The sequence below is a fragment of the Cryptomeria japonica genome, chromosome 3 (genome assembly GCF_030272615.1).
Source record: "Cryptomeria japonica chromosome 3, Sugi_1.0, whole genome shotgun sequence".
Classification (NCBI taxonomy): domain Eukaryota; kingdom Viridiplantae; phylum Streptophyta; class Pinopsida; order Cupressales; family Cupressaceae; genus Cryptomeria; species Cryptomeria japonica.
In genome coordinates this window covers 545,266,198-545,338,286 of record NC_081407.1, presented here as the reverse complement: position 1 = coordinate 545,338,286, position 72,089 = coordinate 545,266,198, and positions in this window count along the sequence as shown.

Sequence of the window (72,089 nt, the reverse complement as noted above, 5' to 3'; positions counted from 1 at the left end):
TATTTTTTGTACAGTTGGTTGAGAGTGGGATGCACTACATTTATATATTGCAAACAATCTTGATTGGATGACGGTATGGATTGAACGTTGTCAACATTCTGGATGCATGTTAACATGGGAAGGTGTGGTTGCATTGGTTAAAGAAGCACATCGTAATGGATATTCCAATGTTACGCAAAGGGAAATTGATTTAGCATATGGTTTAAGAGATAAATAGGTACGTATAAATTTATTAATCACCCATATGTTTATCAACTCACAATGCAATAAATTTTACATGTTTGACATATCGCAGGTCAAACACCACAACGCTATGTGCTGCAATGGTCATAAATTTCACATAAAAAAGTTGGATGACACGAAGAAAAATTGTGATTCTGGCATCACTGTAGTCTTTGAGGTGACAAATATTTCATCGAGAAATGACATTCATCCTCAATAGTCTCAAAATCAATACTATGGCATTTTGGATGATATACTTGAGTGTGACTTTAATTCCTTCAAATTAGTTTTGTTCATCGTCAAATGGTATAGGCTACGATTGAATAAAAATGATCCTGATAGAACTGTTATTGAACATGATAATGGTTTTATAATGCTAAATACAAGGTCATTTGAACCAGTTGGGGATGAGCCCTATGTTCTTCCAAGCCAATGTGAGCAAGTATTTTACTTTGAGGTTCCACATAAACCGGGTTGGTCATTTGTTGTTAGACATGATCCAAGAGGAAGGCCGATAAAGTATAATGTGATGGAAGAAGAAGATACCAAAGAAGTAGAAGATGAAGTGGATGATGATCATGATCGACAGTTTCACAATGACGAAGAAGAAGAAGAAGAAGAAGAAGAAGAAGAAGAAGAAGAAGATGATGATGATGATGATGATGATGATGATGATGATGACGATGACGATGACGATGATGATGATGATGGTGATGGTGATGATGATGGCGAAGATGTTGATGATGATGATGACGATGACGACGACGATGACTATGATGACGATGACAACGATGATGATGATGATGATGATGATGATGATGATGATGATGATGATGGCGATGATGACCTTGATGTTCATGATGATGAGGAATGAAATGTATGAGGAATGCGATTAGTATATTATCTATTGAATATTGACTTCTTGATAGAATTTTTTTTACATAATTAATTCATTATGTTTTGAATTCTAATGCCATTACATAATTAATTCATGATGCACCTTTTAATATGGAGATGGAGATAGGGGGTGTGACTATTTATGTGACAATTTTTAAACTGTGTTTTTTTATGGAAATTGGATTGTTTATTAGCTATGTGACTATTTATGTGACCATTTAGTTGAGGATCCTGCATAGTCTACATAAAGTAAAGGTAAGGAATTACAAAATTTACAATGATTTTGATGACAACATCTTTTTATTATTTAATACTCTTTTTGTCTACAAAGTTCATGTTGTTCATGTTGTGTATGATGTAATTTCGCTAACGTTTTTTATATTTTTTCTTTGTCACAGGCCGACATGGATCCATAACATATCGCAGACAGAGATGTACCTTGCGACACTTCTACCGAGAAGGTAAACCTCATTGTAATTGTACAAATTAGGTAGAAGCAAACTGTTACATTATTATGTTCTTTTTTTTAGTGATTTATACTAATTTTGTAATTGTTAATGATATTCTTGACACAAACGGATGTTCGGGGAAAGGGAAAGGGAGTTGCAGTACCTGAGCACCTTTCTATAGATGTGGAATCATTAGGTTTAAGCAATGATGACCCTGAAGATCCCACAAACCTTGTGAAATTCTTTAAAATGCCTCTTATAAAAATTAGAAAAGAGATTGTTGCTTTGGCAGCCGTGCATCCTACCACTGATGAGATATGACAGAGGGTGGAATTATTGTATAGGATAGCAGAAAACTTGCAAGTAAGCAGTAATGAAAGCTTTAATTATAACAAAAGTTCTATAATGGCTTATATTTTATTCTCTTTTTATGTCTTTAACTAAAATATGTACGTATTGTTTTTACAACAATTTATCCGCCCTCATGAAAGTTGTTCCTATGATCAGGGTGTTGTAGGATCCGGTGATGACGATTTTCTTGTATTATCACTTGCTTGGCTTATCACTTTGAGTACCCAAAAGACATCATACTTGATACTGTCAATTTTCAAAATAAAGGTTCATCCTTGTTTACAATTCTTGCACTTTTCATATATTTAATGTTTGATATATTTAATGTATTATTCTTTAGGTGTTGTCAATGTTACTGTGCAAATGTCGACGCCGCCTCATCAGAGGTCACCCTCACCAGTATTGCTAACTGCAATGTTGGCAACATGTAGCATGCAGACATCCTCTAGTGCACGTCATATTGGTCCGCCCACTGTTGGTAGATCCCTCTTTTTCTCTATCTTTTGTCATGTGTTTATTTCCCTTCAATCGTTCTTTCTTGAACTCTAATGCCATTTCACATGAGGATGTGCCACATGTGACTACTGCTGATAACATAGCATCGTTTCCTGGATCTTCTCATTTTGCTAGTATGGGAACATTGCAGGCCACATTCGTGGTGAGCAATGAAGAAATGCTTCCCTTAAAGATACAAAAGGTTCCAGGTACTTTAAAATTATTATTATATATACTCTAATTGTAATTTACTTTATGATCACTCGTTTTGGACTAATATTGATCCCATGAATTTTTTGCAGGCAATGAAATTTTCTATAAACATCTTAGTGACATTGCATTGCAGATATTTGGGCCCACCATACGTAAAAGGTGGTACATCATATGCGAACTAACCCTTATCCACTTTTGATTTCATATCATTGCTAGAATACTTTTCCTTTGATCCATTTCTTGAAGTGTAATAAATGTAGCTTTAGTTCATTTCTGAATCTAACAGGTTTGTTTTTGCTTTAAAAGGAGGAATGACCAAGAAAAAAGGTTAAAAGATGAATTGACAAACCAAATGGTTGAGTGGTTTGGAAATGACACCTTTGATAAAACCAAGCTCCTTGAAAAAGCTGGCACATATCTAAAGTATGTGAGGGACCAATACAGGACCCATTTGGAGAGTAACCTAAAGTACGAGCGTCCCCCCATGATTCCAGAGAGGGAGTGGAAGGACCCGATTTTGGATGCCAAGGAGAATTGAAAGGAAAAAAGGAAATACACCAGTAGACGCCAAAAGAAGGTACAGGATACTATTAAGAATGTAATTATGTACTAATTAATTACTCTTTATATTTATATAATCTAACATATTTCAAACTTTTTATAGATTGAGTGACATGTCAAAGGCAACCAAGGCAAGGCAAGAAACTTGGCTCTAGTGGTTACATGAAACTTGCTGCACGAATTGTAAGTATCTCATGTAAACTTCCATATTGTCTCAAAATATTAATAAATTGCAAACATTTTTTTTTTATCAAACAATGCAAGCAAAATTCACAGTACCAAGCAAAAATGTAGGGCTCTAAATTCAATAGAGCGCCCATAGAAGATGACAAGAGAATTGCCTACCAGCAAGGCTATTCAATTGTGGCTGATTGGCTACGAGAATTGAGTGGGCATACACAACATTTGAGTGCATCCGTCACATAGGTAAATATGGTAAATGAAAGTTGTTTCAAATTGAATACTTTACCAATAATCTAATTGATGTTGAGTTCCAACATAAAGTGACTATATTTGTTTTAAATAAGCAAGCAATGATAACAATGTGCATGCCATTGAAATGCAACCTGCTAATTATGAAACACCACCTACACATGAATGTCCGGATGTGCATCCCAGTAGTGGAGGTATTCATTTGTTATTCAAATTTATTTATTTAGCTATTAATAGAATTAAACATCTTAATTTGTAATTAGAGTAGTAATTAATGTAACCTTTCTTGTTAATATTTTAGAGCATGTAGTTGGTGGTGAGCAAGTGGAGCATGATTTGGGTACACAACCTCAAGAACGTGATGTTCCCCACTCAGGTGAAGAGGATTGTGGTGTTCAACATGTTGAGGTTGAGGCTACACAAAATGATGTGGCCCCATCAGGTAAAGAGCACAACAATTATGTTCTCTAAATTAATGAAATACTTGTAACAATAATATTTAAAAAAAAAAAAATTAACCCATTTCTTTGTTATTGCAGAGGACCCCCCTTCGCTCCATGTCCTTGTCCTCAATATAGGACTAGGCATACATTGAGATTATGAGCAATTGGCAGAACATCTGCAGAGGAGGGAAATGATGAAGACACCGATGTTCCACTTAGTCTTTTCATAGCTTCAAAGAAAAAATAAAGAAAGAAATGATTGTAATCTAACTTATTTGATAATGACTGATTTTTATGTGTTAGTGAATGTAATTATGTGCTAATTAATGGTTATGGATGATATGTGTTAATTAATATTGATGAATGTTGTGTGTTAATTAATGTTAATCAATGTTATGTGTTAATGAACGTTATGTGATATTAATGATTGAATGCTATATTGTATTAATGGTAGAAAGAATGAATAAATGTTATAAGATGTTAACGGGAAATTTAGAGTGATGTTGGGGGGGAGGGGCCAAATGAGCTTCCACCTTCAAGTGGTTGGCCCTGTTAAGTAGAGAATATTAAACTATTCTCGAAACCAAGTGAAGCTCAACAAGGTAACACACTTTTCAATATTTCATTATGTTGCACAGTTAATCTTATTGAATCTTAATTGCAGGGTCCAACAGAGCCAACACGAACAACAACACCATGAGTTGCTAGGTATAATGAACTCCCATATTGTCTTGTCTTTACATGAACAATATGAGTTACTTCTAGTGTTGATATCCAAGGTGGGACTACAAAAGTTATGAATATGCCTCATCCTTGTAAGTTTTTTTATTACAACTCCTAATTCTTGAGACTAAACTTTTTGTTCTTGATGTTTTTCACTAGTTGTCATAACCTCTGACTTTGATGCTTGTGCCTTAATAGAACTAGATGTTTCTTGTATGCATACTTGGTTAAGGACTTCATTATGATGCTATAGGGTTACAAACTAAGATCATTTATTGTATTGAGTTGCAGATTTGACATGAGTTGCCCTATGACTGCTATGCAAATTTATGTATATACACTATTTCTAGTTTGTATATTGATATTAATTTGGAGAAAATATTACAAAACTCAGAGTATTCTCCATAAGACTAGAAAAAAGCTCAGATAAATTTCTGCAGTGTTTTCTTACAATTACTTGCGATCATTTTTTTAGGAGTCCTGGTATCCATTTATAATAGTATGGATGCATACAAGCTTTGGACCCTTCAAAAGAAAGTTTGTTACAAACAACCGGTCATTTTCAAGAAGCGGTTATAAGTCCTTTTCAGCATCTGTGGCTTCCTCTGCTTGTTGTTCTGTTGCAACCTCCTGTAACTGCTCCCAAGCATCTTCTTTTTGTCCCATATACTTATCTTTCCCCTCCTAATACACATCATCACTAGGCCAAGTAAAACTAGCAATCTTCTGTTTCATATCTTCTAGCCACTTCCAAGTGACTCGTACATGCCCAATCTTTGTTTCTATGAAACCATAATGAGATTTCACTTTTTCAATTTCCTCAATTGTTTGGACAAATAAGGATGTGTCATCAGTACTAATAATCTGATTGATCCTTAGGGACAAATTGTGGTCCACCTCCTTTAACCAAGTCTTCTCTTCCTTTAGCTGGATAGGACCAATGAAACCTCCTAGAAACATTTCAAATTTATGATTTTCATATTCTTTCCTATAAAGTTGGGCTTTTCTTTTTATACCTTCTCCTTCCACTGAAAGAATATTCATCTCTTTTATAAACTCACATGTGGACCTTAGATTTTCATTCTCTTCTGCATCTGCATGGGAAGAACACATGAGCTCTAACTCTTTACCTCTAGGAACACACTTATTCAGGATTGGTTCCAAAGTGGCTTCTTCTTCTCTCAATTTGATCAAAATCTCAAGAATCCTCTTCATATTTATGTATACATTGGAGGTTTTGACTGAGTCAGCAAACTTTAAGATGGTGGCTTTCACCTTCTCCTCATATTTGTTTGCATACAATGTCTAAGCTTGTTTCAATTTTTCCAACTCATGTTGGACATTTTCAGGTAATTGGGAAGTAGAAGGCATAGGAGAAGGGGGATATTCAATGATGGGACTAGTAGGAGGAGGTCTTGCTAGAGAGGAGGCTATCATGAGTGTAGAAGATTCACAGGGATGATATTGACCTACCAGTTGACTCTGGAGTCTAGCAATTATGTTGTCTCTATTGGCTATTCCTTCTTTAGCATCATTGTAAGCTTTTAAAATAGTCTCCAACTTCAATTGGAGATTATCCTTTTCTTGTGCCTCTTTCTCTGCCACTGCAACACTAAATTTTGCAGTCTCTAGGACTATGCTTGCAGCTTCCACTACCCCTGTGTCTTGGACTCTTTTAACTATCATGCCTCCTAAGAGGCCAGAATCTGATGCATCCTTCCTTCTTTTGTTTTCATCCTTCTTTAAAGACCACATGACAAGAGAAACATTATCTTTGCTGAATGTCACTCCTTCCATAGGCTTTGTTTCTTTCCTCACTGCATCAAGCACTAAGGCATCAGTTATATCCCATTCAGGGAGAATCAACACACCAACCATTGCTACCATTTCTCTTCCTTTCTTAGGGGTGATTGCTTTGAACTCCTCCATCATTTCTTTCTTAACCTCTTCTTCTACCTGAGTTGTAATTTTAAGAGGCTATTCACTTTTCCTCTGTTCACATCTAGTCTTGAATTGATCAATATTTTGCTTCCATAAAAACTATATAAAATCTCCTGATGTGACAAAATTACTGTCAGCTAGGAATTCTTCACTAGCTTGCTTAATAGTAAGGTCCATTTCTTAGCCCTTTAACTCACCATCAGTCAAATCCATTTCAGCATTAGATGGCTCTTCGGGCATCCCCTCTTGGGTCTCCTCATAGGTATAGGCAATCTCATCGAGATTCCCTAACTGCAATAATTGTTCAGCCACAACTTGTTCATCTCCAATGTGGATAGGAGACTGAGATGGAGAATATTGAGGTTCATTAGTTTCAATTTCCTTTCCCACTCTTTGCTTCTTAGGGGAATCCTGGATGTCAATGACATCTTCAATTTTCCTCTTCCCTTTTGAAGTGGAAGGCTCACCTGTCACTAGCATTATCACTGTGTACTTTGACCTTTTGTGCATTACATAGTCACCACGTGGGATATCTCTAGCAAAGGTAGGCTTAGCCAATACCATCTTAGCCTTATCAAGCTCATTTTGCATTATGGCCTCCCTCTTTTCTTTTAAGGTCTACATGAGATCTTTAAAATAAAGAATCAGGAATTTTATTTTCTCCTCAAATGGATTGAAGCTAGAAAGGGGGTCATAGCCAGTGTCAAATTGATGGATAAAATCAAGGGATTTCTTAGCCACCCACTTCTCCTTCCTCAGTTCTTGCTCATCTAAGCTGAATTCATTTCTAATCAGATCTTCTAGGAACTGAAATTGATGTGGCCTACCTCTACACACTGCTCTTTTTCTGAACATGCCATTGAAAAAATCCTCGGGGTCTGCACATCTTGACACTGTAGTAGATAGCCTATATGGCTTAAATAATTCTTCAAAAAATCTCCATCCACCCTTAGTGATCACAAAATGATGAGCCATGGTAATAGTTCCGAAAATAGTCCCTTTACCTCTATTGGTTAGCTCTTCTTCTTGTACTTCCCCAATTTGTCTTAGGACTTCTGCAATCCCTATCTTCAATGGGACCTGATAGGGTAGTAAAAAGGGGGTGCCTCTAAATCCAAACACTCTAAAAATAGTAGACACAAGGTACAAATATATGTCTCCCCAATTGTGAACAATCTTGATATCCTCTGCAAACTCCTTTGGTTTGAGAAACTCCAAAAGAGCCTTAGGAATTCGAGGGTTTTCTCTACCTAGAAGAATCCTAGTTTTAGATGCAAAGCATCTATCAAACTTTAAATAACTTGCATCTTCTCTATCCCAAGATAGAACAGTACTCCATAATTGCACTGGCATCTCCTCTTTATCCTTGACCTTAATCAGGTCCATCTCCTTTCCAAAATAATCAGCCCCTTTGAATAGAAACATATGCATTAACATGGAGTACCATCCAAATGGCCTATCCACCCTACCATTTTTGATTCCTACTAGCCCTTTATGAATTGCATCAGCAAGGTATGAGGCATAATCAAATGTTATTGCTAGGGAGGGGTTTAGAATTTGTGCAATCATTAACATATAATGGGTTGGCATATTCTTTTCAGCATCCTCTCCAAAAATCTGGCATAATGCCCAATACATACCCTTAACTCTCAAAGTGAATAGGTTGAGAGAGAATGGTTCCATTGTGCTGGGGCCTACAACTGTTAAGCCCCCTATCTTTACAAAGAATTCTTTCAATGGGCCACGTCTAAGATGATCCCTTTGTGTGTTGTAAACCTGGGCTAACGACTCAAAGTCAATAGGTTCTAACAAATTGGAGGACTCACTGAGTTTAAACACTTTCCTGAATTCATCTTCATTTATCTCAATCAAGACTGATCCCTTTATGTTCCTGATGCATCTTGCCACATAGTCATAATTTTGTGCAATCAGGGCTAACAGATCTACATCCATAAAAACACCTGGGACCACAAGCTTTCCTACATCCTGCTCCCATATGCCATTCAAAGGAGTTGGGCAATTCCTCTACAACAATTCACTCTGCAACAAACTTCGATGAAACAATACTTAGCAATCAAGTTGATGCCAACTGAAAAGGGCAAGTTGGCCTTTAAGTTTTTAGAAATTAACTCCGCATGCTTCGGCTTTCTTTTCAGAATTAAATTCGCCAAATCGAATTCAAAACTGGCTCCAATGGGTCATAATTTCTCTAAGTCCTTCCTCTGTTTCTCTCTTTCGCTACTTCACAGAACATAAAACCCATGCTCTTTTCTTTCGTGAAACAACGCTGGCCATTAGATCTCAAGAACTTACATCGCCTTTATCTCCATTTAATCTTTTTGCTTTATTATTGGGCCCTACCTCCTTTTCTCCACTTCACGGAGTTTAACAGTTGTGCACTTTTCCTTTGCGAGGCCGTGCCAAGTGTTAGATCAAATTCAAATCACCCGGCCTTTAACTCCAACCGGGACCATCAATCCTTTTAACTAACCGTGCCTCATCTTGACGGCTAACGATTTTCACCATTTCGCTGAATCTCTCGGCCATGAAACAACAAGAAGCCATTGATCTCTTTCCAAGCTCTACAAAAAGCAGTAGCTGTTATGCCACGTCACTCCTCTGTGTGATTTCCACCTGTCTTTCGTGACTTCGCAAACATTATTCTTCATTTGGCTTGCAGCCACGAAACCACAAGAATCGTTAGATCAAAACAGACCTGATTTTCTTTTAACTTCATGCCATGCCTGTCCCTTGGGCCCATCGACCTTTTCGCTACTTTGCAATGACTAACTTGCTAGCATCTTATCTTCGCGAATTCACGGGAGCCATTAGATCTCAAGAACTTGCTTGTTGTTTAATCTTTTTATGACAACCTTGCCTGGACCCACTTTATACCACCAACTCAATGCCTTGTCACTGCCATGTCATCACCAACTGGGGTTACCACATTTACTACCACTCTTAGCAGGACCCTCCACCTTTTCACTATTTCGCTGAAGGTATAGCTCGTGCATCTCTCGGCCACGAAACAACGAGAAGCCATTGATCTTTTTCCAACTTGATCATTCTTTAACCAAAGCAGACCGCTTATCTTTGGGAACCACCAAACCCTTTCGCCACTTCGCGAAGGTTAAAACACGTTCAACTTGATCTCACGAAACCACACTGTCCGTCCGATCAGATGAAACTTGATTGGTGTTTAGCTTTGGTCCAAACCTATATGCCGGGTCCACCTTCGCCTTTCGCTACTTCGTGGAAACTAAATTTCGAGCACTTTTTGGTCGTGAATCAACGCGGGCCATCAGATCAATAGAAAATCGATGATACTTATAAGGCCCGACGGACATTAGAAAAGGCAGATTAAAAGTGAACAAGAATAAAATATTTAAAGGGACCACCTAGGTAAATGACAAGGGGAGAACACTTTTATGATAAATGGACCCATCGCTTAAGTGAATAGTACAGTAATGCCAAATTAGAAACCAAAAGGGCTTTTCTCAGGTATTATTTTTTTTATATCAATGAGAATTATTACTTTTTTTAATAAAAATGGTCATCGTCGGAATTACGACGAATACCAAGCTTTCGACTGATGACTTCTTTGACCGTCGGCAGAGCCCATTGGATTGTCAAATTTCCGACGGGCATGGCATCATCGACCAACCTGACGTTGAGTTTTTGATAGTGGATTTTGTTGACACTCCGATGAAAATTCGTCAAAAATCTGTCAAACGGCCATCGGAAATCAGCTCCGAATGTATTAGTGCCAAGCCTCTAAATTATTTTTATTAAGATTATCATTTGATTACAAAAAACTTCTAATGAGATTCCCTAACAGCCACTTGGGGTCCCTGTCACCCACTTGGAAGCCACTCCCCCTATCATGTTCCTAAAATCTAGGGTGAAAACATAAATACAAATAACTCCAATGAATCACATGATACATCTTTACAAAGGTTCAATATCAAATTTGAACCATAATCACTTTTGATCCATAATGCCATATTCCAATGGTCTCATGCAATAATCCAAAATATAATTCCAACAATCTCAGTAGCATGATACATCAATTTCTCTTGAGACAATATACAACATGTATCAAAATTCTCAAATCCAAAAGATCAAACTGGAAAATACATCATAGGGAGTCAAAAAATCTCAAAACAAAGCCTCTAGTCTGACTTAACTTGACTCATACTGCAAAAATCAACTAAAAATACAGAAACAAAGAAACAATGCTTCCACAGAATATTTTGGCGCATTCACTCAATCCTCTGGTGCCTTCACAAATTTATTTGTTGCATCTATGACTCAAAATAACACATTTACTACGTAGAATAGCGCATACAAAACATAAAATAGAATATTTTAAATGAGAGCTTATGTTCACGAGAACAATGCTTCTATTAACTACATTAGTACACATTTCAAACAATTTAGTGCATATGGCAATTGAAATAGTGCTTATGATACCAATTTTAGCGCATTTGGGACATATCACAAAATATGACTCAGAAATAAAAAATAAATCATTAACTAACTTAGAAAAACACAAAATTGAAATGCAACTAAGGAAAAATACTGAAAAGAAGGTTTAACAATTGACTTCATAAAATAACAATCACAAACAAAGATCGTAAAACACTAAGCTCCATTCTCAAATATCATTCAATCAAGAAAAGAACCCATAATTGTTAGTTTTGACAACTCAAACTATTGAAAATAAACCACAAAAATTCCCAAAGAGTACAATTCACAAAATAAATCAAAAACATGGAAGACATCTTCAAAACACATGATATATAGATATTAAGGAGAAACACACATAAATGCAAATACAGCCACGACCTCCAATGGATATGACAACAAAACCCTTGCATTCTACTAACAAATATGAAAAGTGAAGACAACAATTCCGAGAATGCAAAAGATATTTTTTGAACACACAACATACAATATTTCCTTTAAAATAAATTGCATAGACAAAACAACGCCCAAAACCACCGACCTGGAAAGATGAAGAATGGACAATGAAACTAGAAAAAGATGAAGCACAACAATCTACAATCCAACAATTCAAATATGAAACTGATCAAACCACAATCCAACAATCTCCCTCAACACAAATGCAACAACATTCTAGATTCTAAAACGAACTCAAATCCTCAAACATACACAAACGAACCTTTTCCAAAACCAGGATAAAACTCAAAAAATCTCCCAAGAAAAACTTTCATGACCATATGGGTAAGTGCACAAAGATGGGGGACCAAAAAGGGGTCTTAAGATGCCATTTTTTTTTCCTGAAATTAGAAAAGTCTGAACCTCGACAAGAAACTGAAGATAGTTACACTAAAAATATGAGGATTCAACATGAACAAGAGTTGTAGTGGTTTGAGTCTACTTTCTAAACTACAATTTTTTTTTTGAAAATGGTGGAGTTTAAGGGTTTTAAAAAGGGGGAGCACACAAAGTGGTCCTATTTTTTGGAGAAAAACATAACATAGCACTTGGTGTGCTCCCCTAAAATGTCAACTTTTTTTTTTAATTTTTAAAATCATTCGGTGAAAAATTAGCTAACACCATGTAGTTTATGCCAACTTTTCTAGCTAATTGTTTAATTAATATATGGTTTTTTACTCATTTTTGAAGTGGACACATCCTAAAATATAGAAATTTGAGCGTCCTTCCCCCCAAAATTGTGAAAACTAATTAAAAAATCATTTTTTTTAATTGTGTAGAATGGAGTCTAATTTCTAAAAAAAGTAATTTATTTCAAAATTTGATAAATGAGTAAAAATCTATGGCTGAAATACAACATGTTTTTTTTACAAAAAACAAACACAGTAACAAAAATAGGTTCTCTTGAATGGCTTTGAGCGGAGGAGGAGGAGTTTAGGTTGGAAGAAATTTTAAAATCTCATAGACATAGAATGGCAGAGGTTCGGATAGAGATTAGGCTCATGGAGGCTTTATATGGGAGCATTTAGGTAGATTTCATGACAAGATTTTGCCTAGGTTTGGTCATAAGTTCTCACGACCTAACTGGAAACCTTTTTTGCCGACGAAGAAATTGAATAAACAGTGATAGGAAGCCTTCAACATTTGTGAGGATGATAGGCCTATCGAACATGGTCAAAAGGAAACTAATTTGGCCTTCCTTGATTCTTTGTACATGAATGCATCATAGGATAATAAGCTGGTCTCACAAGGTTCTATGTCATCTCCCAATAATATCTCGCTCACCAAATCTTTCCCTAATAATATTCCCTTGGATCAAAATTTGTATTCTGTTCATTTGGATAGATAGAGATTGAGGATGCTAGGATTTTCTAACCCATCTTCCTTCCCAAATAATATCCCACTTTCAAAATCTCCTTGGTGGGCTACTTTTTCCTCAAAGTCCTCTTCTACAAGACGAAATCGAGGTTTTCAACAAAAGTGTCTATCTCTGGAGATTTTTCTGTCAAATGATTTGATTCGGCCTCGAATCCAATATCTTAGAAACTCAGCCCTTATCTACAAGTTTTGGTGATTTACTCCTCCTATATTGGATTTAAAATCTTGGGTGTTTGATCATTGGCATGGAGTCAATAAGGTATTTTATATTGATAAAGGGCTAGGATTTTTCATTGTCTTTTTCTCTTTTGCTCAAGATATGTCACTTATTTTTGATAAAAAAGCTTGGGTTTATAGAGGATCTAGTTTATATATGCAACTTTGGGTTCATAATTTTAATCTATGTAAATGTCACATTTGATTGATACCTTTCTAGGTTCAACTGTGGTCACTTCCATTGGAATATAGAGAGCCTGATATTATTAAGATCATGTCTAGCTAGATTGGGATATTCGTAAAACATGATATGATTTTTTTTTGTAATCCACATCTCCTGGTTAGGGTGTGTGTTCTGTTGAATGTGGATAAGCCTTTTCCTAACAATATTCTTATCAAATCTTATTTTGGCCCCTGTTCTCAAAAGTTCTTCTATGAGGGTCCCCGAAATGTTTGTGATAATTGTCATCTCTCAGGACATTCCTAGATTCAATGTAATTAGCTATGCAAGCTTAATTGTTCTCAAGAAAATTGACATGAACAACAATTATCCTATTAGGATAAATGGAAAGGAGTTGTACTTGGTTCAGATCTAGGAAGTGTGTCCATACAGGAAGAGGGTTCTTCTTCAAATTTGGGATCTATTTTACCTTTGGTTAATACCATTCCTCCTATGGCTAAACATGGTGTTATTTGTTATGTCTAGTACCTTATCAAATTAGATTACAAAAAGTTTCCATTCATGGTTGCTTTGTCAAACAATGTGATGCTACACTTGTATTCTCCAGAGTTCAAGCCTTCAAAGGCTCAAGTAAAATCACTCGCTCTCAAGCTAACTTGGGGTGTCCTTGATGTATCCACTTTATTATATTTGGAAACACCGCCATCTCAAAAGTTACTTCAAGAGTTTGATTTCAAAGAACATCCTTGCACACTATCTTTGACTGAGATAGAATACCAAACTCTCTCAACAATATTACAAGAAATTATACTCTCTAAGAGATCATAGTTTGATGATGATGGGGATTCATTGTTGGATGTTGAAATCATAGAGGAAACTCCTGAATGTATGTTAGATCTAATTAAAGAGGATCTTTCTCATTTTTATATGGGATCTTATATGGTTTCTCCTAGTACTTCCAGTTCTTAGGCTCTGGTAGAAGATGAAAGGGTTTTAAATTCAATTCTTCTTTGTCCATAAAACAGTCTCCTTCCCTAGACCATCACAAGCCGCCTAGCAAGCAAGGAAGAAAATGTTTGACATTCATTACCCAACAAGAGATCACTTCTGGTAGACAACTAACTTTTAATGATAGTATTAAAAATAGATTGAGGGGAGCCTATAGATCTCCGAAACACACATGAAAAATATGTCCTCGAATGTCATGGGTCTTAATGCCCCTGACAAAAGAGATCATATCAAGCGTCAACTGGATGCTTGTGGAGCACATGTTTTTTTTCAAGAAACTAAACTATCTGCAGACATTTTTAAGATAACCTTTTCAAAATGGGCAAGTTGGGAAACTTTATATACAGTTGTGAATGGTGCCTTTGGGGGTTTATTAGCTTTATGGAAGTCATCTTTAGTATCTATGCAACATTTAGTAGATTTCCATAATTGGAAAGCCTTTAAATTTGTTCAATTTGATATTCAATTTCTCATTTCAAATGTATATGCTCCCAATTCCACTCAAGGAAAGAGTAAATTATGGGAATAAATTGGGACTATTCTTCAACAATCTGAACTTCTTAAAGTGATCCTTGCAGAGGATTTCAATGCAATTTTGGCACCTTCAAAAAAATTAGAAGGGATTATTCCCCCTATCAAAGTCATGAATGACTTTTAGGCCTTTGTCCAAAACAATGCTCTTGTTGACATTATTCCACCAAAGGACTCATTTACTTGGACCAATAAAAGACAAGAGCACTGCCAAATTGCTGCGAGGTTGGATTGTTTTTTGTCTTTCACACTTTGGATTTTAGAAAAATATATACTCCAATCTGATATTTTGCCTTGTTCTCTAACTTTACTCAACCCTTATGTTGATTTGGGGTCAAAGTCCTCTTTTAAATTTCAAGCCATGTGGTTCAAACATCAAGACTCCTTACCTTTCCTTCATACATGGTGGCAACAAGCACTTAGAGTGGATGGGACCTTTCAGTTTCATTTTTATTAGAAGATGAGATATATCAAAATTCAAATCAAGGAGTGGAATATTCATGTGTTAAAAAATATATTTTCTCAAAAGGAAGTTGTGTCCAAATAATTGCATGATATAAATGAGCACATTATTCTAAATGGTGTGAATCCTAACACCTATAATCAACAAAAACTACTTCAATTTGAGTGGGAAGAACTTTGAGCTAGAGAAGATATAATTTGGAGATAAAAGTCTAGGGAGCTTTGGCTTAAGGAAAGGAATCAGAATACAAAATTCTTTTATAGGCTAGCACGGATAAAAAAAAATATTATTTTTTCTATCTCGGATAGTATCTTAGGCTAGAGACTTTCAACAAAGGAAGACATCAAGAAAGAAGCGGTTAACTTCTTTTCTAGGTTTCTTTTGGTGCCCAATCAACAATTTGATCAAATCATTAGTGCTAGGAAACAGTTGCTAGAATATATTCCACCTATTATCTCCCTTGAAGATAATTTTTCCTTACCACCAAATCTTTTAATTTGGAAGAGCTTAAAAAGGTTGTTTCTTCTATGGCTCCAGATAAAGCGGCTGGCCTTGATGGATTCACTGCAATATTTTTTTAGAAATGCTGGGAGTTCATATGTTTTAATTTGCTCAAAGCTTTAGAAGAATGTCATCATTCTGGCAAAATTTTCTCTCAGTTTAACACAACTCATATTTCTCTCATCCCAAAAGTGCAGTCCTCGGTTTCTTTTTTTGACATTAGACCTATATATTTGTGCAACACTATCTACAAAATATTTACTAGGAAAATTTATATGAGATTGCAGCATCTCATTCCCACTTTTATTTCTCCCGAATAGAGAGGCTTTGTCCTTGGTAGGGAAATGGGTGAAGGGGAAATTGTTGCACATGAAGTGTTGCATTCAATTTCTACCTATAAGATACCAGCCCTAATCATTAAACTAGATATGATGAAAGCATATGACAGGGTAAGCTGAGACTTTCTTATGGATGTATTTCATAAGTTAGGTTTTGATAAAAAATTGGGTAGATGGATCTATGCTTGTATATCAGGAGAAATATTCTTAGTGTTAAATAATGGCTCAACAAAATGATTTTTTTCTTCTTCACAAGGGATAAGACAAGGAGATCCTTTGTCTCCATTATTATTTATCATTTTGGCTGAGGTCTTAAGAAGATCCATCAAAAAAGATCACATTGATGGTCTTTGAAAAGGGATAAATATTCCACAAACTGAGATTGAGGTAACACATTCTTTATTTGCAGATGACACAATTCTCTTTGGGTTAGCCTTACAATTTGAAGCTAAAAATATCAAGGATATTTTGGCAACTTACATGATGACTTCTACTCGAAAAATAAATTTTGAGAAGTCCAAAATTTACTTTTTTTAATTCAGATCAAGGGGTAAATAATTCAATTGTTGATATCTTGGGGTTTCAACAAGCAGAGCTGCCTTCTTAGTATTTAGGCATACCATTCTTCATAGGCGCATCTCTACTTTCATACTGGGATAGAGTTATTTAAAATATTCAAAAAAGAATTGCATCTTGGAAAGGTAGATGTCTCTCCCTATCAAGAAGAATTCTTATGATTAAAACGGTATTATCAACAATACCAAATTATTTTATGGCAGTCCTCAAAGCTCCCATACCAGTCATTAATGCCATTGAAAAATTGATTAGACCATTTCTATGGAAGGGTAACATGGATGGAAAAAAGAAAATCCCCCTGGTCTTGTTAAAGAACATTTTTTCTACTAAATCAATAGGTGGAGCTAGAGTTCACAATTTGGCAGCGAGAAATTTCTCTTTAGGTGCAAAATTAGTTTGGTACATGTATGGTAAACCTTCAATAAGTTGGTACAAAATTTTGCAGGCAAAATATCTAGATATTGAGTCTCCTTCTAGGATCTTCACAATTGAGAATCCCCCTTTTGGTTATGTCATGTGGAACTTCCTTGTTAGTTGTACATGTTTAATTATACCACACCTTACATGGTAAATTCACAATGGAGAATTATCCTCCTTTTGGTCTGATTCATATAATGGATATCCCCCCTGCAAGCAGTTGAGTGATTTAGAGTGGCTCAAGATTACTTCAGACCAATAGTAGGCAACAAGGTGAAAGATTAGTTTAGATCAATAGATGGAGTTTCAAGGAAAGTTCATTGGATTAAATTGGAAACACCATTTATTTCACAAAATCTTCAGTGCAGCAACAAAAAGTCATCAAGCTTTTTTCAACATGGATAATGGCATTCTTGTATGGGCCCCTTCAAAATTAGGGCATTATACAGTTAAAATTGGTTATAAAGCTACCATTTCCCAACAAGGAAAACTTATTTCACAAAGAGCTTTATCCTTTTGTTGGCCCCCAGGTATTCTACCTTAAGTAGGCTATTTTAGTTGGCTAGCATTGAAACATAAAATCCTAACAAGTGACTGTCTTGTCAAGCTTAGAATTTCACAAAGTCCTTTTACATGTGTTCTTTGTAATTTAGAAAATGAGGATGTTTATTACCTCCTTCTACACTATCCATTTGCAATTGCATGTTGGGATTATGTAAGAAACCAACTTTAATGACGGGCTCCTTTTCCTAAAAATCTATGGGATATGTTTTCATCCTGGCTAGTGTTGTATAAAAACTCTATGTTTACAAGTATTTGGAGAATTGCTCCCTCTATTATAGTCTAGTCCATATGGTGGGAGAGAAATAAAAGGATTTTTGGAAAACATGTGTCTCAAGTGTCCATAGTACTTGCTGGGTTAATGCAGTCAATATGTGAAGTAACCAATGCCTACGTTTCCAAATATAAACATGTTGGATTAGTTTTCACTGATTGGGATGCAACTCAATTAAAAACATGGTCCATGCTTTCATTGCCTTTCACAGGGAGTTGACATACTGAAAGTATACCAAAAACTCATAGATGCAAGATTAAATGGTTGCCACATCCTCCCAATCAAGTGAAAATTAATTTTGATGGATCTTCAAGATGCAATCCAGGCTCGTCAGGGTAAGGTGCTTTGTTGAGATATTTTAGGGGTGTGTTAATTTAGGCTAGGTCATTCAAACTACTAGAAGGAACAAACAATCAGGTAAAAGCTCAAGATTTATTATTTGGATTGCAAATGGCTAGGGAGCTAAATATAAAAAACATATTGATTGAAGAAGATTCATTGCTCATTATGAATGCATGAAGGGAGAAATATTAATGTAATTGGAAGATTAGATATGTCTTACAATAGGTCTAGAGGATGCTCCCCCATTTTCACTCTTTTCAAATTAACCACATATATAGGGAAGCCAATAAGTCTGTGGACTAGTTAGCTAATATGGCATATGAGCAACTAGAATTTCAATCTACTTTTTTAATAGATGATCTCACTATGCCTCTGAATCTCTTTCATATCTTGGAGAAAATTGATTCAATAATCAATATTCAAAACAAAGCTTCACATTCTTCAGGGAGGATTATTTCTAAGATCTATTTTGGAGGAGCATGTTTGAGAGCTATGTGGTTTCATGGATGGTTGTGAATGATCGACTGTAAGGTTGGACATTAGTTGTTGTTAGACAGTTAGTCACAGTTAGTAACATGTTGTTCTTGCAGATTGTCTAAGCCTCAATTTTACTAGTCTGAATCTCTGAGAGTGCAATTTTGGTGAGAGCCCTCAAATATCTGACCGATCTAAACAGTGTTGGAGAAGTCCCTTTCGATGACCTGATCGGTGTGAATCTGGCCAACCTACGTAGTAATCTTCAACTATCTTTGGTCTGTGTGATTGATGTGACTCTAACCGATGATTGAATAGATTTTTATATTGGGATGACTTGGGATTTTGTTATGTATCTTTCTGACTATGCATGTCTAGCTAATGATGGGTTAGATTTTTCTTATCAGAGTGACTCTTGTCGATGAGATTGTGCTTTCTTTCTATCGGTGTGACTCTGATCATTGTTGGATGTCATTGGTGTGACTCGAGCTTTCGATAAGAGTCTTAGTGGTAAGGCAAATTTGGATGATTGGGATTGCCTCGGTGTAAGTTAGGTTGATGCCATTTTAAACAGTTTTGGAAAAGTTATTGACATAACTCATGGTGATGGATTGAGTATAGAGGAGCATCCGGATGACATTGGTCATCAGAATGACCCGTGGAATGTCAGATTGACTTCTATATTCTGGCTGATGAACTTGTGGAGTCGGGGCCATCAGGGTGACATGATGCTTCAAGATGGCTTCCAGATTGTGACTCCATTGAACCTATTTGATTGTACATTGGCATGACTTGGCCAATAAGTATTGGTCAAGTTGTTTTGGCCCTAGGATAGTTAACATCGGGTTAACTCCTGCCAATGTGGTTTTGATTACTATTGTATTATGATCGGTGAGAGTCTGGCCGATGAACTTGTGGTGCAGGGGCCATCAAGGTGACATGATGCTTTAGGACGAATTTCTGATTGTCACTCCAATGGACGTTGTCTGGCGAATGAACCTATTTGGCTGTATATCAATGTGACTTAGCCGATAAGTGTTGGTCGAGCTGTTTTGGCCCTAGGATAGTTTACATCAAGATGACTCCTGTCGATGTGATCCTATTGGTATTGTATTATGATTAGTGTGACTATGACCAATTTTTTACTTCTATAGTCTGGCTGAAGTGCTTTGACTAGTGAGAGTCTGGTTGATGTACTTGTGGAGTTGAGGTCTTCGGGGTGACAAGATTTTTCGGGAGGACTTTCAAATTATGGCTTTGATGGACATTGTCTAGTTGATGAACTTGTTTGGTTGAACATCGACGTGACTTGGTTGATAAATGTTGATCAATTTGTTTTGGTCCTGGGACAGGATACTTCAAGATGACTCCTATCGATGTGGTCTTGTTGGTGATAGAATCAGGGTGACATTGGTCTTTGGAATGACCTGTCGAATGTCAGTCTAACTTCTTTAATCTAACTGATGGGGTTTATTAGTGAGAGTTTGGCTGATGAACTTGTGGAGCCACTTGATTGGTTTTGTATGATGATCGACGTGACTCTAACTGATGTTCGAATTCTATAGTCTGGCTGATGGGGTTTTGATCGGTAAGAATTTGGCTGATGAACTTATGGAGATGGGGTTTTTGGGGTGACAGGATGTTTCAGGATGACTTTCAGTTTGTGTTCTTGATGGACGTTGTTTGGTTGATAAACCTGTTTGGTTGTACATCAACGTGACCTGGCTGATAATTATTGATCGAGTTTTTTAGGCCTTGGGACAATTTACTTTGGGATGACCCCTGCCGATGTGGTCTTGGTGATAACTTTATGATTATTTTTTTGAGATATATTATGTATTTTGTTAATATTTGTAATTCATATTGAGTTATAACTAGAGGTTTTCGTGCTAGCTCTTTCCTCTTGGTATGCTCTATTAAATAGGTGTTGTAATCCTTATTATATTAATATATATTAGTGGTTTACCACTTTTTCTAGAAAAAAAAAAATTAAGGATGAAGACCTTAACATTATCAAAATTTGAAAAGAATTATATGGTTGGATAGCTAAGAGAGAGCTTGACGAATGCATGGTGTTTTTTTATTGCATTAAAACACGTGCAAACCTGATAGAGAGCATGAACAAAAAAGAGAAATTTTCAATATATGCTAGAAAACATGTCTCAGGCCTGAGAAGGGCATCCAAGCCTTTGGCTTCATGTTTTCCAAGGTAGCAAGTTTGGTGTATGCCAAATATAGCATGCACAAAATTTGGAGCACACCAAATTGAAAAAAATTCAAAATACCATTTGGCATGCTCCTTATTTGGTTCACACCAAATGTATTTCATAGAAATTTTTCATCTTAGAAATCACAAATTGTTCTCTCTCTCCGAATATATATATATATATAACATTTAAGTTTATATTGTTAGGATGTTTGAGTGGTTATAGATCTCTTAGAGTTATAATGTAGATTCTAGTTTTTAGAGTATTTATATAAATTTTAGACTTAGTTAAATTTCAGTAATCAACATGCTCATATTAGAATTATCTTTTTGGTCTCTTCCTTGCATTCCCCCTCTCTCTTCCTTAACCCCTAACTCTCTCTTAGGTATCTTCATCTCCAGTTCCTTTCCTCTTTTAGGTGTCTCTCCCTCTCTTTCCCATCTCCCTCACCCACTCTCTCTTTGTTCTATCCCTCTCTTTCCCTCTTTCACTTGGGCTCTCTTTTCCTCTCCCTCTCTCAAGTATCTCTATCTCTCACTCTATCCCCCTCTCTTAGGTGTCTCTCTCTCACATTATTTCCCTCTCCCTCTCCCTCCTTTTATCTTCCTCTCTCAAGTATCTCTCCCTCTCTCTCTCAAGTCTCTCTCCCTCTCAACCTTTATCTCTCTATCTCTCTCTCTTCCTCTCTCTCTCTCTCTCTCTCCCCTATTCTTTCTCTCTCTTTCCCTCTAACTCTTTTCCCTTCTTTATCCCACTCCGTCTCTCTCCCCCTCTCTCTCCCCCTCTCTTTCCCTCTGTCTTTCTCTCTTAATTATAACTCCCTCTCAGGATCTATATCTCTATCTCACTCTCCTCCTCTCTCAAGTGCATCTCTCTCCCTTTCTCTCCCTCTCTTCCCCCCCCTCCCTTTCTATTTTTCCCTCTCTGCCTCCCATTCTCTCTCTCTCTCTCTCTCTAACTCTCTTTCCATCTCTCTTTCTCTCCTATTATTTATTTATTAAGTCTCTCTCCCTCTCAGCCTCTATCTCTCTATCTCACTCTCCTCTTCTCTCAAGTGTATCTCTCTCTAATTCTATCCCTCTCTCCTCCCCTCCCTCTCTCCCTTTCTTACTATCTCTCTTTCTCAATCTCTCCCTCTCTCCATCTCTTAACCTCTCTCTCTCTAGTCTCTTACTCTCCTTCCATCCCTCTCTCTCTCACCATCCCTCCCTCCACCTCTTAGGTATCTCTCTCTCACCATCCCTCCTTCCACCTCTTAGGTCTCTCTCTCTCTCTCTCTCTCTCTCTCTCTCTCTCTCACACACACACACACACACACACACACACACACACACACACACACACACACACACACACACACACACACACACAATCCCTCCATACACCTCTTAGGTCTCTCTATATTTCACCCACTCCCCCCCACCCTCTCTCTCTCTCTCTCTCTCTCTCTCTCTCTCTCTCTCTCTCTCTCTCTCTCTCCCCCCCCCCCTCTCTCAGGTTTCTCTATCCCATTCTTTCACTCTCCCCCTCCCCACCCCCCTCTCTCTCTTAGTTGTCTCTATCCTATTTTGTCCATTTTCTTCCTCCCCCTACCTTTCTCTTTCTTTTTCAAATATCTCTCTTTCCCTCTAACTCCTTTTTCATCTCTCCCTCCTAGTCCCCCTCTCTTTCCCTCTTTCCCTCTGTCCCACTCTCATTCCCTCTTCCACCCCTCTCTCTCTCCCACCATTCCCCCCCCCTCTCTCTCAAGTGTGTCTCCCTCGCATTCTTTCCATTCTCTCCCTCTATCCCTCCCCATCCCTTTGTCTTTCTCTCTCAAGTTTCTCTCTCCCTGTCCCTCTCTCAAGTGTCTCTATCCCATTTTGTCAATTCTCTCTCTCTCTCTCTCTATATATATATATATCAAGTGTCACTCTCTTCCATCTTTCCATTCTCCCCCCTCTATCCCTCCCCATCATTTTCTCTTTCTCTCTCTTTCCCTCTCTCTCTCTCTCCCATTCTTTCCCTCCCCCCTCTCTCTCCTATTCTTTCCCTCCACACCTCTCTCTCTCCCCATTTGTTGAATATTAAAAATGCTGATAGAGAGAATTTGGTATGTGCCAAAATTGGTGCTAGCTGTATATGGTTAGCACCAATTTTGGCACATGCCATATGGCCAACCCTTGAAAATGGTAAAAGGGGACATTAGACTAACATGAATCTACCCCACATTCTCTGGTTTTGTCTACTATTTTACATGATAATGAAAAATATATGCCTTTTCATGGTGTTGGCATATCATAGCATATTCCATCACCATTTGACCACCTTTTTGCTATTTGGACAACACAAAAGACAAAACATTGAAGTTTCTAGTGTGATTTTTATCATATGAGGTAATTTTCTCATGTTTTTATAATTATATGTTCATTAAGAGTTCCTTTATTTAAATTTCATAATAAGCAATAACTAGAGATCAATGTAAGTATAATATAATGAAGGCAATCATATTAATATAGCAAAGAGAGTTACATGATAATATTTTCATTATGTGTTTTTTTGTTTAAATTTCATAATATACAACTTAAGTATAGATCAATGAGAGAATGATATAATGAGTGCATTCATGTTAATATTTTTTGTAATTTAGAGTATATTATTTTCATAACAAAAGTTATGATATTTATAATTTTCAATTTTAGAGTATATGATGTTTGTAACAAAAGTTATGAACTCATCTCTACATCTTCTGCATACATGTAGAATTCATCATCATGCCTAGGAAACAAGGAAAGGTTCTAACACCAAATGAGCATGAAGCCAATAATGCAAAGAAAAGAGAAAGAATGAAGCAACTTTGTGAAGGAAGGAAATTGAACACTATGGAAGAAGACATGCCTATTCAAGAGGAACATGAAATATTCATGCAAGGCAAGAGAGATGTTGAATTGGCCTCACAAAGGCAACAGATGCAAAACTTTTGTCAATGAGACAATTGAACCACAAAGTTGGGGGCACACCATCTACCAAGAGTCAAGTTGAAGGTACACCATCTACAACATCTCATGTTGAATGCACATCTTCTACAACATCTCACATTGCATGTACATCACCATTGTCCTAAAATGTTGGAGTTACACAATCTTCTACATCTCAATTTTAAGGTGCATCATCATTTTCATCTCCAATTGAAGGTATGCCATCTATCCCTAGTGTTGTTAACATTCCTAATGTTGAGGCCACTCAAACTTAGAGAAAACTTCCTAGAATTTTTCATAGAAAGCCTAAGTATTTGATTGATATTGATAGTAATATTTTGCAACCAATGATAGATAATTTTTCAAAGCATACTTGTCAAATAAATGCTAACGAAATTCAGAGATTGTACTTTGAGAAGTTAAATGAAACTAGAAGATGTCACCTATTTGTTGAAATGATGAGAAATATCAAATTTAGTCCCATCATGAGGATTCTTGGGCTAAGAGCATTAGATGATTCAAGTGAGAAATCAATTGTAAAGAATCTAATGAGTGCATATGAGATTGTGGGTTCTACATCATGCACAAAAGATAGCATTGTCACACGATGTGTTCTCACATCGACAATAGTAAGAACTCAAACCAAGAAATATTGGTTCATTAGAAAGACAAGTAAAGCAATGAAAATAAGTATAAAATATCTAATGAGAGCCATGGGAAGGCATGAAAGAGTTGAGGATCCAAATGGCAAAAAATTATGGCCATTCTCTCATAGACTACTGTGAAAAAATAAAGCAATTGTTGAAGCCTTGAGATACTTAATTGAAGAATTTTGGAAGACAAACACAAGGGTCCGTCCTAATCAAAAAGATGTTGTAAGGAGGAGAATTGGTAATCAAATGCGTGATCTGCATCTGAAGCATTTTTTGGATATGACTCAAAAACAAATTTTTGCCAAGTTTCAAGAGATGTATCCTTAAATTAAAATTAGGCAAAGATTTTTTGAAGTGGTAAAGCCTTTTTTTTGTCAAAATAAATCACAAACACACACCTTGTTGTTCTAGAGTACATATTGAATTTTCTATTTATTATGATGTTTATTAACATATATGTATATATTTGTATGCTAACAATATTTTCTGTAGGAATGTAGCATAAAGGCTCCATCTAGATCTTCAAGAGGTTTCATACCTACCATTTTATGTGAAAGAGTTGATGGTCAACAATTTTACAATAAAGTATGCTTGGATGACACGTGTTCATTATGGTCTTACAATATTTGCCAATGTGTGAACATATGGAGAGTACACATGTTATTAGGAATGAACTAGTCAAATTGGAAAATATAAGACATTGGCCTACAGTCTAAAAGATGGAAAAGAAGCAAAAAGGTGTGATTTTGTCATTGAAAAGATTCCAGTGTATCAGTTTATGGGCATTTTTCATGAGAATATATTGTATGAGTATGCAAGGCATACCCATAGAGATTGATGGTTGGGCTTGAAATTCAAGCTTTTCAAGGAAACTTTTCCACTTGATACCATCATTTAAGTTTTTGACTTTGCAAAGAACTACACACTAAAGCCACAGGATGAGGTGCAATCCCAGTATTACAACTCCACATAGGGTTCTATATTTGTGCATATAGCATTCATTCATGCTAGTGATAGTATAGATGACAACATGAAGATATTGAGGGAGTACCATTTCTATATCAGCGATGATCGCACACATTCTGCTAAGTTTGTGCAAGGTTGCATTCAAATGCTATACCATAATTTAGCTAGTAGTGATATTCCATTCCATCAACATATCATATGGTCAGATAATTGTGCATCACAATTCAAGAACTCTCAAATGTTTTATTGGCTGAGTACAATGTATAGGAAAACTGGTGTTCAACATATGTGGAATTTTTGTGAGGTCGAACATGGAAAGGGGGATCATGATGGTGTAGGAGCATGTATCAAAAGAGCCTTGGTACGAGAAGAGTTTAAGTAAAAAGATAAAGAAAAGTTGACAGATGCGAGAGCAATTGTTGAGTGGTGTAATGCTACAATGGGTCCAGGTAATCAAGGTGAGTATATAGTTTGCATATTTTTTTGGTTGATAGATGATACTAACATTGCAAAATACGAGGATTATTGTACATTGACAGGATCGAGTGAGCTAAACTCTTTTAGAAGCTCTAATGTAGGTTCATGGACTATACATTTGTGACATATGGTGTGTTTTTATTTGTGATGTGTAAATGAATCATGGAATGAGTGTGAGTTAAAGGAGTGGATTGATGAATGGTGTACGAGAGATTTGAGCCCACTTGAGAGATATCAACTCACACAAATGGAAGCATCAGTTGATTTTGACTGTGTGTTAGATCTAGTGCAACCAGGTAAATTATCTGCATACATATTTTATCAAATTCAATTTTATATCTTATTTGTTTACTAAATTCATGTAGATGGTTGCACATATCATTGCAGGGCATGTTTATGTAGTTATTATAGTTGAAGATAATGAAGAAGGAACAAATTATTATCTATATTGTTGCATCGAGTCAAAAAAAGAAATTGGATGGCCCTATGGTAGATTGAGAAAACATTGAATACCCTATAGGATCAGTGGTTGTTACAGGTACATGGCTTAGGAGGTATAAAGTGAATAAGTCTAACTTTTGGTTGTTTGAGGACTTTGAGACACATACAAAGATTCTTCATTATTCAAACCTTGTGGTGGCATAAAATGTTTACTTGATTAAATATGGGGGTAGACCACTGAACAAGAACCTATGGAAGGTTCATGAGTTTGACCATGAGGCAATTCTTGACACCATAAAGAGTAGAGCAGATCCAGATGGTTCATTGAATTGAATCTAAATGCAAAAATGTTTTAATATCAAGCTTATTTTGGATATATGTACATATGAATTGCATATTTTTATAAATGAAATACTTGAGGCATTGTAATATCAAATGTCTTTATGAGATACTTATGTACAATATATTTTGTTTTCCAATGATCGAGATAATTAGTTTTCCAATGATTGAGATACTCAATGTTGTAATGATTTTCAAATGGAAAGGTAATCAAGAATTACATTATATGTTACAATTAAGGTCAGAGCTCGTGGCATGTAGAAATGAGCCATCTAAACATACAGTGTCGTGTGATGCCCCCCTACAAAAACCTCTCTCATTGTTGGATTACTCAAATTCCATTTGCCTATGCTAAAACTTTTTTGGTTGCAATAAAAAGTATAAAATGAATTCAATGAAAGGTGAAAACATACCCTAACTTTCATTTTTCTTGTCATGGGCATGATCCGTTAGCACGAGCATGCTTGAGTGGCTTAGTTTACATTAGGCATTCCCTTGTTTCACTTTCCAAGTTGCCTGATCCTTCTGATCCATACCCTAGTAATTCTTTTCCTTGAGTTCTCAAAGTGTGAAAACTATCAAACTTTGACATTGCATATCTCAGAGACTGTGGCATGTACAGATAAGACATATGAACCTATGGGGTCATGTGATGCCCCCTTACAAAAATCTCTCTCACTTTTGGATTAATCAATTCCATTTGCCCATGCAGAAACTTTTTTGGTTGCAACAAAAAGTGTAAAATGAATTAAATGAAAGGCGACAACATACCCTAATTTTCATTCTGCTCATCATGGGCACAAACTATCAACACGAGCTCGTCTAGATAGCCAGGTTGTTTTTCTCACCAATTCGCCCAATCCTTCTGGGCCATACCCTAGCAACACTTTCCAATAAGTTCTGAAAGTGTGAAAATCATCAAACTTTGATGTTGCATATCTCAGAGCCCGTGGCACATATAGATGAGTCATTTGAACCTACAGGGTCATGTGATGCCCCATACAAAAGGCCTTTTCACTTTTGGATTATTCAATTTCATTTGCTTGTGTCGACGCTTTTTCAATTGCAACACAAAATGTAAAATACATTCAATGAAAGGCGACAACATGCCCTAACTTTCATTCCACTCATCATGGGTATGATCTATTAGTGTGAGCACATCTAAGTGGCTAGGTTTACACTAGGCATGTCCTTGTTTTGTTCGCCAAGTTGTTTGATCCTTCTGAGCCACACCCTAGCGACACTTTTCCTCAAGTGCTCAAAGTTTAAAAACTATCAATATATGACGTTGCATATCTTAAATCCCATGGCACGTACAGATGAGTCATTTCAACCTATAGGGTTGTGTGATTCCCCCTATAAAAACCTCTCTCACTTTTGGATTACTCAATTCTATTTGTTTGTGTCGACACTTTTTTGATTGCAACAAAAAGTGTAAAATGCATGCAATAAAAAGCATCAAAATACCCTAACTTTCATTCTACTCATAGTGGGAACAAACCGTAAGTGTGAATGCATCCAAGTAGCTGGGTTTATGCTAGAAATTCCCCTATTTCATTTGCCAAGGCGCCCAATCCTTCCAGGCCACACCCTAGCGACACTTTCCCTTAAGTGCAAAAATTGTCAAACTTTGAAGTCGTGTATCTCAAAGCCCATGGCACGTACAGATGACACACCTAAAACTACGAGGTCATGTGATTCCCTCCTACAAAATCCTATCTCACTTTTGAATTACTCAATTCTATTTGTTCGTGCCAACACTTTTTCAATTGCAAAAAAGTGTAAAATGCATTCAATAAAAGGTGACAACATACCCTAACTTTTATTTTGCTCATCATGGGCATGATCCATCAATGCGAGCATTTTTGAATAGCTGGGTTTATGCTAGGCATGCCCCTCTTTAGTTGGCCATGTCATGCAATTGTTTTGAGCCATACCCTAGTGATGCTTTCCCTTGAGTGCTTAAAGTGCAAAAAAATGTCAAACTTTGATGTTGCATATCTTGAAGTCTATAGAATGTATAGATGAACCATCTAAACCTATGGGATCATTTGATGCCCCCCTACAAAAACCTCTCTCACTTTTAGATTACTCAATTCTATTTGCTCGTCAACAATTTTTTGGGTGCAACAATGAAAAGTGACAACATACCCTAACTTTTATTCTACTCATCATGGGCACGAACCGTCAACATGAGCACATGTGGGTGGTTGGGTTTATGGTAGGAATTCCCCTATCTTACTTGCCAAGTCACCCAATCCTTCCGAGCCACACCCTAGCGATGCTTTCCCTTGAGTGCTCAAAGTGCAAAAATTGTCAAACTTTGACGTTGTGTATCTCGGAGCCCATGGCACATAAAAATGAGCCATTTGAACCTATGTGGTTGTGTGATGCCCCCCCTAAAAAATATCTCTCATTTTTGGATTACTCGATTTCATTTTGCCGTGCCAACAATTTTTCAGTTGCAACAAAAAGTGTAAAATTCATTCAATGAAAAGCGACAACATACCCTAACTTTCATTCTTCTCGTCATGGGCCCAAACCATTAGTATGAGAATGTCCAGGTGGCTGAGTTTACACTAGGCATTCCCTTATTTCACTTGCCAAGTCTTTCAATCCTTTTGGGTCACACCCTAGCGATGCTTTCTCTTAAGTGCTCAAAGCATGAAAACTATCAAAATTTTACGTTGTGTATCTTAGATTCTATGGCACATACAGATGAATTGCTTAAACTTATGGGCTCATGTGATTCCACCCTACAGAATCTTGTCTTAATTTTAGCTTACTCAATTCCATTTGTGCATGCCGACACTTTTTTGGTTGCAACAAAAAGTGTAAAATGCATTCAATTAAAGGAAACAACATACCCTCTTTCATTTTTCTCATTGTGGGCAAGATCCATTAGTGCGAGCATGTTTGGGTGGCTGGGTTTTCACTATGCATGCCCCTGTTTCACTCGCCAAGTTGCCTGATCATTTTGAGCCACACCGTAGAGACACTTTCCCTTGAGTGCTCAAAGTGTGAAACTCTCAAACTTTGACGTTGCCTATGTTAGAGCCCGCAACATGTATAGAGGAGCCATCTGAATCTACAGGGTTGTGTGATGCCCCTTATTAAACATAAGTGACAATTAGATAGATTTTCTTTTTATGAAATAGATGAAAATTTGTTGTTTGCAAATAAATTAGGGTTCGTTTTAGGACAACAGATATCAAATAGAGTGATCAACATGTATGATTGATAAGGAAAGTGTAAATAGACAAATATAACATTTCTAAACACTCTTCTAATATAAATAACTCATTCAAGCACTTGAGTTCACAAAACCACAGTCTACACATGTAGGATAAGTATGAGACCTGACATGTTTTTTTGTAAACCTATAAGCATCAACACAATGTCTCTTTTTTAAATACTCTAGGAGGACTTTTGTAAGGGTGCTCATATCACGTTGGAATGAAACAAAATTCAAATTGTATTTTTTAAATGGAAGGCACCTTCTTGAACTATATTTTCAATCTATTTTTTTATTTTTTATGATAAGGTGAAAGTAGTCATATTTTTTAATAATATAAGGTGAAAATGGTAATATGTTTTTTGAGTGAATGGGTATACAATAAAACTAATTTTAACTCTGAAGGTAGTTTAGAGGGTCCAAATTTAATGTAAGAGTTGACATCTAGCTTGTACTTGAAAGAAAGGAAAAACGTGGGGTCAGTGCAAGAAGTTGAGTCCACTTTTTGGCCAAAAAGTGGAAGTGTTTTCCTTGATTTTCAGATTTTGCCACATTTGAGCTGAAAAATTGAACCACTTAGAGATTGAATCTTGAAAAAAGTTAGTAATACAAAATATAGCGCTTGGAGTCTAGTTTCCAAATATGTAATTTATTTTAATACCTAGATAATAGAAATTGACTTTTAAAAGGGATTTTCTACAAACCACTTTTTAAAAATGCCTGTTTCAGAACCATACCATGCATGTGTATGGCCCACATTTTTTGACACAAATAAAAGTTACTTTTCAAACCCTCTCGGGAAATGAATTGTAACACGCTAAATATTGATGAGCATATATTTTTGAATATTTTATTTTTTATTGGCCCTAATTGTCATTTTAAAAACTCGTTGTGTATGACCCATAAATTTGATCTAAACTTATCATTTTTTTATTTTTTTAAAAAATAAAAAATAACTTTGTGTAGATTGATGACATAATTTTTTTTTCAAAAAACATTAAAAAAAAGTTATTAATTAAACCAAATCAATTAATATTTCAAGTTTATGGACTAGATTGTGTATAAATTAATTGAAAAAAAGAGAAAATAATCATTTTTTTTTAAAATTACATATTTAGAATCTACACAATGTAACTTGAATCGTCAAAAAATTCTTTGATAATAGGAAAGAAAAATTTGGCAGAAGTCAGTATTTGAGCATGTCATTGATACAAGCTTGAACTTGCAGGTCCAAGTCTAAGGTTTGGGCATTCCATGCCTTTCCCGAACCTAAACCCGATGCACATGGCGGGTTCTGATTTCAAAATTTATAAAATGGGGCCCCGTTATCTTTTTTATCATTAATTTACATAACGAGGCCCCATTATATGAATAGTGGGTTCTCATTTTTAAACTGGGGCCCCAATATAAAAATAGTCGTTACTGTTAAAAAAAGAGGACACAATGCAATAATTATAGTCCTTGTCATTGGGATTCGTACTGACAGAGAAAAATTATAGTGTTTGGCTCACTTTTTTTACTATCATTTGCTCAGAATTTTGAAAAAGTCACCAATTTTGAATTTTTTCTATAAAGGAATCAATTTTTTAATCAAGAGGACTTTGTAAAGATGGGTTCAAAGCAACGCCAAAATAAATAAAGGAAGACAATGACAACAAAGGAAATTCAAGCACAAAGAGAGGGGGTGAAACACCAAAGAGATAGAAGATCATAACTACATAAATTGAAGAACACTGAAGCATCTAGTTCTATAATTATTGTAGATGAAACCATTGAAGAGACCATGATGGATATGAGCAATGTAGAACCAAATATGGGTGCATCTTTAGATGAAACTTTGACTGGTGATGAAAATGTTCATGTTGATACTGATCCTGGTATGTTTTTAAATCCCCAAGAGTATACTAGAAATCAAATTGAAGATTTAAAGGAAGCTAGATATGCATTTAATGATATTAATGTTACACCTAAAGGATAATAATTAAAAATTGAAAATAATACACCACCCTCTTTGAATGAAAATGAATGTAATTTTTTATTTATTGAAAGAAATGTGTTAGATAATATTAATGTTGGAATCCAAGAACACTAAGAGGGGGGGGGGTTGAATCAGTGTTCTGCCGTATATAATATTTTTAACCTTATTAACAAATCCACTTAATAAATTGTATGCATAAAATAAATTAACAACAAGTAATATTGATGCAACCACATGAATCAACACCATAACACAGAGATTTATACATGGAAAAGATCAAAGAGGAAAAACCACAGTGGGATTGGAGACCCACAATATCTATCCACTGGCCAATTGAATAAATATTACAAGAGGGGCCTGCACATGTAGGAAGGCACACTGCCTAGAGAACATTGCTCATCACAAAAGGAGCCTCACTGACTACAGATCCAAAGTACTAGATTACAAACAAAAATCAAACTCAAAATGAGCATCTTCTATGCTAGGTGAGTTCCAGTTAAAGCATTGTTTGTACCGGTTATATTGTAACCTTCCTTACCGGTAGCTTAGATTGCTTCCCAAATCTCTAGACAAATAATCAAGACCGATTGCAGATCATTACATTCGCAATCTATCGATCAAGATCTCGCTCATATACCATCACATAACCTATCACATCTCTTATCTACCATAACCTTAAAATGACCTAACCCAGACTGACTTATATACCCAATTACATGATTAAACACAAATACCTTATGTCGGCTTACAACCATATTACAAATGATAAGACACATGTCAGCCCAAACAAAATATAAACATGAAATAATATGACCGTTGCCACTTCCACGCTTGTTGGATCAATCTCCTATGTCGGCCTTTGAATACTGGTTCCAAGTATGCCGATTACATGCTTGTCAGTTCCTTGAATGCTGGTGAAGTGAATGACGATTACCTTGATTGCCGGATCTCCCACAAAGTGTGTTGCCAGTAATGAAAACACCTATAACCCCAATTGATTGTCAATTGCCAACAATCTCCCCCTTTGGCATTGATGGCAACACTCATGTGAAAAATGGATTGTTGAAGTGTTATACTAGTTCCTACCCAAAAACTGATCTTTGAAGACTACTCCCCTAGAGCTATACATTACTTCTTATGTCCCTTGATATTTTTCACATCCACCTCTCCTCGTTTGACAACAATGCCAAAGACCAAGGCAAAAAGTAAGAAATAAAATTCTTTATAAAGCAAAATTGTGACAGATCTAAATGTACTTGAAAATATTTGGATAAGCACCCTTCAAAAATGCCAAATAAGTATCTCAGATAGATTTTAGTGTTCCCAAAATTGATACAAACTCATTCAAACTGTAAGCATGCAGTTCTTCTTCTGTTAGGGTTGCCAATGTGGGTATATTCATTTGGTCCATGCATTCTCGTTTATGAAGTAACAAAGTATTAAGCCCAAGACTTACCAAACCTCTCAATTCTCTAGCATGCAGGATTAATTTGTCCTTTTCCTTCTTTGAGACTGAAATATCAGACTCTAAAAGAAAAATTTGACCATCAATAGAGCTTGTCAAAGATTCAGTACCATCAAAAGTGACTACAAGTTGTTCCAACTTGTCCTTATCCACCTTAACTTTATTATCCAGGTCTGCTGTAAGTTTTGTTGTGTTAGTGCAAGACCTGTATATGAAACTACATTGATAAATAGCTTCATCAATCCTTCTCATCTCTTCTGTCAGCTTAGCTTTGTCAGATGTGATCATATTATCACAGGTGACCTTTCTAGTTGTATTATACCTTTCCACCAACTTCCGGTTTGACACTTGTTGAAGAGTTTTATACTCTTTTGCAATATGCTCAATTAAACCTTTCAACTTACTGGATGGACTAGCTACCTGATCAATCTTGTATTTTGGTGCAAGATGTTGCAAAATTGGAATAGCTTGCTCAATAACCTGCTTATCTTCTGAACCTTCCTTCCTCAATATTCGATAACCTCCTAGCATCCAACTTGTTATATAAATCTATTGATATTTGTTTTTCAATCTCAAGAAAGGCTTTCTTATATATGTCTAAGTATAACAAAACTAATTCTTCAATCTCCTTTTGCTCCTTATCATCCATATCACTATAATAGTGTTGTATGTTACTCAAAATACCTTTTGTGATTTAATCAATTAGTTCAGCAACAAAAAGAGGAGCAATAACCTTAACACTTTTACCAGATTCAAGAGCAATATCTAAATATGATTTCTTCTTCTTACCGGGGGTGACAGAAGACTCCTTGGCCAGTTTCCTTTTCTCAGTAGGCTTTCTTTCCTTCAAAATTTTCTTCTGTGCTACCGGAGGAGTGACTTTGGTTTTTTGCAGCTTCCCTTCCTTGGGCTTTTTCTTTTGAATCCTCATGTAGATCTTAGGAATCTTTGGGGTTTCTTCCTCAGTCTTAGAACCAGATTCAATAGGAGCAATAAAGGTCTTTGGTTTCTTCCTCTTTGATATACCCTTGCCAATTCCTACTTCTGGAGAAGCTTGTATAGCTACCGGAGGAGATGTCTTTGCCAAACCAATGATTTGTTTGATCTTAGAGGACATCTTTTGGACAGCCTGTCCAACCTTCTTTATTTGTCCTTCCCTTTTCTTCTTATTGAAACCTATCTTTAATTCAGATTCCTTCTGTTTTGCAGTACCCTATTTTTTCCCCTTCTTAACAATCGGGGCATCTATAAGCATCTTGGCATAGAGATCCAAGATCTGTGCATCAACCTCATATCCCATTTCAATAACCCAGATAGTTCTAGGTTGCACTGCCTCCATTAAAGTTTCATCCTTTTTTACCATGAAGCATATGTCAGTAGAGTATTTGTCAACTATTTGCTTAGGTATCCTTTCCCTCTTCTTCATTGCTTTCTAAAATGCTTTGAAATAACCCCACAAAATGGAGTCTCTGTCTTGTCCCAAATTCCTCAAAACATCCTTAATCTATTTTCTTACTGGTATATCAAAGGCCCATTGCCTCTTACCAGATCCCGGTATCTCCTTCAAAAAGAAAAGAATTAAACAGACAATGAGATTCCCATACCAGAATGTACCTTTCACTTTTCCCTTAATCTTTCCCAAATTTGAAATCAACTCATCAAACATCCACTGACAAAGATCATATTTCACATTTTCCTTCACCATCCTGTGTGCACAGTAGATACAAGAACTAGAAACAGAGTTCAACCGGTTTGATTGAGTTACCATGTATCCAATTACCATGCTTACAAATTGAACATCTTTATCCATGATGGTGCTAATCCACATTGACCGGTTGTCAAAGGTGGCACCGGTTAGCTAGTTCACCTCATTGTTAGGAATCTTCCTCTTTCCTAGTGTCCGTTCGATTTGGGGTAAACCGGTGATAGTACGAATCACCTCCTTGGTGATTTTGTAGGGTCGGTCAAGCCATATGAAATCTCCATGGACTCATCTCAGTACATACTGAATCGTCTCATCCTCGAACTCGAGCATCTCCAAAATATCAGTGAAACCCTGATCCTTCAGAATCTAAAATTCTAGTTTGATCAATCCATTCTTGTTTAGAAAAGTGGACAAGTACATTAATTTAATCTATGATGATCCCAGATCCTCCAGAGTGCAATGAATATATTCTCACATCTTCCACATAAAGAACTCCGTTAGGAACCTTAGAAAATGCATCGATGGAGTCATCTAACTTTGCAATTTGAGGGAATTGCTTAAATTGTGGACATGGAGGATCCTTAATGTCCACCACAATAGGGGTAGCCACATCTACTAGAGAGGGAGAAAATCTAGAAGCCATCATGATTCAAAAAAGTAGTGTGAAATACAAAGAAAATACCTCTCAACCTAAGCCGGTGAAAATCTTTGAAAATTCGCTCAAAAAATACTGGAAATCATTGGAAAATGCTCTTAATCGCCTTAAAATTGCTCTAATTCTCTCTGAGTACTATGTGATAAAAAATGAAGCAACTTATCCTTTTATCCTATGAAACTCTAATTCCTTATTGACATTAATGCATGCCGACATATGATACCACATACAATCCATTATCTCAGCACCGATTGTCCTCCAAAATAACTTCACCAAGATCTGAAACAAACATTTAGACTACTAACGAGGTAATGCAAAAATTTTCATTCATTTGCCTTCCCCTAAGGGTAATGACTTTGTTACTGGATGTGTTTCCTGCCGGTGCAGGACCATTCTACTCTATCAGTTGAGTAACCGATGAATTTGCCTCTACCAGTTGATGATCAGATTTCTTGAGCCACTATTTAGCATGAGCTTGCTGGATTTCATCAACATTTTTCTTTCCCTTCTCATTAGATGTGTCATTCCCTTCTGGTGTATTCTTGCTTCCGTAGTATTTAGCAATGTGTCCTATTTTGTTGCATGCATAGCGAGTAACATTGTTCTTCTGAATTGCCTTGTTGAGTCCTTAACCATTCTTTGACCTACATTGATTAGCCATATGTCCAAACTTTCCACATGCATGACATCTCACATTCATTCTACAATGTTTTGTCTTATGACCATACTTTTACAATTTTTACACTGATCAGGAATTGCATTATGATTCTGATTCGCTCTATTCCTACATTGACTTGCTCTATGACCAAACTTATTACAAACAAAGCATCTACCATTAAATTTGTGTGCATTGGGTTACCTTACCGATGATTTCAGATTTTGGTTGTCTGGTAGATTCCCCTGATTTGTAGTACCAAAGCTTTCTCCATGCTCAAATCTAAGACCTCTACTGTCTCCAATGTCTCTTTGATCCTTCAGTAATTCATCAAGCCTTGTAGAACTAACCCTAAACTTTTCTTTGTATTCATTTTTAGCATCCAAATCACTTCTTAGGAATGTCACCATTGTTTTCAACTCTTGCTCATTGTTCTGTGATTGCACCAACTCAGTTCTCAACACATCATTCTCATGCACCAGCCTAATGCATTCTTCATATCTGTCTTTTAGAGATATAGCAATATTTTCTTCATTTTTCTTTCGGTCTTCAATTTCCTTGGACATCCTCATGGTCATGGCTTGCATCTCATTCTTCATAACATTATTCTCTTGACTCAGCTTCTGACATAATTCCTTAAGGGAATTCTTCTCTTCATTATTCAGATTTTGTAAAAGTTCCTTTCTTGTAGCTTGAGAAGATGATAACCTCCCTTGTAGGGTAAGGATGAATTCCTTTGCAAAATTCAACTCATTTTGTAGCTTCAAGTTCTTCAACCTTTCAACATCATAGTCTTCAAGTGCTACTTCAAGTTCCTTCTGTAGACTCATCTCCATGGATTCTGGATATAGGATCTTCCTCAAGCTGTTAGACTTATTATGAGGCATCAAGCTCTAATACCAATTGTTGGAATCTAAGAGCACTGATAGGGGGGGGGGGGGTGAATCAGTGTTCTGACAGATATAACACTTTTAACCTTATTAACAAATCCAATTAATAACCGGTATGCATAAAAGAAAGTAACAACAAGTGATATTAATGCAACCACATGAATCAACACCATAACACAAAGATTTATACGTGGAAAACCTCAAAGAGGAAAAACTATGGTGGGATTGGAGACCCACAATATCTATCCACTAGCCAACTGGATAAATATTACAAGAGGGGCCTGCACATGCAAGAAGGAACACTGCTCATCACAAAAGGAGCCTCACTGACTACAGATCCAAAGTACTATATTACGAACAAAATTTGAACTTAGAATGAGAATTTGCTATGTTGGGTGAGTTCCGATTAAAGCATTGTCTGTACCGATTATATTGTAACCTTCCTTACCAATAGCTTAGATCACTTTCTAAACCTCTAGACAAATAATCAAGACCGATTGTAGATCATTACACTCGCATTCTATCGATCAAGATCTCACTCATATACTATCACATAACCTATCACATCTCTTATCTGTCATAACTTTAAAATGACCTAACCCGAATTGACTTATATACCCGATTACATGAATAAACACAAATACCTTATATCATCTTACAACCATATTAAAAATGATAAGACACATGTCGGCCCCAAAAAAATATAAACATGAAATAATATGATCATTGCCGCCTCCATGCTTGTTGGATCAATCTCCTATGTCGGCCTTAGAATACCGGTTCCAAGTATGTCGGTTACATGCTTGTTGGTTCCCTGAATGTTGGTGAAGTGAATGTTGGTTACCTTGATTGCCAGATCTCCCATGAAGTGTGTTGCCAGCAATGACAACACCTATAACCCGGATGAGTGTCAATTTCCAACACTTAATAGTTTAGTTTCTTGGAGACAAATTAGAACACATGCTAATAGATTATATAAATAATTTTTTTGTATTAAAAAGATAGGATTTCAATGTCAACTAATGTTGTCCTAAAAAAATTAGGAATTTATACAAAACCAAAAAAGAAAGATGAATCATATAAGCAAGTTGTATCTACTTTTTCCATGAGTGCCATTGATTTTATTGAAAAAACAAGTTGATCTAAAGATAAGAATGTGGCATGATGAGTTATAACAACTGTTATAGTTAACAAAATAACTACCAATAAAATAATGTTAAGTGATATAAGTGGATATTTAAACATACATTGTAGAACCTTGTCAAGAGCAGACAAAAGAAGAGACACCATTGAAATTGATCCCCTAAACCATTGTTGGAGTTTTAGTGGTAAACTTTGAAGGTCGGACATGAAATTAAATGATAAAACTAAATCATTAATTGAATTTTTTTGGCATGATAATACAAGAGTTCCATCTAATGTTAGAGATGTTCTGAAGTTAAGGGTGGGATAAAAAGTTCATGATCCTCATCCAAAACATCTTCTATACATGACTCAAATTGAATTTTATAAAAAAAAATTAGATGAATCCGTGTTAATGAATTTATGTATTAGTCAAAGATCATTTGAAAAATGCAAACCCTGGTATGTTAAAATCAATTAAAAAAGAATCTCTTGTTGTTGTAAAACTCATGTTCTATTTCGTTATTATTATGATGTTTTTCGATATATACATTGTACATTGCATGCTAATGATATTGTGCAAGATTGTGGTGTTTACATGCCACCTGAAACTATTAAAGATTTTATTGCACTTTTATTTTGTAAACCACCTAATGAGAAATTATTTCTTTCAAGTGCATGTATTTCTAGTCTTTGTAATGTATGTGGGAAGTATTCATTGATAGGTGAATGTTTGAATGAACATATTTCAAATGAGTTTGGACAAAAATTGGTTGATGTTAGAAGATTTAAAAATATTGAGTACTCTTTAAAGGATGGAAAGGTTGGGAAATGTTTAGATCTGATTATAGAACAAAATAGTGTGAATGCTTTTATCAATGAGTTTAAGAGTCATATTGTTTAAAAATATGTGAAACGCTCCCAACATGCCCGATGGCTTGATGGACAATTTCGCATATGCAAGAACACATTTCCAATTGGAACAATAGTATCAATTGTTGATTTTATAGAAAACTACACTCTAAAACCACAAGAGGAAACTCAATCACAATATTATAATTCAGTGCAAGTGGCAATTGATAAACTTATAAAGCACTGAGAGGGGGGGTGTATCAGTGAAAGAAAAAACAATAACACTTTAATCCCAAATCGGTAAAAACATTTAACTAGTTTACTTATGACTTTGCATGCAATCCAAAGTGTTATAAAAGAATTCACAACAAGTAAAACATTCGCCATAACACAAGTGTTTATACATGGAAAACCCAACTGGGAAAAACCACGGTGAGATGGAACTCACAAGTTAACTATCTATAGAATAGGCAACTGACCGATTAAGGTCTACAAAGTGCTCCGTTAGGAGCAGATCCTATTAAAGATCCCAAGCCCTATTAGGAGCTATACCTAGTTAAAGGTAACCTTAGTAGAGGATTTAGATCCAGGTTAATGAATCACCTTGTTAGAGGATTTCTATAATGAAGCTTGTTAGAGCTTACCCGGTTAGGGGATTTAACTATTGTAGTGATTAGAAAACAACAGGTGGTATGATATAGGAATAGCACATTCTACTTTTTTAGATCATTTTTTGCTCACTCATTATTGCATCACCAACATGCCCTGCAAATCCTTTAACAAATCACATCAACTCTAACTCATAACATAACTCGTATCTTGCATATAAAATAACTCATCACAATGTATTTTTATAGACATTAGATTTCATGTTGGCTCCTGAATCTCAACACAATTTCCTAGGTTCAGTGAATCTAGACAATTTCCATAACACATCACATATCACGGCCAAAAATTTTGGTTGATGGTAACACATCACGATTGGTGATAACTCATCACACAATCTAGAAAACTGGTTGGAACACCGATACTGGTTGAGTGTAGACCGCTTCCAAATCACAAACTGATTGTCTCCATTGGCCTCCTTGTCTCTCTCCACTGCATCATGAAACTGGTAACAATAGAATTGACCAAAACCAATTGTCTTAACTCCATATACTGATTGTCTACATATATCAGTTTAGACACCTTCATACTAGTTAGACTTACTCTTTACATATGATACCGGTTTACAATACAAAGACTTAATAGTAGTATCGGTTTGATCTAACTAAGACAATAAAAACATATGTGTGCCATCAATGACAACACATGAATTCATCCAATACAAAAATCATCATCATGCCAACAATCTCCCCCTTTGGCATTGATAGCAACACTTAGAAAAATTTTGTCAACTAAGTGTGCTTACAAAAATGTACAGACTCCCCCTTAATAGTACATACAAAAGTTTGACCTTTTAAACTAATTATACTCCCCCTTTGACAACAATGCCAAATTGAAAAGTAAAATACATATATTACATCAAAAATTTGTCATTAAAAACTGCATATACATATACGATAATAAGAGTTTTTAAATCTTTACAATGTAATTCTTGAGAAAATGTCATTGAAATGAAGCTTCAACTGTGCAAGGTTATTATCCCATGTTTCTAGCAGTGTCTTAGTGATCTCAACATTTGTCAAAATTTGTGCAGTAAATTCTTCCATAGCATCGACAGTGCTCATCTCCGGGGTTGCCAAAACTGCTTCAAAATCCTTGTATGCCCTCTATAGGATTTCAACTTTTGGAATCAACTAGTTCTTCAACTCTTTCAAGGATCTAATTCACTTCACCTGTTCAAAATCATAAACTTACAATTGGTGTTGTAAGGCATCAACCGATTTGCCAAAATTTAAAGCAGAATCTTGTACTGGTATATATGCATCACTTATCCTCTCCAGTTCCTTTTCTGTATCTTCTCGCTTTTTCTTCAAATCAGAATAGAAAGATGAAAATTTAGATATAGTAGCCAAAATTTTACCTGTAGTTTCTATACTAGTTCTCAGAAGATCTTTATTCACTAATAAAATAATCTTGCCTTTATCAATTTCTGGAATCAGTTGCTCTCCCCTTTTCTTCCTGTAATCTTTTTCAGCTAAGGCATGAGCTGCCTCTTCAAGTGATTTTAGTTGTTCACAGGCATCAACAACTAATTGTCCAAGCTTAGCAATAGGGGTAGATAAATTACCAGTATTAGTCTCTGGTAGGAGACTTGTAAAAATATCAACAATAGTCTGAATAGTCTCTGCTTCTTTTATCTTCTCTTTCAACCTCTTCTTTTGAGCTTGGGATTGCATAACAGTAGCAATATCCATTAGTTTGGATGCACTCAAATTATTCACATCTATAGGACCTTTTATGCTGAATGAGTCATCATCATCATCATCATTAGTTTTTTTCTTCTCCTTTGCTTTCTCCTCTTCATCCTTTTTCTCTTCTACCTTCTTCTCTAGTTCCTCTTTTCTTATCTCAATCGGTTCCTCCTATGTGGTTGTAGTGACCGGTGGCAGTTGAATTTTAACATTATGTTCTTTTTCTAGTGGTGGTTGTATATCCACACTCAGTTCAGTAACTAGTGCTTCCTCTGCTATTTGTTCACCAACAATATCCGGTTGTTTTTCTGTTTCCTTATTCGGTTTAGTCTCATTACCAGTTGTATCAACAATATCCTAAATTTCTTCAGTTTCATCCACAAAGAATATGACCGGTGGAGAACTCATGTCATCCTTACTCTTGACAGGGTAGACATTATTTGGTGTAATAATTTCTTTAGCGTCCAGCTCCAGTGGAGCTCCAGTCTTAGTCTAATTAGGTTTATTATGATAGCCCTTTAACTGATCATTCATTCCCTGAATAACTTTAGCTACCCAATGAGTATCATCTTCAACTTCCTGAATTTTTCCTGCCAATAGTTTCATTCTCCTTGATCTTGTATTAAATTGTCCTTTATATTTAGCAAGCATTGCTAATAACTCTTCTTGAGACAATTTAGAAAAATATTGAGCAAATTCTGTCAATCATCTCTTGTTCCTGATCAATAATCAATTTCCATTTATTTTTAAGAATTAAATATAAAGAATAAAAAATGCTCTTTTGAATATCTTGTGGTACCCGATTATTTTGACATAGGTAAATGATTACCTCTTGAACCACTTCTTGTTTCTGACCTTCATCAAAGGAATCAAAATGTTCTTTTACATTATCAAACCACTTTCTCCTTAATGTTTTCCGAGTCCTCTCAAAATCACTCATTGGTTTGAAAGATGTAGCATCAATAGGAGTACTTTGTTTGGGAATTTCTCCTACTGGTTTAGACTTCTTACTAATTACCTTCATCTTCTTTGATTCTTCTTTAGTTTTAGTTTCCTTGGATTCCTCATGACATTCTACTTCTTTGCATATACCTTAGGTGTCGGTTCCTTCTTGATTTCAATACTCCTTGTTATTCTTGTACCAGTAGACATAGAAGTTCCTTAATCTTCATTCTTCTTTTTCTCCTTCAAACTACTGGGTTGTGCTGGTGCACTCCTTTCTTGATAAGTGCCTAGTCTTTTCTTCTTTGTATCCTTAGGAGATGCCAAAAGGTTGTTGGCATATCCAATCAGTAAGTCATAACTGACTTCATAGCTTATTTCCTCCATTTCTTCTTCTCTCAGTTCAACAGCCTCCATAAGGCAGAAGTCAGTGGTCATAGTGAAACATATGTCTTTTTCAAAGTGTTTCACCACTTCATCTGATAACCTTAGTCTCATTCTCATCTTCTTCTGGAATTCATTGAAATACCTGTTCATTGCAATTGGAAATGTGTTTTTCACAGCCTTTATGCTATTCTTAATTTGGGTTGTAACAGGTGTATCCTTAGACCATTGTATATCACCAATTCCTGGAATAAAATTATGAAAGTAGAAAAATAGACCAATCAAAAGTTTCCCATATTTAAACTTTTGATTGTTGTTCTTCTTTATTGATTCTAGATTCAACATCAGTTGAATTCTCATTGCCTCACACAGATCATAATCTGCATCTTCTTTCATCATCTTATAGGAAGCATGCAAGGTAGCAGATGGTACACTATTCATCTGACTGGAATGAAATATCTGGTAGCCAATAACCATTTTTGCAAACTTGACTCCTTCATCTGCAATGTTATTAAAGATATAGCACAACCATCAATAGTGGTTTTTGTCAACTCAATAACAGTCTCCTTTGAGATTTTCCTTAACTTGGGTACTTCCCCAGTTTGGTAGAAACCTGTTACTGCATGAATAGCCTCCTTTGTGATAGTGTGAGACCTATCAAGATACATGTTTCCTCCATGTACATGACTGGGGATGTAGTGAAATTTAGAGATGCTCATACAATTGTGGATTGGTGTAATTCAAAGTTATCTACAAGATTAATTGAGAACTCTGCAAGTCAACGTTTCTTCTGGTTAGTTGAGCAAGACAGTATTCCTATTCGACATGATTGTGATACCATCAGTGGATTAGCTAAATTCTATTCATTTAAGAGTTCTAATTCAAACACATGGACTATATTCACAAGGGAGCTTGCTTGTCTTTGTCAGTTTTTTGTTTCTAGTGATTGGGAATTTTGTGAGAATATAGAATGGGTCGAAGAATGGCAACAAAGACCATTGACACCCACAAAAACAAATGATCCACATGAAAGAGAAAATGAAGACATGGATCATATGTTTGCATCAGATGACAATGATCACATTTTAGATCTTATACAAGAAGGTAAAATTCAATTTAAAATTTGTTTGGGTTTATTAAATAGTACACATATGAATGCTTAAAATGTATATTTAGGAATTTTATATCTCACTAAATATTAAAATGAAATTGGTTTGTAGGATATGTCTATGTTGTTGTTGCACCAAGGGACAATGAAGAGGGGACAAAGTATTGGTTGGATCAATGTGTAGAGCCAAAATATAAGTTAACTCATCCTTGAGTAGATGATGATGGTTATGACTATCCAATAGTATCTACTATTATTGTTGGCACTTGGCTACACAAATATCTAACAAGAAAGAATGGATTGTCTGCATTTGAAGATTATGAATTAGAGAAGAAGATTATACACTACTCACATTTGGTAGTGGCAACTAATATAAAATTGGATAGATATCATGGCAGACCTGCTAATAAACAATTATGGACACTCTCTATGGAAGATCACGAGACAATTATAGATGCATTGCAAAAGAGAGAGGATGTAGATGGTATAACAAAATGAATAAATACAAGTAAGTTATAATTTTTTACCCTTAATCCATCTCCATTTTAAAAGTTGTGATGTATACTTTATGTTGCATTTTAAATCATGCATCCTAATTATAAAAGTTAATCAAATAATTTTTGTTTCAGGTCTCACACAAGTAGAAGGCATCGATGACTACTATTGTTTGTGCATACTTTATGTTGCATTTTAAATAATTACAAGTTATAATTGTGTATCCTTAAGCCATCTCCCTTTTAAAAGTTGTGATGTATACTTAATGTTGCATTTTAAATGATGCAACCTAATTATAAATGCTAATTGAATAATTTTTGTTTTAGGTCTCCCACAAGTAGAAGGCATGAGTGACTACTATTGTTTGTGCATACTTTATGTTGCATTTTGAGAGATAGATCCTAATTATTATAATTTAAGATGATCAATTTTTTATTTATTTGTGGTCTTCCACATGTAGATGACATCAACAAATACTACTATTTGTACATTGAAGGATATATAATAAAGAATTATCTTTGTAAGATATAAGGTTCAATTGTCTAACTTTACTTAAATAAATGTAATTTTCTTGCACAAATATATAATTATGATAATGTATTTTTTTTTGCAGGTCCCTTACAAGATGAACTCAAAGATTATAGATAGGCTTGATACACTTTATGTAATATGTAATTGATAGACTTTGGGTCAATTTTATGTACAAGTTGATAGACTTTTGGTCATAAGGACCACTATGTTCATTATGTTCTAATAAGTTCAATTAAGTTAAATATGTTCATTATGATTCAATTAAGTTCATTAAGTTCAATTAGGTTAAATTATGTTTATTATGATTTAATTAAGTTCAATTATGTTCAATCAAGTTCAATTCAGTTTATTATGTTTCAATTAAGTTCAATTAAGTTCAACTAGTTCAATTATGTTCAATCAAGTTTTAATTAAGTTCAATTAAATTTAATTAGTTAATTATGTTCAATTAAATATATTAAGTTTAATTAATTAATTATGTTAAATTAAGTTTGAATTATGTTTTAATTAAGTTCATTTCCTATGAGTAATTAAGATGGTGACATGACGAGTCATTAAAAAGATTGCACACATCATATATAATCAAGATATTAAATTATACCAATTCAACATAATTTAACTTCTAAAAACACATACACTTCTACTCCACATAATATCTAATCCATATATATATAATATATGTGTCCAAGAATATATATATATATGTGTGTGTGTGTGTGTGTGTGTGTGTGTGTTGGACATTGCTGTTACTAGGATATTTTGTTGTCATTGATGTCAACATATTCCTACTCCAGTGATTGCAGATTGGTTCATTGTGATCATGGTCTGGTGTATGGAGTATTTATAGTAGCATTATATTCTTTTGTATTGGTTTTGGTGATCCATAAATCTTAATTGATCATATCATATGATCTGGTTTTGCAGTTTGTTTTTCTGACCAATGCTTTGTAGAGTTCAGTATTTCCTCCGATATATTTTGGTGTGATCAAATCTTGAGCTGAGATTTTGGAATATTGTTTGAAATGGTCTTGTGTATCTTCATTTCATATGGTTAGTGATTTGGTGTTATGCAAGTTATCTTTCTTCGTAGCAATTGCTATTGTTTGAGTGTTCTTGAGTTTCAAACATGGACAGATGAAGATTTGATAAGTGGTGTTGGTACAACTATTACTGATGATTCTAATGTGCTTGTTGGAGTTTCCTAATTGTGTCCTATTTGTTTTAATGATCCACACTGATCTTTTGCAATTTTTTTAATGATTTTGTTGAATAGGTGATGTTCTTCATGTGATGTGGTTTTACTGGTGGTGTAACGTGTTGCAGTTGATCTTAGCGTGATTTCTGATGGTGTTGTGTGTTTGGAGATTTGAATTAGGTCCATGTTATGTCATGTATATCATTATATTGGTCTGGTGGTCAATCTTTGTATTGTGTTGTAATTTTGTAATTATGGGTTGAGAGTTTAGTCGACCTTGTTGTTGTATACACCTAAAAATGGTCTGAAGATAATTAATTAAATAAGCATTTATTTAATTAATCCCCCTTCCCAATTTAATTGAATTCATTAGAAATTTGATTAAATTCTCCCATTCATCTACTTATTAATAAATCTAAGGATTTATTTAATAGTTTCATCTCAATGGTCCCCTTTGATTAATTAATCTGAATTAATTAATCCTCCCCCATTTAATTCATTTCTTCTAATCCCCTAGTTAATTAAAACAAATCAATTTATGAGTTGTTGAAAGTTAATTATCCTTTTCATATTATTTGAATTTTCAAATTCAAATTACTCACATTCCTCCTAACTTCTAACCACCTCACCTAACTCATTCCACCTAATCCTGGGTTTAGCTAACCCTATCCTATATTGCACATCCTAACCTCCTTATCCTAACCTCCTATGGGGTGGATATTCTCCCCTTGAGACACATGGCACTTATGCCACATGTCTCCTCCCTTGGACACTTTCCCTCTTATGATCAAGGCTCCTTGACACTTGTCACCACAAAGATGGAAAGTGTCCCTCCCTCCAACCTCTTCTCCAACCTCCTCCAGTTTGACCCTTGATATCTTCAGACTCAATCTTGACCATTGATTCTTGCTACCTCACCCTTGGCCTTGGAAATCCTATAAATATCCCCCATTTTGAAGCACAAAGGATCCCATCTCATATCATTTCATGCATTGTTATTATAGGCACATCTCATCTCATTTTCATTTTAAGCATTGTTATTATAGTCCATTGCATCTTAGATCTAGCTTGATTTGATCATATTCTAGCATAATTGTCTAATCATATAGCCTAATCCATATCTCATTTAGCATAATCATGCATATCATTAGCATAATTAGCTTCTTAGATCAATCTATCATAATCATACATTCATCTAGCTTGTACATCATATCATTTTAAATCCTCCATCTGGGTGTAGTCAAGTCACTGGGATTGCTCGTCCAGATCAGAGAGCAAATCCACACTAGCATCTCTTAGGAGGTGATAGGTCTCTTTTTCATGGTTTATATTTCATTTGATTTCAATTTTCTAACCATGCTTGTAATGATCTATTGATTTTTTGTGTTGCAGCTGTAGGTACCCTACTTCACAAACACAACATTTTGGCACCCACCGTGCGGCCGAAAATCTCATTTTTGGCCTCTCTCATCATCAAATATTTTATCTCACGCATTTTGGCCAGGCTTGTTTGATAATATTGTATGAGTACCTTTAAAGTATCGTACGATTTTCTTTGTTCACTCGTACGTGTATGTGAGAATACTCATACGATTTTGTGCTTCTGTGTTTTCAATACATATTATATTTTAGGGCTTTTTATGATTAAATTTGGATATCACTAATGCTAACCCTGGTCTTTTTGTGAGTTTTCTAGCAGCCTAACTAGTTTTTTCAGGATTATTGTTGAATATTACACTTGCCAAAGAGATTCAACTCATCAAAACAACATGATTACTAATGTATTTGTTTTGCAGGTTGCCTAAGAGAACTCAACCAAACTTTGTGTCTTCTTAAATTTTTCTAGGCACACTTTGTTGGCAATTGACACTCTATTGGTTGGTTTCATTATGTTGTCATTGATGACAACATGATTTTGGTTTCCCTCTTCATATGGTGTACCGACAGGCACTTCACAAACTCTACACCGGCATTGGCATGATAGAAGATTTCTTTGGTCACCGGTAATGCAGGCCGACATGGTATGGTAAAGGTCATCGACATTGGAGGCTGACACATCTTGGATCCGGCATCGACAACTTTTTTTAATGCTTATTCATTTATGTTATATGGGCAATATGTAAATATGATATTGTATATATCCTTGTAAGCCGACATAAGGCATAAATTTGTATAGGGTATATAGGGGAGATTGATTAGAACATTTAAACATAAGAATAAGGATAGACATGTGGAATGGATATATGGATGTGATGTAATGCAATATATATCAGAGAGACTATGTACGTGAGGAATTCATTGTAAGGGTTATTCTGGTATTGAGGTTTAGGGTTTTAACCGTAACAGACAGAGCTTAAATCGAAACTATATTCTAGCATAGAAGATGCTATATTAAGCAGTTCATACTTCTCCAGATTGTTGTCTCGATTGTTATGTAGTCAGTAAGGCTCCTATTGTGATGAGTAGTGTGCTCTAGGCTATAAGCCTTCCTACAAGTGTAGGCCCATCATATATTTTAATATCTCTTCATATGGCCAGTGAATTGATATTGTGGGTCACAAATCCCACCATGTTTTTTCCTCTTTGAGGTTTTCCACGTATAAATCTATGTGTTATGGTTCTCATTTATGTGTTTGGCTTATTGGTTGCATTACTTATTTCAATTATGTTTATACCGGTATACCGGTTGGTGTATGAATGTTTTGTTAAGGCTAGAATCTACTATTCTAGCATAACACTGACTCACCCCCCCTCTCAGTGTTATTGGTTTCCAACAATTGGTATTAGAGCCTTGTGCATTGGAGGAAGTTTAACAACTTGTGGAAGATCCTGAAACCAGAATAATTGAATATGGCTATGGAGAAGTAGCTTGTGATGGCACTTGAAGATTATGATGCTAAAAGATTGAAGAACTTAAAGCTACAAGATGAGTTGAATTCTGCTAAAGAATTTATTCTTGTCCTACAAGAGAGACTATCATCTATTCAAGCTAGGAGGAAGGAACTTTTATGAAATCAAGATGATGAAGAGAAAAATTCACTTAAGGAACAATGTCATAAATTGATTCAAGAGAACATGGTTATGAAAAATGAAATGCAAACTATGACTATGAGGATGTCTAAGGATATTGAGGACAAAAACAAAAAGGAAGAAAATCTTGTTGTATCCTTGAAGAACAAATTTGAAGAATGTGGTAGGTTGGTTTATGAAAATGAGATGTTGAGGTCTAATTTGGTACAATCCTAGAGAAATGAGAAAGAGCTTGAGAGACAAATGTCAATACTAAGAGATGACTTAACTACTACAAGTGAGTACAAAGAAAAATTCAAGATCAGTTGAACACAACTTGATGAGTTACTGAAGAGACAAAGGAAGATTGGAGATTCTAGTGGACTTGGATTTGAGCAAGGAAAGAGTTCTGGTACTGCTAATAAAGATCAAAACCATAAGGCACTGGTAAGGCAATTCAATTCTTATAAATTCAATGGTAGATGTTTTGTTTGCAATAGATTTGGTCACATGGCTAGGCAATGTAGAAACAGTGCAAATCAAAACCTTGATTCTGCTCCCGACAAATGTTCTAAATGCAATAAAATTGGTCATAAGACAAAAGATTGTAGAATGAATGTAAAATTGTATGCTTGTGGAAAATTTGGACATATGGCTAATCAGTGCAGTGCAGGTCAAGCAATTTCACCTGTTTTATCAAGGCAATTCAGAAAAACAATGTTACATGTTATGCATGCAATGAAGTTGGACATATTGCTAAGTTCTGTAGAAGCAAAAATCAACTGGTTGGCAATGGAGGATCAAATAATAAAGGAAAAATGAAGGTTAGTGAAATCCGACAAGATCATACTCAAAGATGGGTTAGAAAGACTGAAGAGCAATCATTAGATGGGAATGTCCCGGTTACCTATCTAGTAGAAGACATTGCTCCTGCACTGACAGTGAGCTCTCCGGTAACTAAGGCATATGCCTTAGGGGTAGGAAAATTTCATGGGAGATGATGCATATTCCCCTGGAGGAGATTCTGGAAGATGTTCTAGATATTGGAGAGGATTATCCGACATTGATATGTTCAGAGTGAGATCCGGTATCATTCACCGACAATCATTTATGTCAACAGAAGATTAGGGTTTTCTTGATGGATAAAAGGTTGATTACACTTCATTTTTAATCACCCAACATTCAAAGAGATTCAAAGTGACTTAGTGCAATCAGAAGCTATTCAGAGGTGATCAGATTTCTTCTTGAGTGATCACATCGACATCTAGAAGGATTTGTTAGAGGTTTTCACTGACAACGTTCTAAAGGTATTTTTCTTGAATCATGGAATCAAGATCATTTTCTTCTCCTATTTTCATTACAAATCCAATTGTAGTAGAAATTAAGGACCACCCCAGGCTAATTTTCAAATGGTATCCACATGTGGCTACCAAGGAAGATTCAGTTGGAGCATTTTCTCGTGTTCCAGAGGGAGTGGTATATGTTTCATGGTCAAGAAAGATGAGACCCTCATGGAGGCAGTCAAGCCTTGGAAGATTTGGATAGCTGAAATGGGCTATGAGGTGGATGCATTAATTATTGATTCATATGTAAAAGTTCTACTTGATGTAGATATAGATGAAGAAAAAAAACCTTGTGGAGCAACACAACAAAAGACTCTTGAGGTTGAAACTGAGTTGAACCGAAAGAAGAGGGAAAAACAAGAAGGTAAGGTAAGCAAGTTTGTACAGGTTGTTTCTAAGGACATTAAGGCACTTATTGATGTTGTCTTGAAGAAAGGGAGAAAGAGGAAGGATCCAATAGTTCACATTGAACCTGTGACTATAAATTCTAAACCTGAAGATGACACACCATTAGCATTCAAAATAGTTGTGAGGAAGAAACCGGAAGAACCTAAGGTGGAAGCAAAGAAACAACCAGTTAGGAAGGTTACCATCAAATTACTAGCACAAAAACAGGCACCTAAGTCCAAACCATCAGTTGCATCTAGTACTACCAGAAGGAGGAAGAAAAGTGACATTGATTTGGCACTAGAGACTAGTAATGTAACAATTATTCTGCCTAAGACTTGTGCTGAAATTGTTGATGAAATTAGTAAGGATGGGATGCTAAAAAATGTTAAGTCTTATTATGATACATTTAAAGTTGATGAATAGAGAGAGGTAGAGGAAGCAATTCTTGTATATTTAGATATCTATAAGAAAGCATTAATTGAAATAGAAAATCAAATATCGGTAGAGCTATACAACATGTTAGATGCTAGAAGGTTATCTGCAATGCAAGAAGACAAACACATTAAGATATAAGAAATTTTAGCTATATGTGTTTCTATAACTCCAAATGAAATGGAGAAGACAATAGAGGCTGCAAATAGAAATTTTTTTAACAACAAACATAGAATAACTAGCCTGATGTTAGGAAGGATGAATGAGATAATAAAGGAAACACAAAAGGGTTGGATAAAACTTTTGGGAGAGCATAGAGAACTCTTCACTTCATCGGAGACAAAAACTAATACTGTAGATACACTGGTTGAAGGGAAAGGTAAAGGAATTATGGGTAATTCACCCTCAGTTTTGAAGAATATCAAGATAGTGGAAATTGAGCCACTGGTTAACACAAATGTACAGACACATATTGAGACACCGGTTAATGCTGAGAACATTATATAGGATACTAACATTGAGGACACTTGTCCTCTTGATATTAATGTACAGGTTGAGGATATTGTTCCTAGAGAGGAATCGGCAGTTGCACAGACTACACCAAGTGGCATAGCCACCAGTGCAAGTGAGGAGGCAATAAAAGTTAAATCACCAGAGAAAATAGGGGAATCTGGTAGTGAACCAGTTGCTGGCACATCATTATTGACAATTGACACTTCTCTAGTGGAAAAGAAAAACATCACAGAGATGAGTCCCACAGAACTAATGATGATAGTTGCTCAGAAACTAATGAAGGAAGGAACAACAAACAAAGGGATAATAGATCAATCCATAACTATTTTGCACAGATTGGTCCTGGAATGTAATATTGAGAATGAAGTGATCCCTTCTGGAAAGCTTAATGCTATAACATAGCACATCTGTAAATATTTTTAATCATTACAGTAGATCTCTAACCGGTGAGAACTTGAAAAATTTACTTTGGCTAAGAGAGCCACTTTTGATCAGATCATTGAGAGAGAGAAGAAAAAGATTGAGGAGAAACTAATTTTGATAGAAAATTCTTTGAAACATGGTACTAACATATACAGGGTATGTTGCAATACTGAGATTCTTACAACAAAAGTAGATGAAAAGATAAAAGAGATACAAGCCAAAATTGCTAGTATTGCTAACACTTTTGATGGACTAATTTCACTAACCACGTCTATTGATGGATAAATTTTGACTTTGGAGAACCAAATTTCTACTCTTGAAAAGGAAATAGATAAGATCATTCGGAGAGCCAAAAGTCTCAGAGGTTTGGTGAGTCCAAGATTGGATTCACTTGGTGTACATAAGAAGGAATGCATGGATATGCTTGGTAAGCCCACACCAGTAGATGTCACTGAGAAAGAATCACTTGAATATTTATTGAGTGGACTTATATCTATCTCTGACACATTCAAAACCAGTTGTGATACTTATGTAGAGTTATTAGAGAAATCTTACTTGGAAATCTTGAAACTGGTCAAGCTCCAGTAAGACACTTTTTTTGAGGTATTCAGTGTACAGTTATTATTCTTTGACATAATTTTTGTGGGCATTGATGTTGAAGGGGGAGAAGTATAGATGTGAAAAAGAATGAAGGGTTGCATACATTAGGGGGAGTTACAAGAGTTTTTGGAATTTTGGTGTATTGGAGCATTTTGCATATTCAGCTCAGGGGGAGCAGGGCAGGATGAAACCGATAGTTGAAACCATGACCATTTATCATATGAGTGTTGCCATCAATGTCAAAGGGGGAGATTGTTGGAAATTAATACTCTATTGGTTGGTTTCATTATGTTTTCATTTATGGCAACATAATTTTGGGTTCCGGCTTCATATGGGGTATCGACAGGCACTTCACAGACTCTACACCGACACCGATGGGATAGAAGATTTATTTGGTCACAGACAATGCAGGCCAACATGGTATGGTAAAGGTCATTAGTATTGGAGGCTGACACATCTTGGATCTAGCATTGACAACTTGTTTTAATGCTTATTCATTTATGTTATATGGCCGACATGTAAATATGATATTGTATATATCCTTGTAAGCCGACATAAGGCATAAATTTGTATAGGGTATATAGAGGAGATTTATTAGAACATTTACAAAAAAAAGAATAAGGATAGACATGTGGAATGGATATATGGATGTGATGTAATGCAAAATATACCAGAGAGACTATATATGTGAGGAATTCATTGTAAGGGTTATTCCAGTACTGAGGTTTAGGGTTTTAACCGAAACAGATAGAGCTTAAACCAGAACTGTATTCTGGCATAGAAGATGCTATATTAAGTAGTTCATACTTCTCGAGATTGATGTCTGGATTGTTATGTAGTCAGTGAGGCTCATATTGTGATGAGTAGTGTGCTCTAGGCAGTAAGCCTTCCTTCAAGTGCAGACTCATTATATATTATAATATCTCTTCATATGGCGAGTGAATTGATATTGTGGGTCACAAATCCCACTGTGTTTTTTCCTGTTTGAGGTTTTCCATGTATAAATCTGTGTTATGGTTCTCATTTATGTGTTTGTCTTATTGGTTGCATTACTTCTTTCAATTTTGTTTATACTGGTATACCGGTTGGTGTATGAATGTTTTGTTAAGGCTAAAATCTACTATTCTAGTATAACATTGAGTCACCCCCCTCTTAGTGTTATTGGTTTCCAACACACTTAAATTGCTATTGGTTAACGAACATCTTGTTTTCTATGCTTGAGAAGTTGTCTAAAAGGTAGGAGAGTATGGTCTTGTCCATTTGGACAATCAAAAATCCCAACCCTTGAAGTGCTTCTATGTTTGAGATTTGAATACCTTTAGCGGGCCTCTCATAGTGGGAAAAAGTAATCACCCTATGAGAATGACCCAAGTGAGTACATCTAGACCTAATATTTTTTACTCACTCTAAAAAATAGGCCTCTCAGGATTAAAGTCTCAGAGGATGGGATTATTTGAGTTTTATCTTTTGAGATCTCTCATATTGAAAATTTAGTAGGGCGTCGTGGTCTCAATCACGCTTGTGTGACTACTTGTTTTGGTACCTTGTTGGGATATAGGCCTCAAATGTGCTTGTGTGACTGCAAGGGGTAATTCCAAATGGAAATCCTTACTATGAATCCTAAGATAGAAGCTACTAGATTCACCTCCGAAAGGGGGATAATCTTTGTGCAATAGAGATAGTAACTCTCCCAAGACACTTGCCATATCATGCCCCCATTAGCATTTGGAGTCAAATAATATGGCATTGAGAATCCATTGCATGAGACTCAGTGGCGTATGCTAATTAGCTATTGGGTGTGTACCTAGGTTTGCAAGAAATTGTTTTCTCTCTCAACCAACTTCCTTAGGATTTAGCATGTTGTGCTTGAGGTCACTTATCATATCACGTGTTTGGCATGTTTCATCCTTGAAACAAAAGCTCAGACATCTAAAATTGGAAAACATAATCAAAACATCAAACATCATTCATAAAAAATGTGTCAAATTGAAAATTTTATCTCTTCTCTCTCCTCAGTCATACGAGCTTTCTAGTTTGTCATATGGGAAATCTATTTTATCATCTTGTTCAGTGTAAATTGTCGTACGAGTCAGATTAGCAAAATATTTTGTGTTATCGGTTGTCGTATGGTTCTATGGGAATCATGGTACAAGATTATTCCTTTGTCGTACGAGATTCCTAGTTTATCGTATGGGTCTATATGAATTATCATCTAGGACTATGTAAATTGTCGTACAAATTTCTATCTCACTCAAAATATAGTTTCTCATCAGGATCTATCATCCTCTATCACAAAACTACAATGTTTGGTCAGGATAACCTTGTCCCCCATCGTAGGATATATCATTCCTATTGGACTTGGTTTTATCAAAATCATCATTATTGCACCCCAAACTGAAGATCAAATAACTTACAAATCTACAAATACTTGAATTGTCTTTTCGTGTCATATCACTCTATCACATCTACGTTGACAGTTGGTCACTTATCAAAACACCTTTTAGGCAATTGAATCCTTGCACAATATTCAACACATGTGTATTCTTGTTTTAAAAAAGAGCACAGAGATGAAAGATCACATAAACGGAAATCAAAACATTTGAAATAAGTGATGATTATAGGAACATGGAACACGAAAAATGAAATACAAGAAGAAGAGATAACAAATCAACATATCAGATAAATCAAACAAGATCCTAAATTCGATAAATTTATGGAGAAAATATTGGAGGGAGAAAAAGAAAAATACTTCCCAATGTTAGCGAAATCTGGTGCTACATTCCCCCAAGATTTTGATGTGAGAAATTTAAGACAAAAGAGAAGTTACCCTTTCCATGATAACAAATGACATGAGGAGATTTTCGGTCACAAAAAGGATGACACATCAATTCTTGATAACACAAGAACTAATGAGGAAACTTATGTTCCTAAAAGGGATGACATAGAAATTCTCAACAAGGCTAAATATAATGAGGACACAAGAAAGGGTTGAAATGATACAAGAAGAGATCAAGATCATACTAGGATGCAAACTCATGGTTATACAAGAATAAACCATGTTGATAGTCCTATCACAACTCTTACACAACAAATACAAATGCTGCAACCACATATTCAATATATGCAGAGAGGAACTGTTAGAAGATACCCGCTCCAAGAAATTTGTCCGTACCCATTCGACATAAATCTAAACATGATACCATTTCCTACAGGTTCTGAAACTCCTAGATACAATAAATATAATGGAAGCACTAATCCCCAAGATCATATACAAGAATTTTGCACAATGAGTATGGAGTTTGCACATGAGGATACATACCTAATGAGATTATTTCCAAATAGCTTAAGTGGGATAGCTATGGAATCGTTCTCCAAACTTCCACCTGGAATTAGATCATTCGCAAAATTGGTGGGTAAGTTTGTTTCACAATACTCTTACAACATTTTGTTAGGTCCCGGAGACAACTAAGAGGGGGGGGTGAATCAGTTGTCAAATAAATTCAAACCAAAAACAACTTAACCAACTTAATGCTTGATACCGGTAAACTAGTTTAATATGCCGGTAGATAGATTTAATAGTTAATTTCTATACTGGTAAGGATTAGTGCATGAAACATAAAGAAAAAGTCATCCACAACACATAACACCAATATTTGTACGTGGAAACCCTGTAAGGGGAAAAACCATGGTGGGAAACCTTACCCACAATCAGATGATACAAATGCAGATAGTAAGTGTACATAAATGGGGTCTGTACATGCAAAAAGGCCAAGTGCCTAGAGCTCACTGCTCAATCATAGAATGGGAGTCACACTGACTATAGTTAGATGGTTAAATCCAATAAGAATGTACTACACAAAATAACATCTTCCTATGCTAGATTCAGTACCGATGTAGTTTTGATTGTCTTCACAAAAACCCTTCCTTCAATCTTCAAATGATGTCTGCATGTATAGCTCTACTTATTCTCGCATATACCTTCACACAATCCTTTTTCGCATTCCACATCTGATCTTAAAAATAAGATCTTACATTTATACCATAACCTAAGACCAATTTTAGTAGGTCGGCTCTACAAGATATTACAATAAAAACATTTTACAAACAATACAATAACCGATTCAATAACCAATTGAACATGTCGGCTTAATGCATTTACAACAATAATTAATCATCTCCATAGCATACCATGTTGATCTAGAAAAGATAAACCTACCGGTGTAACCCTGGACTTATTTGCTGGTAATAGCAAATATGCAAATATGAATATATCAATGAACAAAACTCCAGGACAAGATTTCCAAACAATGTCTTCGACATAACCATGTGTTTTCCATATCATTCCAAGTGCCGGTGTACCAGATATCGGTGACTATGCATGAGTCACTTGCTTGCCAATGAATGTTGTTGATTCTCCAAAGTGCTAGAGTTTTAGTAGGTGTTGACATCAATGACAAAACCATACCAAAATACCAAAAATCTCCCCCTTTGGAATTGATGGCAACACAAGATGGAAAAACCATCAAAGTGCCAAAATAGAAATGCCAAATACCAAAAACCAACAATCTCAAAAAAGAGATCATAACCAGAAATCAAAGTACAGATACAGAGAGTAATAATCTCTCCCCCTGGGAGCAACATGTGTTTTCCTTGTGTTTTTAAAAGTTTTTCCATACCAATCTCTCCCCCTTTGACATCAAATGCCAAAGTTACAATAAAACCAAGTACATATACAAAATACCAATCAATTCAATATATTAACTACTCCCCCTGAGAAGTAGCTACCCATCAAAGCCAGAAAAAAGTTTTCTTTATTAATTATGCCGGTTGATGTCAATCATCAACTATCTAAGTCTCTACCAGTGGTGGTATGACTCTAAGCTGATCTATGAGATATTCAAAAGTCTCCTTAGGCAAAGGTTTAGTGAAAATATCTACAATATGCTCTTTAGTATTCACATAAACCAGTTTTATCTCCTTTGCTTCAACATTTTCCCTTAGAAAATTTAGTTTGATAGAAACATGTTTGGTTTTAGAATGTAATACTAGATTCTTAGATATATCAATAGCTACAATGTTATCACAATAGATAGTAATAGGTTCCTTGCATTTTACCTTTATGTCTGTCATGCCCAAACTTTTGGGCAAAAACCCAAACAACAAATTTTTTTTTTGAAACACTTAATTATATGCAACCTATGCTTAATTAGATGTGACAACTTAACAGGTTGTTCCAAGTGGAATCTTAAATTATAATAAAATGTTTTTTTCTAACATGAGCGATGAATAAAACAAATTTATCTAGAAGCCTTAGGTTTCTATAAAACTCCTAGACGACAAAGTTAGGATATTCCTAACATAACAAATTACGATAACTCCTATAATCAAATGGAACACAATAATTTTATAAGGACAATAATACATTCACATCAAATGTCCCTTTTATTATAGTTGTAAATTAAAATACTTAATTTGATCGACTTCTAATAAATAGGCATTAATATAATTACTTGATTCAATAATAATTATTTATCTCCTAACAAGTTTCCTCCATCTGTGTTAATACATCCTTCCTTTATAACTTGATTAAATATTGCGTCTATAAATTAATTATTAATACGATTTTAAAGTAATAATATTAATAAATCGAGCAATTGAAAATTGAAGTGTCAAACGTTAAAATGTTAATTGCTTTATTTAGTATAAGATTCCATCTAGGGTAAATGAGTTCACAAGATCAAGGTCTTGGACTTAGTTTCGAATATATATAATTCCACCACGATATCCTCTTCCAAAGAAATTATTATTATCTCACCATTTAATAAATAAATAAATTCATTTACGCAAAAATCTCTAAATTAATTGACAAGAGATACTATCAATCTCAAATAATCTTTTAATTACACGAAGCATTAATTATATCAAATCTAATATTTAGACTATTAACAACTTAGTATTTAAGGAGCGATAAATATAATGCGTTTAAAATTCGTGTAGAGGTTAAAGTGACCTTTAATAGCATTTGCTTCATAACTCTAGTTAATGTTGACCAAATAAATGATTCTCTAAGGTCAAAATACTAGTAAAACACCTATTAATACATGCTAATAAAAGAAAACCCATTAGTTTTCAATTTAAAACTATATATATATATATATGCTTTTATATAGCCTAAATGTAATATATTCCTATATACCTAATCTAGAAAAGGCCTTATCTAAGTTCACTATTATATGTATTTTTTATATATATATAATTAATATATATATATATATAATTAATATATATATATATATATATATATATATATATATATATATATATATATATATTAACACCTATATGAATTCATTAACTTAAGAAATTTAAATATAAACTATTAGTATTCAAAAGTATATATGGGATACCCTATTCAAAATTTGAATAGGCTTCCCTTGTTTTTCACTTAATCCATTTAATATCCGTATGTAACCCTAGATTTAAAGTTACATTTACCACACATATATTTTATTTAAATCCATTCTAAGTTTGCCCTAACCCAAAATTTGGGTTAGGGCATGTGTGTTTGCAGGTTTGGAGGAGCCATGGCGGAGGAGAAGCCACATATTTTGTTGGTGCAGGAAGCAGCGTGGGTGGGCGGAGACAATGCACAGGGGCGGCGTGTGAGGGCGTGGCCGCTGTAGTGGCACCGTGGGCGCCACGACGGGTCGCAGTCCGCAGAGACGCCGCGGCGTCCCTGCGGGACACAGCCCGCAACGACACCTCTGTGGACCACGGCCCGCAACGACACCTCTGTGGACCACGGCCCGCAATGACACCTCTGTGGACCACCGCCCACAACAGCGTCTCTATGGGTCGCGACCGCAGAGGGCCTGCACCGCCCGGAGGGGGGGGATTCGCATGATAAAAAAACCCCTTTTTAAAAAAATTTTTTTTGGCTTTAAAATTTTTTCTATTCTATTTTTTTTTATAAGATTTTATATATATATATTTTATATATGTATATATATATATTTTATATATGTATATATATATATATATATATATATATATATATAAATATTAATATTTATGATTTTTTTTCAGGGATAGATTTAGTTTCTAATTTACTTAAATATGACTATATTTTCTTTGCTTTCTAAATTATGCAAAAATTAACAAAGTATTGGCAACATGGAAATAGAGGCAAATTTCTTTTATTTACTTAACAATCTGTTTATATTTATTTTTCCTAAAATCACTTAAAGCAGATTTTCATAAACTATCAGATTTAAATAAAGCATTTCTTTTTTTCTATTGACATTCTATTTGCTAACTTTAGAGATGGATTACTAATTCTAGATTTATTTACTGCAATTAAATAAAGTGACAGAATTTAATAAATTTTAACAGCAACTATATTAGACTAGAAATCATTTGAAATAATCCTTAGAGATAGACAAATTAAAATTTGTTTAACCATAATTTGTAAAAGGAATAGAATGCTTACTTTTCTCTTACTAACATGCTAGCTTACTATTTCTTTCATTTCCATTATTTCAAAATGCATAATGAAATAGACTGAACTTTTATTTTCAGAAATAACATGATTACAACAAATATTATATCAATAACTATAGGAACTTAATCCAAAATAAACATTTCATTTTTGCAATAATAACTTAATAGAGTAATGCCTTTCTTTAAAGCATATTTCGAATACAATGTAGTCAACATTACAAATGGGTGAGATACCCAACTAGTCTCTCACTTCTATTAAATGAGGACTTTAAATAAAATGAATACATTTCTTTTTCAAAATAAATACATTTTTTTATTTTTTATTACATTGCTGCAACTAAAATATTATATCCCATTCCCCATTCTTTTTCTGCAAATCAAGTAAAACCAGAAACTCCTAGCTTGCCTTTTTCTTTTCTTTCCATTTAACCTGCAAATAAATCAGAAGGCTATGACCATGGAGAGCTCACCTCCTAGCCTAGGTTTACTAGAAGCCACCCCCAAGCTTGGAGAACCAAGCCCTAGATAGGTTACACTCAGACAAACACAACAAGCAAGGGACAAACATACAACAAACACTTTCCCAACCAAGGCTACACTTCATCACAAAATGTGATGTTTTACACGAGTGGTAGTGGACCAAATACCCTGAGGAGACTGCAAGAATGGTAGATCACGAAGCCACCTCATGGCAAACAAAGATATATCATATGTTCATTAAACCCACATCCTTATGCCCCCCCAAGGAATTCATGCCATACTTCCTCTCCTTATGACCCCCAAATGCATAAACCAGGCCATGCAGCAAGGGTCATATATACACCCCTTGAGTTCACTCTCATAATGAGAGCCTCTCACTCGAGGGTTGTCAAACTTCTACCACCCACAAGACCATCCTATTCTCCCAAGAGTAGAAGGCCTTGGTTATTCCCAAATCACAAGAAAATGCATAAAAGAAGTAACAGATAGGTCACATGATAATTTTCACAAATGAAAATACAAGAAACCAACTTTTACATACAAGCAGTCTTTCCAACATAAACATGCAACGTAAAAAGAAACAAAAGGAGAAGATGAACCAACCTTCAATCTACCCAAAGGTTTGCTAGAACTAGTTTGAGGATGAGCAGCCCAATTCCACAATTCTTCCTTCTACACTTAGCCAAAATTCTATCCCAAAACCTATTCTTTTCAAAATTGCATGATCTCCAAAAATGGAGAGTGGGTTATTACCCACAAAGTCTCTCATTCTTGCCTAAAAAGACCTTAGTAAGAGTTCTCACAAGTTTCTAAAACTGAAAAAGGAAAAAGTAAGAGAAAGTGGGAAAGAGGATCTTACATCAAAAGGGAAGGTTATCTAACCTAGATGGCACCTTCTAAATTGAATTTTCGCTCACCTTAGGAAACCCACTTTTTGAGGTGACTAAACAGTCACATGGGAGTAGCCACATGCCTAAAAATACTCCTAACCCATAGGTATACCTTATAGGCTTTAGGAAACACCTCTAAACTACCCCTAGGAGTCCATTTGACCCCTTAGAAACCCATTTGAAGTTAACTTTCGGGTCAAACCTAAGTTGACCACTCCAAAGATTCTTTACCCAAGGAAAATTTAGAACCACATTTAAATGTTTGAAAAGGCAATGGTTGAAACAACTCCCTCCAAGAGACAAGTCAAAAATCAAGACATAAATCAACACATGTGTCAAGTGACACAATAAAACACATTACAAAATTACACATGAAATTTGTCTCTTGTTGGATTTACACAAATTAATAATTCAATTTAACACACCTGCAACATTTACTTTCATAAATAAAATACGAGACATAAGGGGTGTTGTCTCTTCAAATAGACAACCCCTTGTTTTATGAACGTACATAGGTCTAGGTTTGGTTCTCAATAATGTTTCCATGGTCACATGGATAATTTTCCTGTGCATCTTAATTATACATTAGCAATTCCAAATAACTTCATATAATATTAAACACATGAATAAGAATACACATTGAACACTCTGCATACAATTGACATTGAACAGATCAATATATCTTATATCCAAATAAATCCACATAAGTAATTATCATAATCCTCATAATTTTGATCCATACATAAGCTATGCATCTTATTTATATCATCATAATAAAGTCCTGCAAATCCAATAATGACATACATCATCTCAAAGTTATCCTATTCTAGAATCATATAAAGTTATGTATCCATAACACATCAAAATGTACACTGCAAGGTGAAATGATTCCGTAACCTGGTTCGATTACTTTTCTCACCAATCTATCTGTCTAACATAGCCCATCCTATTGAATTATATCATTTATTAGTAAGGTCAACCATGGTCAACTGAGTTAACCAGAGCTTGATTGGGGAGGGGCTCTATAATGTCTTTCAATATTTTGATTAAGCCATAGTACCTGTGTATAGTTAGTTGTTGTTGCAACATATTCTGATTCTGTTGTTGATAAAGATGTACAACTTTATTTCTTACTCAACCAAGAGACTAATCTGTTTCCAAGAAAGAATGCTCCACCGGTGGTGCTTTTTCTATCATCCACATCTCCTACCCAATTTGCATCTGTTTATGCACATAATTCAAAGTTTTCATCTCTGGGGTACCATAATCCAAGATTTATAGTGCCTTGTAAGTATCGAAAAGTCATTTTTACTACTAATTCATGATTTTCTCTAGGATTACTTTGAAATCTTGAAACAATACATACTGCATTCATAATATCAGGTCTGGTTTGTGTCAAATACAGTAAACCTCCTATCATAGATTTGTATCTAGTTGGATTAACAGGTGTAGATTCATCCCTTTGTGATAATTTGTCATTTGTTGTCATATGTGTGCTTACCGGTTTAGAGTTCTCCATCCCAAATTTCTTTAGTAACTCTTTTAAGTATTTTGATTGACTCAAGAATATACCTTTATCAGTCTGTGAAATCTGCAATCCTAAAAAGAATTTTATTTCTCCAATCATAGACATTTCAAATTCTTGTTGCATTTTAATAGAAAATTCTTTACATAATCCATCTTCTCCTCCAAAGATTATATCATCAACAAATACTTCTATAATCAAGATGTCATCATTAGTTACTTTATAATATAAATTGTTGTCTCCATTTCTTTTAGTAAAACCAATCTTTAAAAGATACTTATCCAATCTTGCATACCAAGCTCTTGGAGCTTGTTTTAATCCATACAAAGATTTTCTTAACCTGCAAACCATATCATTGTCATCTGTCAAAGAAAATCCATCAGGTTGTTCAATGTACACTTCCTCTTCAAGATCTCCATTCAAAAATACACATTTAATATCCATTTGATAAACTTTGTAGTTCTTGTGTGCTGCAAAAGCCAAAAATAATCTGACTGCCTCAATTCTAGCTACCGGTGCAAAGGTTTCATTGTAATCAACTCCTTCCTTCTAAGAGTATCCCTTACACACTAGTCTTGCTTTATTTCTGACAACCTTACCATCTTCATTAAGTTTTTTTCTAAATACCCATTTGATTCCAATTACATTTTTATCTTTAGGCCAGGGAACTAATGTCCAAGTGTTATTTTTCTCAATTTGTTCTAATTCTTCTTCCATAGCTTTAATCCAAAATTTATCTTCACATGCCTCATTAACAGATGATGGTTCAATTTTAGAAATAAGACATACCTCTTCATTTGCCAATCTTCCTCGTGTCATAACTCCTTTAAACTTGTTTCCAATTATCTGATCTTCAGAATGATTCAGTCTTACATATCGGGGTGTCTTTGTTTAATGTTGTTCCTCAATTACTGTGGAATCCTCAAATGATACCGGGGTAACTAGATCTTCATTATGTACTGGTGGATTCAGTGTAGGTTCATTTGTCAAAATTTCTGTTGCCAGTTCAGAGTCTATATACCTTGAAGTTCCTCTGAATTGTTCATCAATCTTTACATTTGTACTTTCAACAATTTTCTGCAATCTTTTGTTAAAATATCTATATGCCTTGCTCTTAGATGAATAACCAAGAAATATTCCTTCATCACTTCTAGGATCAAATTTGCCAATATACTCATCTCTTCTGATAAAACATTTACTTCCAAAAATTCTGAAATACTTAAGAGTAGGAGTATTACCAAACCATAGGTCATGAGGGGTCTTACCAGTTTCACCTTTGATGTGAACTTTGTTTAATGCATAGACCATTGTACTGAGTACCTCTCTCCAATATACATGTGGTAGGTTTTCTTCTAATAATATACTTCTTGCTGCATCAAAGATAGTTTTGTTTTTCCTTTCAACAACTCAATTCTGCTGTGGTGCCTGAGGTGCTGATAGTTGTCATATGATTCCATTCACTTCACAGAATGTATTAAATTCCTTAGATGTAAATTCACCTCCTTGATCTGATCTTAGACATTTGATTTTCTTACCGGTTTCATTTTCTACCATTTCTTTGAACAGTTTAAACTTTCCAAGTGCTTCTGATTTTTCTCCGAGAAAAGTAACCCAACACATTCTAGAATAGTCATCAATGATTAGCATGAAATATCTATCACCTTGTAAGCTTTTAGTTCTAGCTGGACCACATAAATTAATGTGAATCAAATCAAGAGCATTATTGGATTTTTCTGGAATACTTTTGAAACTAGCTCTAACTTGTTTTCCAAATTGACATTCCTTACATACTGTATTCTGAGGTTTGACAATTTTAGGTAAATCTCTAACTGCCTTAGTAGTACTGATCTTTACCATGCAATCAAGGTTTACATGACAGAGTCTCTTATGCCATAACCAACTTTCATCAATATGTGCAATTAAGCATGTCTTTTCACTATTATTCAAATGAAAGATATTACATCTAGTCTGATTACTGGTTGCAATTTCCAAACCAGTTCTATTCATGATTTTGCATTTTCCATTTTTGAATTGTAACTGAAATCCCTTCTTAACCAATTGACCAACACTTAAAAGATTATGCTTTAATCCTTCAACATAGTAAACATTGTCAGTGTTATGCTTACCATCAAGAGATATTGTACCCTTACCTTTGATTGAACAAGCTTTGTCATCTCCAAATCTCACTAAGCCTCCATTGTATTCTTGAAAGTTCAAGAATTTACCTTTGTATCCTGTCATATGATGTGAGCATCCTGAATCAATGATCCATTCATCCTTTACTTCAACTTTAGCTGCCAAGGCCTGTACTACCGGTTGAGCAGTAGGTGTCGGTTGATCTTCTGTTATAGCGATAAAAACCCATCCATTATCTGTTGGATCCTCATTAGAATCATCAGTCACACCTTCATCATCAATGTAACAAGATTTATCTTTATTATTCTTAAATCTATATCTCTGATATTCAGGGTTAGGCTTGTATGTTCTTCTAGCTTCTTCTCTTAGTCTAGCATGTCTATCAGGGCATCTTAAATCCATATGACCAATCTTATTGCAGTTAAAACATTTAAAGGGTGCTTTACCTTCATACTTACTTCCAACTGGACCTTTAGGCATTTTCCTTGCAAATAGTGCTTCAAGTTCTTCATTTTCTTTCCTGCGTTCTTCAAGTTCTCTTGCATAAAAGGCTTTCCAATCAGATTTTTCAAATTATGGAGCAGATGATGTTGATGCTTTAAAGGCCAAATCTATCTTTATAGTAGCAACATGACCAAATTCTTCAATTTCAAAAGCTGAAAGTTTCCCAATTAATGTATCCCTAGTAACTGATGTATTAGGCATTGTTCTTAACTCATTTATAGTAGTGACTTTCATTTTATATGCCAGTGGAAATCCTCTTAAAACTTTTGAAACAATTTCATCTTCACTTAAGGTTCCTCCACAACATTTAATACCCAAAACAATTTCATTTACTCTTTCCATAAACGCAGAAATCCTTTCATCTTCTTCTATTTTCAGATGTTCATACCTGACCCAGAAGCTTTCAAGTTTTTCAATTTTGACTATGGAATCTCCTTCATTCAGTGTTTCGAAATGATCCCAAATAGCTTTAGCAGTAGACCTATCTGATAGTCCCATGATTTGTTGATTTGATAATGCGCTCAAAAGTGCTTCTCTTGCTTTGCAATCATTTTCCTCATCTTTAGTCAAGTTAGTTGGACTAGGCTGACCTTGTACAGCAGTAGTATAACCATTCTTTGTAACATCCCAGATGTCTTTTCCAATGCAATTTAGATGTGTCTCCATTTTGATCTTCTATATACCATAGTTGGTTCCATCAAGTTTAGGACTGTCCTTCCTAAAATAATTAGTAGACATTGGATCTCCTCAAGATGTTAAGCTTCTCAAAAAGAGGACTAAGCTCTGATACCAATTGTTAGGTCCCGGAGACAACTAAGAGGGGGGGGGGTGAATTAGTTGTCAAATAAATTCAAACCAAAAACAACTTAACCAACTTAATGCTTGATACCGATAAAATAGTTTAATATGCCAGTAGACAGATTTAATAGTTAATTGCTATACCGATAAGGATTAGTGCATGAAACATAAAGACAAAGTCATCCACAACACATAACACCAATATTTGTACGTGGAAACCCTGTAAGGGGAAAAACCATGGTGAGAAACCTTACCCACAATCAGATGATACTACTGCAGATAGTAAGTGTACATAAATGGGGTCTGCACATGCAAAAAGGCCAAGCACCTAGAGCTCACTACTCAATCACAAAATGGGAGTTACACCGACTACAGCTAGATGGTTAAATCCAATAAGAATGTACTGCACAAAATAGCATCTTCATATGTTGGATTCAGTACCAGTGTAGTTCTGATTGTCTTCACAAAAACCCTTCCTTTAATCTTCAAATGATGTCTGCGTGTATAGCTCTACTTATTCTCGCATATACCTTCACACAATCCTTTTTCGCATTCCACATCTGATCTTACAAATAAGATCTTACATTTATACCATAACCTAAGACCAATTTTAGTAGGTTGGCTCTACAAGATATTACAATAAAAATATTTTACAAACAATACAATATCTGATGCAATAACTGATTGAACATGTCGGCTTAATGCATTTACAACAATAATTAATCATCTCCATAGCGTGCCATGCTAATCTGGAAAAGATAAACCTGCCGATGTAACCCTGGACTTATTTGCCGGTAATAGAAAATATGCAAATATGAATATACCAATGAACAAAACTCTAGGACAAGATGTCCAAACGATGTCTTCGACATAACCGTGTGTTTTCCATATCATTCCAAGTGTCGGTGATCATTATATCTTGCCGGTGTACCAGATACCGGTGATTGTGCATGAGTCACTTGCTTGCCAGTGAATGTTGTTGATTCTCCAAAGTGCTAGAGTTTTAGTAGGTGTTGACATCAATGAAAAAACTATACCAAAATACCAACACATTTAACATGAGGTCACAATGCTAGACCTATGTAATACTAAACAAAAGAGTGGAGAACCTTTCATGACATTTCTTCAGAGATGGAGATGGTTAGATTCATGAGATCATCGTACAGTGCCAGAATATGAGAAAATGGATATATTCATCGACAACCTAAACAGACAAATCAACTATCATCTAAAAATGCAATGCCATCAAAATTTTGAAAATATGATTGATAATGGAATCAAAATGGAGGAAGCCATGGTAAAGAAGGGTGAGTTAAAGCTATACAAAGAAAGAGTTAATCCTCCTAACAAAAATAGTAGCAACAACAACAATGATAATCCAAAATTTTGAAATAGAAATTGAAATATCATCAACGATGGGATAGTGGATAACAACAATGTAAAACCGAAGCAACCGGTTTTCAATTTATCCAATCACTCAACAACGGCTCAACAAAACAACATTCACCAAAAATCAACTTTCAACAATTTCTTTTGAAGGAAATTTGTAAACATTGGTGAACCACTTGGGTCAGCATTAAAGATGCTCTTTGCAAACAAGTTGATTACTTTGCTAGAAGGAAGAAACTTCAAACCTCAAGTGAAACCCTCTTGGTGGAACGACAACCATTATTATGATTTTCATCGAAACAAGGGACACCACATGGATAATTGTTAGCGGTTGAAACATGTCATCCAAGATTTGATTGATAATGGAGTAATAACTATGGATGGACATATGAAAAATGAATCTCATACAACTTTCAAAACTTTGCTTCCAAACTACAAGAAGGGTGAATCATCAGCAACACATAATGGTAAAGGTAAAGAAAAGGTGAACTATACTCATGCATATGATAATATGGTGAATGTGATTGTAGTTAAAGAGAAACGACATCGAGAACCTGCTCATAATATCACAAGAAGCAAAGCCAAAGTTGTTTTGCAGGGTCCTACAACTAACATGTCATCCGCTGCAAAACAATATAGTCTAGTGGATCAACTACATAAAACTCCCGTGCAAATATCCATCTTAGAACTTTTAAAGATTTCACCCACACACAAAAAAATTCTTGAAAGAGAATTAGTAGATACAACTGTCTCCAAATATCTTGATATAGATCAATTCCAAACCATGGTGGGACACCTCACAACCCCTCACTGCTTATCAATCACTGAAGAAGATGAAATGTCCTTGCAACATCCCCATAAGTCTCCCTTGCATATTGAAGTCTTCATTCACAAGACGCATGTTAAATGCGTCCTAATAGATGGGGGAGGTGGCTTAAACATTTTCTCATTGAGTCTTGTCCTTGCTCTAGGTTATTCTAAAGATGGAGTTGATCCCTAAAAAAAAATCACAATCAAAGCATATGATGAAGAAGAGTGCTCCTCTAAAGGAATTGTGATATTACCCATCAGAGTGGGACCTTTACAGAAAGACACAACATGCCAAGTCTTATACTTGGATATATCATACAACATACTCTTGGGAAGACCATGGATATATGACATACAATCTATTCCATCAACATATCATCAGTGCCTGAAATTTCCCTACAATTGGCAAGAAATCACGATCGCATCAGATTCAAATCCATTTCAGTACTATAGTAATCTAAAACCAGATCAAGAGGTCATTTTTCCACATAATAGGGAGACATCATCTTCAATCACACAATCCAGAGAAAAATCATTTGCCTCAATTTTGTCAAGTATGGAAAAACAAATGCAGCTAAGAGATCGAGGGAACGAAGAATATTCACTATCACAATTACCAATTTCTCCTAAATCCTATGGAAAACCATCAAACTCTAAACAACAACCACTTGTGAAACATCTTCCAATATTTGATGGAGCATTTGTTAGTGTTGGGAACTTATCAGAGGAAACAAAAGACAAAGATGTGCTACGGTGGCTATACAAGGATGAAGAAGTCCAACAAAAGATCAACAATGTCAAAATACCTACAAAAAAAGATGGAAAAGGATTTAACATTTTTCAAAAAATGGGATACACTGGAATAGGTCTTGTAGGAAAATGAAAAGAAGGTATCTCAGAACCTATCCAACCTCATACTCAGTAGGCTACAAACAAATTAGGCTTAGGGTATGGACAAGTTACTCTACCAGAGGACACATCTTCTAGCCAACAAAAAGATGAACATGAAAACAGAAAAGAATTACTTGCAATTGAAAGGGAAGAAACAACTGTGAAGAAATGAGAACAAAAAAACATGAAATGGAAAAAGAAGAAATCTTCTAATCAACAGGAAAAACAAACTAAAGGCACCTCCCAAGCAGCGTTAGATCCAAATCAAAATAAATAAGATGCTAGTACAAATCAAGGAGAGCTGATAGAAAGGTTGACAAAACTCAATATCAGCCCAGAGGAGGCTGAATATGAGAGAAGAAAAGATATAGAAAGAAAAATAGAAGAAACAAATCAAACGCTATATGAACAAATCTACATATTGCAAGCTGCAAGTGACATAGATTCTAATGAATGGGAATGGGATTCCTATCATTCTGAACAATTAGCTGAAGAAACTTGCTTTGAAGAAGATGTAGGAGTCGATGTAGTTCATACGTATGCGGGGCAAATGTTAGGAACCGGCCCACTTGAATTAGAATCACAGTCAATTGACTTGGACTTAATCGAGGACAATCAGGAGCTACTTGCAAGAGCTCATTTTGATGAGAGTATCATTCTAGACATTGAACTACATATCAAAAACTTTGACATCTCTATCACCCTTAATACCCTCAAAGCATCTCAACCCGAGGACCCCTTACCTCTAATCCATCCTGAACTTATTGATTGGGAAAATGAAAGACATACTACCATTGATACCTTTCCTAATGACCATGCCATATCCTTATATCTTAATGCAATCAAACCCGCAACAAATTTCACCAGGAATTTCAACAACGCATCTTTTAGTCAAGTGGGTGCAAAATATCTCAGTCACAAAAGTGAAAATAAAGAAAACAATATTAGGTCTAATGCTGAAAACCATTTATTGGCAACATTAGACCCAACAAATGTAAAAAGAAAGGATGCATCTAACGGTGAAAACCTCCTCGAGGCACTGAAAGATGGAATATTTGACACTTTACCTGAGTACTATCAAGAAACGTCATCCATTTTGATCGAACCAACATAGGAAGTTAACATTGGGACAACAAAGCAACCAAAGATTCTACATCGAACAACTTCTCTACCAATGCAAGAAATGCAACAATATATGGAATTCTTCAAACGAGAACAAATGAATTTCACCTGGTCATATGCACACATGCTAGGGTTAGATCCAGATCTTATTATGCATCACTTAAATGTCAGTCCAGGAGCCAAACTAGTTAAAAAAAAAATATGGAAGATGCATCCTCATATCGCTCTTCTTGTCAAAGTAGAACTAAAGAAATTACTGGATGTAGGATTCATTAGACATGTAGCATATCCTTAATGGGTATCAAAAATTGTTCATGTTTCCCAACCAGATAAAAGTATCAGAGTATGCACAAACTTCAAAGATCTTAATAATGCATGTCCAAAGGATGACTTTCCTTTGCCTAACATTGACATCATTGTGGATTAAACTGCTGGACACTCCATATTTTCTCTAATGGATGGTTTCTTTGGATACAATCAGATTAAAATAGCACCTGAAGATCAAGAAAAGACAACTTTCACATGTCCATGGGGTACTTTCTGCTGGAACGTCATACCTTTTGGACTAAAGAATGCAAGTGCTACATATCAAAGAGATATAAAAACAATATTCCATACATGATGCATACATTCATGGAAGACTATGTGGATGATATATTGGGAAAATCATACAACAAAGAAGAACATATAGGAATACTGGAAAACATGTTTGACCGGTTAGAATAGTACAAGATATGACTCAATCCTAAGAAATGTGCCTTTGGTGTTACTTCAAGC